Source organism: Phaenicophaeus curvirostris, chromosome 1 (genome assembly GCF_032191515.1).
Source record: "Phaenicophaeus curvirostris isolate KB17595 chromosome 1, BPBGC_Pcur_1.0, whole genome shotgun sequence".
NCBI lineage: Eukaryota > Metazoa > Chordata > Aves > Cuculiformes > Cuculidae > Phaenicophaeus > Phaenicophaeus curvirostris.
The window spans coordinates 20,756,458-20,817,405 of NC_091392.1; the positions used below are offsets into that span (position 1 = coordinate 20,756,458).

Sequence of the window (60,948 nt, forward strand, 5' to 3'; positions counted from 1 at the left end):
GGGTACGACTTGTGCTTTAGAATTACCTGCTTTGCTTTCCCTGAGTTTCCCTCCTCTGAAAATGAAAAGAAGCTGTGTTGTAACTGGAAAGCAGCCAGGCATAAGCAGTTTTGTAATGGGCTGTGTGTCAGGTCATAACCTCAGTTATTGTAGCTTCTGTGTCAAAGCTCAGCTTCCCAATGTAGCATGCAGCCATTGCAGCCAAGGAAGTAACATAATTACCTGAACAGATCCAATAGGTTGTTCCCTGCAGTGGCACAACCACCATGGAACAGGCATTGATTATATGAATTCTCCCTCCAAAATCTCCGGAATAATTTTCTTGCTCCTCTATTCTGCTTGAAAGAGCATCTGGAATCACCCTATAGCGTCCTTCTATGCAGTCAGCTGAAGGTAAAAATAGAATTCTGGAATGAAAATTTGCATTGAAATGGCTGTTATTGGTGGTAAAGCTCCAGTTAAAAGTAGTCCATTAATTTGGCCTGAAGTTATAGCAACAACACAGCTTAGCGACTGGAAAAATTTTCAGGAAGTCCTAGAAAATATAAATGCAGAAAGAGATAAGGAAGGAGATAGAAAAGATGACTGATTACAGCTTCTAGGTTCCTGTCTGACAGCAAAACAATTTTGAAAGACAGCTTTGAATAAGTTCACCTGAAAGACAAGTGCAGATACTGTGTCTCTCTTCCTACCCAATAACAAATTATATCTTTCCTCAGAAACAGCTGAAGAATGCAAATGACTGAAGTAAAACAGATAAAGTAAAATAGACAGCTGGTAGGAATAAAATGCATGAAATACTTCTGAAAACAGTTTCTTGCTGCAAGGAACTTGTAAAGCAAAATAAACATTTTAATATCTCCAGCAAAATGAAGTAGGAAAAAGATGATGTCATAACAATGCCACAAAATGATATGTCTATGGGTTTGGGGTTTGTTTGTTTGTTTTTTATTTTTTCCCCCAGTGGAAGCTAAGAGAAGAGGCTAGAGAGGGTGCAAAGGTAGAAGGCAATCTTTGGTCTGCATGGCTGGATCCAAGGATGCTATGAACAGATCAGGAGATAATTCTGTATGCAGTACTGGGAAAAGTATTAATACAGACTAATAAACCTGCAATAAGGAAAACCAAGACAGTAAAGCCAAGTCACTTTCAAAGTTAGGTTCACAATCAAGCAATCCTCACCTCCTTGGAAATTACCTCTTAGTGTGTGCCTGTGTGGTCCCTGAAGACTTGGATCTACGATTCATACCTCAGTCATTACCTCACAGGAAGGGACAATTTCACAACAGATATATCCTTCGTGTTTTATTTCAAAAGGTACTGGATTAGTCACAGGTTGCACACTCTTTCATGCACATTCATCTCTTTTACGTATCATTTTAGCATTCTTCTTTTCTCCTCCCTGCATCTAAGTGGATTTGAGATTTTTACAGGAAAAAAAAGGCATTTGCAAACTTGCATTAACTTACCCATTTTTGTCTTTGCAAAGTGGAAGGACGTCCTACAGGGCCTGATGTTGCTGTATTGAAAAGCAAAGTAAAGTTAGTTCAAAATTCAGAGTTAAAAAGCTGTGAGGTGAAAATGGCAGTACTTGCTTTTCTGACTGTGGTTTCATGTTCAGATTGGAAGAATGTTTTGGGAACCCTGGAGCTGAAACAGAAGCGTCATGAAAAGGAAAGTGCTGAGGGTGATCTACAGTAGATCAATGTGGGAGGAAATGGATCTCTGAAGAGGCATGAGAAACAAAAGGGAATCTGAAAAATTTACTAAGCTGACTCGACAGAAACACATTAGGGAACTGTGGATTTCGAACTTTGCAAAAAGTTTCATGATGGTTTGCCACCATATAGCCATTTTTCCTCTGAAATCTGTATGTAGAGTAAATCTAGAGAAAACAGAGGAGCCACATCTACAGAGAGAGCAACCAAGCCCTGCAGCCATCACAACAAAGCCACTGCTACTTTCCATGAGAAAAATAATTCCCAGTAAAAAATATAATGAAGCACAACAATATAAATGATTCATCTTTATTTGCTTTCATTTGCATTTAGGAACCTATATTTATTTTCCAGTGAAGGAGTGAGGAAGTTAGCCCCAGGGTAATCTCTCCACCTCAGGATGAACAGCTCTCATCTGGAATGAGCAATAGCCCAAATGAAGAGCCTCACTTGGACCTGCTCCCTGTACCTCGTGTGTTAATCAACATTGCATGTGCACGTGTTTGCTTTATGAAATGCATGTTAGAACAGGAATGTAGAGAATTTCATGTCCCTGTTACCTATCCTCATTTCCAAATAAATGCTTCAGAGATGTCTTCCTGGCACACAGTAGGTTCTCCCAGTCTGCAAGCTGGCCCAGGCCCCAGGATTTGCAGTCTATTTTCAGCACATGCAGCAAAAGCATTGATTGCACTCCTCACCAGCCCATGAGTTACTCCCACCAAAGCTGCAGTCCTGCCTTTGCAGGCCCCACACAGCAGAGCCAGATACACAGGGGCTGATTCTTGGGCTATGACAGAGAGACTCTCATTCCTCCCCATGAGTTGCTGAGATGCCAGGCAAAGACAGCTCAGAGACACATCAGTGTTCAGGTGTTGTTCATAACAAGTTTGCTTTGAGGTTCAGCCTCATTAGTCCCCAGAGGGAATTTCCAGCCTTGTTTGTATTCCTCACTGCACCTCAAGCCCCTGCTTTGCATTTATTATTGCAGAAGTTGATGTGAGCGCCTCATCCGCCTTCTATTTCCTGCCAGACTCAAAAGGTGCTATGTGCAATTCCCAAATTCTGGAGATGAAGTAGTCCAAAAAGTCAATATCAGAGGTCAGATACGTATGTGTTAGCGATCACCTGGCTTCACATCCTACTGAATGAGCTGCTAGATAAGCTAATTTCCAAATTATCATACCATAATCTTCAGCACTCAAGTGCACCAAGACAGAGAAAGCCTCTGATTCTTCTTCTACATGTCAATTTTAAGAAGAAAGAGAGGCTGAGTTGCTGCTAAGGAGCCCTACTGGGCATTGAAAACATGGTGTCCAGGAGCTTTCCAAGTGGTCTGCCTTGAAAATCAGAGAGATTGACAGATGTTAAGGAACGAATAAACAAACGAATGAACAAACAAACAAGCAAATAACTAAGTGTCCTGGATATTGCATGGAGAATTTTGCTATGCATTTTCAGAGGAACTATGCACTTGCAGAAGTACATGTCAGCACAGGTTGAAATTTCCCCTACCAGACTCCCAAATGCAGCAAGACCTAAGCCTAGGTCCAACAGGTAGTCTGTTCTTTACCACTCATTACTGTTTGAATGCTGTGTTCAGTTTTAATCGAATAAATTTGTTTATACAGTTGAATAAATCCTAAACCTATACAGAAAACTTTGATAAAGATCACAGCTGAGAAGGTGAAGGAGAATGACTAATCCAAAACCAGCAGTACTTTGCACAAATTAAGAAATAAATACAGGGTGATATATTATTCACTGTAAGGCAATTTCCTCTGGAGCACTCCATGGCTAATTGCAAGTCGGTGCAATTCCATTCTGCAGTTTTCATTTTTTGGCCCCAGCTGTGCTATTAAGCAATCGATCTGAAGACAATGGTGCCTTCTAGCAACAAAAAACTGAGAATGAGATAGATGGCTTGGAAAAAGTATCCAGTAATTTAAGAAGAAATACTGATGTAAATTTTTGCTGCTATAGAGGAAGCACATGTTGGCTTCTCATCTGTTTAACATGCTCACAAATTATCTAGTTCCTGATATAAACCATTGAATACAACAAATTACAAATGGGTTTTACAGCAGTGAGCTACTGGAGTTAAAATTGTAGGTGATATTCAATGCTGATAAATAAAGTGACATGTGGGGGAAAAAACAATCACAGCTACACAGCTACATCTTCACAGCTACAGAAAGCCCCATTGACCCCACCATCACTGCCCCTCCCATGAAACCTTAACTACGTGAAGAATGTAACCTGTGCTGGCTTACAGCAACTTGCTAAACTTGCTAACACAAAAGCTACAGTAATGACTAAGTTGCAAAACTTTTCTAAAGCTACTTGTCTTACAGAAATATGTTGTAGTCCATCTATGATATAGTCACACACAGCCTGCTCTGGACAGAAGTAGTTTGGACTGGAGGATCAGGACCATTTTCCCTTAAAACCTGCTATATGAAGAGCACAGAGTTACAACAGTGCATGGATGGCATCTTATATGACAACCTGCTTACCATACAAGATCCAAGTACAGACTGGACATCCTCTGGTTGGGTCTTCCTTGCAAATTGACAAAGAGGCATACTAAAATGCACAGAAGTGCATGTTACTATTTTTAGGTAGGAAACAGAGAACAGGACAGAATATCACTACACCGCTGTGTAAACTCATGAAGCACTCATAGTTTGAATACTGTATACAGTTCAATTGATCTTCATATGAAGAACTATTAAATAGACCTGAATTTTTCAGACTGACAAAAAGATCAGGAGGGGATAACATAGAGGTCGATAAGCATAAGGAGTGTGAAAAACTAGGTACAGAAAAACTGTTCACTGTCCCTTACAACACAAGAGCTAGAGGACAGCTAGACCTAGGTGAATGTTATAGTGGTTGGTGAGAGGTTTAAAGCAAAGACAGATGCTTCACATGTTACCCACTTAAACTGTGGAGTTCTTTGCCACAAGAAATAGAAAATGTGAGAAGTTTCCATGAGTTCAAAGAAAGGCTTAGGTAAATTCCTCTGCTTGTCTTTACTATCTGCAGATGTACCTGTTGAAGACAGAGTATAAGCTATAAGTACCTTTGATTTAGCTCAGTACAAACTCTTGTATGTCCTTATACAAAGTCAGAGGAGCCTGAGGTGACTGGATAGAGTGTGAAAAAGGCAATGGTGCAGAGAAGCTCTGCTAACAGAGCTAACTTAGCAAGGCTGTTTTTGGAGTGCTCTGCAACAGGTAAGGAAGGATAGGATTTACAGCAGAAAAGATTTTACTTTCCATACCTGTCTGTGATTCCCTACATTCCCCAAACAGTACTTTCTGCTTCTGGCTCCTCAGCACCAGTTTCCCAGATGCCACCCAGCTGGGCTCAAAGAACAGAAGAGAAGATGCAGTACTGTATGGCAAAAACAGAATGTGTGCCTCTAGTTCCAGCTCTACAATTCTCTCTCAGGATGGACTTGATTTGGATATGGCATAGAGGTAGAAGGAAGCAATGTGGTAGAAGGAAGAGCATCTTTGTCACAGAGTACACTCCTGACAACTGTGAAAAAGTGGTTACCTCAACAAAATATCAGGACTGTATCCTGCACTGACTTATATCATAAAAACATAGAATAACAGAATTATTTTATTGGAAAATACCTTTGAGATAATCAAGTCCAACTGTACCTGTTCACTACAAAATCATATCCCTGAGCACTTTGTCTACCTGTCTTTTAAATACCTCCAGCAATGCTGACTCAACTCAATCAATGGGGACCTAAAGTCAAGCCTTTCGGGGGACTAGCAAGGTTGACAGAAAAATCATGGAAGTTCATAATATCCTGATCCAGAGTCCATTAAAATTTGCCAAGTGAGGAACAGACTTTGGTTTCTTGTGTTTGTAAACCACTTATCTCATTTGTGCTGTCTTTACAAAAACCTATAATTGCCCTCATTTTAAAAGCTGTTCCATATGCCTTATAGTCTAAAAATTTGTTTTCCACTTACTGGAAATGAATCACTGGACTTCACAGGAGTATTAAGAGCTTTTTTGCTTCTGGGAAATGAAAATCAGTAGTGGGCATACATTGCCAAGCAAAAAATAGCACAAAAAAACCAAATGGAATCTGTATTTGACTGGGATTTATTCCTAATTACTACAGATGACTTACAGATCAGAGGCACACTTTACCTGGGCAGAACAAAGTCTGTCTTCTTTGTGACAATACTAAGTGAGCAGTGAACAGTGTTCCAGGTAGGCATAGGGATTGTTGCTGTCAAACAGCAGTTCAAAGGGCAGGAGAAAGTTTCTACCCACATTCATTCTTTATCTCCCTTTGTCTCAAACTTCACACACATGAACCTATACAGACACATACACCACAAAAATTCACAACCATCAAATTAGACATGGGATGGGAATTTTATTTGTGAACCATATTACAATGAACATTCTTTAAGTGACTCTCCCACTTTGCTGGAGTTTTTCTGAATTCCATAAAATTGCCTATTACTTTTAAAAGCAGTTTCTTCAGAGATCTTAAGATATAGGTAAGGGAATGCTGCTATCCATATGCTGTCTTTCACAGGCCTATCTCCAGGAAAGACTTGATGCAATGTTTTTTCATTTCAGTGAGATGGAATCAAAATATTGGAGTACTTAATTGAGAAAGAGAATGAAACCTTGTGAGAATCTACATCAAATTAGCCTGTAGATTTTGAGTGTCATAAAATGCCATAAACATAGATGGTGGTTTATGTTATAAGTTATTATGATATATAAATTTTTATATACTATTATTATATATTATTATATATAAATTATTATATAGAAAATAACACAATCATTACTTTTCTCTTGTAGTGATGACAGGGCACTGATAAGCTGGAATACAGTAGAGCATCCATTCAGGAATCAGAGTCCACTTTTACCTCAGGCAGTGTACAAAGGCAGGAATTTTTGTGTAGCTATTTACCATGATACTCAATGTCTCTGCACCAAGCAAATAATGACAAGTGACAAACAGCCCTCACAAATACATTTACATTCTCTTTCTGACCTTTTCCATGAAGTAAATCTTAGTTTGCAAAATCAGCTTGGGTATACATACTGTCCCAAGGCTCTTTCAAGAGCAGACTGGCTATATCCACACACCCTAAAGAGAGGAAAAATACCCTGGAGCCTATGCTGTGTCCATGCTTTGTCTCAGATGGGAAAAGCTGGTTTGCTCCAAATGAAAGCTCTGAAGTGCACTAATATATATGTAATGTGGATGATCAGAACCCTGAAGTAAACTAGAACAATAAAATTTTCACCTAGGGACTACTGAATATTTCTTAGACAAAGAAAACAACAAAATATTGGAGAATTTTGTATTCCCCAAAGACTGAGGGTCATTTCACAATGCTTCTACAGATCCAGTTTCCTGAAAGTTGGCTCTGTTTCACTTTTAAGTGCCTGATAAGACCCTTGTAGCAACTGGAACACATTTACCTTAGCATCCTATTGGTGTTTATCTCTCCAAAGTATTCCTTTAAGTTAGTTCCAGTTGGCTGTGATTGAAAGGGCTGCCTCTTCAGAGGCATTTCAACTCATGGAACACAAAGAAAAATAGGAGGTTAAGATAGAAAGAGATAAATTTCATTCATGAAGAAAAAAGATCTCCAAAGCCACTTCTGCACAAGAGAAAGTAGAGGAACGAAGCTCTCACTCTGAACTTCTAGAGTTCCACTTACAGAAGAAAAGTCAGAGGATTGCTTGCTAGCATCGAACCAATACATTCTTCAGCTGTGAAGGCATGGGTTCTTGATTTGCCCCGGTTGTTTCTAGATTTTGGGCATGCCACAAAGGCCTAAATCCCCTCCAAGATATCCAATTCAAGAACTTGTGAGCTCATTTTCATGTGGAGGCCAGATGGAGCTGCAGTGGAGCAGCTCCCAGGAATGAAACTTGGCAAACAAAATTAAAAACAATGCAATAAGATGGCATCTGAAGGTTTTGCAGCAACAGCCAAAGGACATAAAGTCAAGCAGGAGAAAAATACTGGTTGGATTTGCCTGGACTTTTTACTAACAGGCTACGAAGTCCAGTTGCAGCATCTCTTCTTGGAAGTGGGGGTGATGTCTGGTGAGCTGGCCAGAAACAATTAGGTATTTGGTAGCTATTTGGTGAATGTTCTCCTGACAACAGAAGCAGATGAAGTCTGATCACCTTGGAGCTTAGAAATTTAAGTGATCTGTAATATGCTGCCAAAGAGCTAGAAATGTGCCTCCATAAAGAAACTTGAGGGTCACAAAACATCACAGAATTCAGCAGCCTGAAAACAGGCCAAAGGAGCTGACTCAGGCGTGATACTTAAGAAAGCTTTATGCTCATCATTAACTAACAGAATCTTAAAAGAATGTAGGAAGTATGCCTCAGCTTGAATCATAAAACCAACCCACGATTTCTAAAGTAAGGGACCCAAAATGAGGTGGCTCATTCGGCTTAGCTCAGCCTCATACCTTAAATAAGCCAAGAGAGAAAAAGGGAATTTGGGAAACACAGCTCAAACAACACTACAGAACATATATCCAGAAAAAAAATTGCTGAAGTTTTGTTTATATAGGATGGTGAGGACAGATGACAGATTGCTGTCCATGCTCTGATTTGGCCAGAGTAAATTATCCTTAATCCAGAAAGCACATTAGTGCAGTGGTCAAATCCTGCCTATAGTAAATATTATTAGTTTAGGCATATTCCCACACAAACACAGTTAAGTGACTTCCAGGACTGAGACACAGCCATCATAGAGCTCAGACAAAAGGTTTGAAGTCTAGAAATATTCTGTGATATTCAGTCACTCATGACAGTACAGTTCATCAGTGTAGCCTGGGTAGAGCACAGATTAGAAACAAGGCAGATGAAAGAATACATCATGGAAGAAGCAGAACTTTTAAGAGTTATTATGACATTGGTATCTGCAGTCATACAGAAAACCATGTCTTCCAGGGTGAGCTGGCAAGAAACCAGTCTAAAGGCACTCAGCTGGCCACAGCCTTGCAGATAAAAAAACAGTGAGCAGAAACTACAGATGTAGGAAGATATTCTCGATGTGAATAGAGAGCAGTAGAAGAAGAGACACTAGAGAGGAAGCTGACTGCCATGGAAGTCCAGCACTACAAGAGAGGAAGAGACTTATTATAATATTACATAACTAAGAAAAGAGAAAGTTCTACTTCTAAAAATGAAGAGGGGCGGAGGGGGGAATGAAAGAAATAGCATTGTTAAGTTCCTGTACTTTTAAAAGGTAAAATTGTCATGAAAAAAAGCTATTAAAGATATATGGCTGTTGTGTAACTCGATGTTTCTCCAGTCGTTTGAATCTCACCTTTGCTTTCTCTTCCCACTGTGTCAGAACTGTTTTTGAAGAAGAAAAAAAAAATACAGGCTGTTTCCACACCCTTTCTAACTCATGCTATACTCTTGGAATCTGAGGTGTAAGAAGCCCATAGGCACACTGATATTCCCTGTCATATAAGGAGGTTCTGGGTCTGTTTGTATTCCACTCATCATGATGCTGAGCTCCATGAAGGAGAGGACAAGATAGAATAGTACAGGGGTGACAGTGAGGAACAACCAGGTAGGGCAGATGTATGCACTGGATGCAGAGCAGTACATGCCTGGTAACACCCCACTCACGTTCTTATTTTACCTGGAGGTTCTGAGTGAGGAATAGAGTTGAACCAGCAATGTGAATCACCCCTGGGCTGCCTGGCATCTCCTACCACACACTCTTTGTGTCATCCAATCCATCTCCCCTGCCCCGCCTTCAGTCATCCCTGCCTCTGCTTCTGTATATCCACTCCATCCTTCACCTTTTATTGGCTTCCTTCTGCAGGCTTCACTTTTCCCTGCTGAGTGCTTCTCCCTGCGTGTGCCCACAGGTGGCGAGGTACATTCTCCGTATCTTTTATCTAGTCATCCTATCTCTGGGCCTTCTTTTGCCTTTTATGTTTTTTTCTTCCAGACAAATACCATCAGAGAACCTTTCATGCAAAAACTGTTGGCCAAGCACAAATTCAGCTTCAAAATGCATATGAGCTATGAGAGCAAAGCTTGGAAACCTCTACAGTGAGTGTTCAGGCAAGAAGTATGTACTAGAAGCTGTGACATACATAAGAATAGTGACTATTGACTCAGAGTATTTTTATTATATTAGCTATGATATGAAAAGATCCAAAACCATGCAGCACTCATGTAGAGACAGCAATGTGGAACACGGTCCCAACCCAAGCTAATTTTGAAAACTGGACCTTTAGAAGTTAGACAGGAACTTAACACACTTTTAAAAGAGGATAGTTTAGCTTTCCTTAGTTGGAAGGTAGTCGATGTCAGGAAATATATCTTAGAAATTCTGCCTGTTGAAAGATGCGGTCTAGCGAAATTATCATCTCTTTTTCAGTAGATAAGCTATCCTGGTTTTATTGTATAAGCTATATATTAAGGAGTCATTTGGTCCAATGTAAATGGAAAGTAGATAAGATCTGTCTTGACACTGATGGTTCCTAGGAATGAGTTCTTGTAAATCCAATACAGGAACTAACTCTTGCTCACTAAGTTAAAGTTTCTAAAAAGTGGTGCTTAGTGTCACATAAAAATGTTTGTTCCTGCAAAATGTTTGCCAGTGATACTGGCAATGGCTTGGAGCAGTAGAAAACCAGAAGAGGGATGGGAGTAATAGCTCCCACGTTGCTACTTGACTAGTTCCAGTACTGCACTAAACACAGCAGCATTTCGTGTTTGCACGAATAAGAAAGAGAAATTGTTTTCTAAATCCAGGAAAGATATTTCTGTGTCTAACAAAAAACTTACAGGGCCTATGAGATATAAGACAAAGTCACCGTTTTTTTAGGCCAGATGTTACAGGATGTGAGCAAGGGGGATTCACTTATTGCAACTTTTCACAGTAAACTGAAGCAAATACATTTTCTTCTTGCTAAGCACAGGTATGTGACCCAGTTGCAGTGTTACATTAGAGTTCAGTCAATCTGCTATCTAAAGAACTAACAGGAACAGCACAATTTCCATCCCCTTATAGCTGGACTGCTTCCCTTCTGCTGATTCACGTACACCTGACTTTGTAGTTCAGGGAGTGAAATCGGCAGTAAGCTAACCCTACAAAAGTCGTCACTATTTCTCTTCCCATTTATTTCTCTGAAGCAGTTTATCAGAAGTCCAGAAAAGAGGTGGATCAGGAATACAGCCAACAGACCACTGCACTTGATCTGCTGTGGCTGTTATGGCATAGTGAGTACACAGCTACTCATTAGGATGTGATGATTCAAGTGTGCCATTCAACTATAATTTGCTATCAAGGAAATGTATCTACTACTGCAAATAAGGACATCCAAAATACTGCAGCAGCATCAGTCTGGTTTCCCAAGCCAGATCCAGTGTGGGAAGTGAAAAAAGGTCCCTAAATAAGTGGTAGAAAACTTCAGTTTACATGGTAATTTTAAATGTTCGTTTCAGGATTTGAACAGGTTACTACAAAATGCTTATGAGTGGTATTGCTATAGCTCAATGATATTCTGATATATGCTAATATTTTGGAAGAATTGTGACATCGATGCTCTGTGCTAACAGTAGGGTGATTGGTCTTGGCCTACAATAAGCAAGGGAATTTCCTTCAATGAAAGAATGGAAGCTCTATAGAATTAGACAAGTCTACAGGCAATCACGCAGGGGACTTTCGCATCTGATTGTTGTTACAGTGCATTTACTTGTTCTTTGGTCAATATTGCAAAACTATTGCATCGCTTGGGTGAGAAAAAATATTTCAGCGGTCAGCAGAGTGAAATTAATACTTCTGGAGTTGGAAAGATTCTCACACTTTCTTTCAGGATTGATCTGCCAATACTTATGATGTCTTGTGAAAAAAAAAAAACAAAAAAGAAACCAACTTTGGTTTTGCAGCTGTGATGTCACAAGGACATAAGTGTCTGGGAGCTTAATAGTACTGAACTCTAACTTCTCTAGAAAAGGCGTCACCTCAGTGGAACTTCTTCCAGTGACTTGAGTCTCTGTTTGAAAGAGTGGGAAGAGTTGGTCTCAGGTGGATTAGGAATTTTGTAATCACAAGAGGCCATGTTTGCCTGAAGTAGTCTATTAGAAATAGGATTATTAAAGATCAATATGGGAGTCAACCAGAAAAGCTACCAGCAATTTTCTCACTACACAAACGCAAACAGGTAGACCCAAGACATAGTACTAAAATACTATTAGGGATTATTTGCAAACATTGCAGTAAGTAGGAATATCTTAACAGTAAGCATTTAGGCTAAGTTGTCTATGTTCCCTCTAAAACAACTCTCCAAGCAGTATGAAATATGCTTGGAAGTACCTGTCTCTCTGCAGTGCCCATCACGGGGGCTCAGACTACTACCTTTAAATGAACACTTTACTTTTAGGCAGTTAATTTAAGTGATGTCTGCTATGTTCACTATTCAAGCTTTCCTATAAAACAGCACCAAAGTGATCAGACCATGGCTGGTCACATTCTCTTCAGTATTTCCATCACTTCAGCCAACAAGAAAAGATGCACTGCAAGAGATTTAGTGTCTGTGCAGCTGAATCAGGATCTTATCATTGAAAGCAACCAGTTTCAGTAGAGCTATTGTTTCTTCAGGACCTCATATGAACTTGTCATTGGAGGTGATGTTTTGTCTTGGCTGCATTTAAGTTCTCACACCCTGTATAATTACACCTGTTTAATTTTAATTCATTTTCAGTTCGAGGACATAGTCAAAAATTTTATCTTAAGATTTCATTGCAATAAAAAGCACATTGTACAAATCAACCTTCCCTACAGAAAAGACTTTTCCATTGCTGGAAAGTGAAGAGAGCGATATTATGATGCTCTCTCAGTTGAGTGGCTGAATATCTTATTTCTGGCTGCAGTTTAGAGTGCATTAAAGGAAAGGCAGATGTCTGCACAAGTCAGTGCTTCCATTTCACAGCCGAAGTGTGGGAAGCTGCCTTGCTACATCTGCTTTTGGAGCTGCAGTACTCCTTGGCATAAGAATACATCTAATTGATGTGCAGTCTATACAATGATGGTTTGATATCAAAGGAACCAAGCAGAATGTGTCCTCTTCAGGACATCTCAAAACCCCTGTGTTTCAACATCACAGATACAATTTTATCCTGTAAATTGCTCTCTGAAAGTCTTGAAACAAAAAAAGCACACTCAGATGGAAAATATTTTATTGATCAACTTCTTGTTCCAGTCCATCTCTCCTCACCCATTTTCCTGATCCCACATGAACAATTCCTCGTGGTTTCAGGATTTGCTATTAATTATCTTTTTGTTGACTTTCCTTGTTACACAACAGGAATTAAGAATGTTTGACAGGAGAGTATTCAGTGAAATAAGGGCCAAATGTTTGATAATCAGTACAGTGTGTAATATTATTCTCAACAAATGATTATAAATACTGATAAAACAGGAAAAAATACTTTTATTCTTTCCACTAAACTGTTTCCTTCTAGGCTGGATTGCCACATGGCAGTTTCAAATGGTTATCAAACCAAAGACATGTACCTCCTCAGACAAACAGGAAAGTTATCTCCAAGTAAAATACAAATGCAAACACAGAAAGCAGTTGTTACATATACTTAAGGGTCTTTCACAGTGACATCAAAAAGCCATCAGAAAACAAAGTAAGTTGCAAAAAAGGATAATGTAACAAAGCTGAGAAAACTTCCTCCATTCTTCATTTCTCAAAAACTTTTGCTTACAGTTTAAAAACAAAGGTTAAGAATAAGAAAATCTGAAATAATTGTTCTACAGGCACACAAGGTACTATGAAAGTACTCATTTATTATACATAAAACATTAAGTTAGGAGGAAAATGTGAACCTGATACCCTAAGTGATGTAAGATATTCTTTGCTTTGAAATACTGGGAAATGAAGAATCATACTCCAGCTTCTTTTGGACACGTTAGAAAAAATTGAACTTGCTAAATTCTTTGCTCATGAGAATAATCTCACACTAAATAGCAGAAACTTCTAACATGAGAGATGACCAGTTAGACAAGATTTGCAAGTTACTCCAAAATACAACGTGATGTTGAGGAGATATGAAGGACCTTGAAAATCTGTTGTTAAATTCAGCGCAAGGAGTGCACACTCTTCATTCTAGAGGAAAAATAGAAGAGGAAAGAATCGGCGCTTTTTTTTCTCTGACATGTGAGAGAGTTCATTGCATTCGTATATATGAAGTTAAACAACAAACCATCTGTCTACAGCTTGTAGACTTGACAGTCACAGTCCAAACAGCACTCATAAATAAATGAATAAAACCAAGATATTTTATTATGATTGGTATCTTCTGATACGGTAAGAGCCAAAGACTGCCTCAAAGCAAAGATGGCAGCTTCTTCTCAACAATACAACATGTGTAACTTCTGCAAGGCTGCATCTTTATTAACTGTCTTCGAACAAGAGCTTTTCAGAGCATTTTTGCTCTCTCTGGAGTTCTAAGTTGCTCCCACTATTATAGGTTGCCTCCAAAAGGATACCCTTAAAGGAAGAGCATTTTTAAGAGCTACAGGTCTACCAAATGACACATCCATGGATTGCATTAATTACTAATTTGTCTACAACCTAGGAATAGGTGTTTTGCAAACAGCCCTGGAACAGCTGAGCAGACTTATCTAATGAGTGAGAGCACAGAGGGGACTGATCTGTCTGCAGATGTCAGGGAGAAAGCAGGTGGCAGGTGCTAATAAAGTGAATGTAATGCTCAGTAAATCTGAGATTGTTCCATGGCTCTTGAAGGTTGTCTAGTACTTTACAAAGTTCTTAGGTCCAGTGGTTGTCTCCCTTTGTCCTCTCGTTTCAGCAGAAAGGCTGCCTCTGGTGCCAGTCTGCACTGTAGTTCAAGAGAGAGAGAGTGCAAGAACAGAGAGAGCACAGAGCAATAGATGTGTTCAGTGGCGACAAGGAAAGGGAAGAGGTAGGAACCTGATATTCCATCTGGCTAGTATAAAATTCACTCAGACATTGCTTCTGTTCTTTAGAGAGGTCAATGATGTGTTTTCAGGATTAATGACTCCATCAACTCTCAAAGATGTTTTAAACTGTACATTGGATGAATACCTGTGTGTCATGGCCTTTGCTGGATTTCCATCACCATATGTCTGACCATGAAAACCTGAAGAAACAAATTCAAATGTAGGTTGCCATTTTTTTCTCATTATGATTCACATAAATATTCTCACATTAACTGATTTGGGTAATTGTTTCATTCAGAATAGGTAAGTTTCTTTTTTAACAGGTGAAATAATATCTCAAAATGTTTGGTTACATTAAATGCGATCCAGAAAAGTAGCAAAAGGAAACATAACATTTAAAAAGAACCCAAAGTTTTTCCTCTAAGTCAATGCTATTAAAAAATATATTTTCCCATTTCTGTCCTCTGAAAAGCAAGTAAGGCTAAGCCATTCCAATCAGAAAGCACAGGTATTGATAGAAAAATGCAGTGCATTGCAGTAGGATGCATTCTACGTGCCAGAAAATTCTTCTTGCAGCTGGAAAAATAGTAGCCTTCATGATGGTCAGCTACACTGATTTTTCTTTTTTTTTATAGTAGATACTGTCATCGCTGGAATCTTGGGTTTGAATAACAAAATACATGTTAATAACATTATGGCTCCTTTGGACACATTGACACTGCTTGATATCTTTAAGAGTGATGCTTTACGTAGATTTCTGCTTACAAAGGTCTCTGCAGGTAATATTTACACTGATCTCACTATGGTATTATAAGATTGCTTCTTATTTACTTTGGCATCTTGCAGGATCCAAATTTTCACAAATTATAGACAAATCTTAGGTTTAATACTCCCTTCATCCTTATGTGGATTGTTTTTCTTAACATCTTGGGTTCAAACTCAATAGCATCCCAGTATAACATTTACCACACTTGGCGACATTACCTTTAAGAAACTTTCATCATCTCCTGATTTTAAAAAGCTAGTGCTTAAGAAAATATCTTTGTTATAGAAAATAATCATTTAAGAATACAAAAGTCCTTAGTAGTAATTCTACTACTGTTACATTAAATATCTTACACATGACAAGCAGTTGATGACTCCTGGTGAGTCATTGAGAACACAGGAATTACAGTAATAACTTCAACCCATCTAGTTCGGTGTCCCATTTCTGATACTGACTTGTACTATCTTCCCAAGAGAGAGTTTTCGGGAACCCCTTCCTTGTCAACTAACAAAGATGGAATTATTCACCCACTATGGTGGACCCCACTATCCCAAAAATATAAAGTCAGAGGTTAACATCCTCTATACATCAAACACAGTAATCACTTAACAGTCCTGATTTTCTGGATATACACACAGCTTCTCTTTTTTTTTTTTTATACTCCACAAATTCTTGATCAGAACAAAAAAATTGTGACAAAAAAATTCCATATTTAAATTGAATATGGTGCCCAAAAGTTGTTCAGTCCGTTTTTGGTGTTCTACCATTTCCATTCAATACGCAGACCCATTCTCTCCTACTATAAGGTAGAGGGGAATTCCCAGATTGCCATCTCTGGAACCTTTTATTATTTTACATGCTTTAATCATATCCCTCATATTTGTCAGAAGAAAAATATGAATAAGGAAAATGGATCCAGACTACATGAATCACAACACTGATTATTTAATTGATTCACCCTGAGTGGGCATGTTAGTTGTTTTTAAGCAGAGAAGAAACCTGAACTAGCATTATGCAAGTGCTTGCAGAGAGAACTACATTTAGACTATAAATGCAAGCCCCTTCCTTTCTATCAGGCTTCCAAATCTGAAGCTGTATTTAACTGACAAGTTAACAGAAAATCTGTTGTAATAATCACTATATTTACAATGAACTGGGAAGGGAGGTTGTTTGTTTGGGAAGATGTTTTTGCTAATGCTTGGATTGAGCCTTCTCTTAGCTTGACTTCTTCTAGATTTTTAGTTCTAAACAGATAATCCACTCCTGTGCTCTTCACCATAAACCCCACAGCCTCATCTCATTCTGACCTCATTTACTTCTACAACATCTTACTCTCAGGGCTTGGAGATTTTGGAATACTCTGATTCCATGAGCATATTTGAGTGTACCTCAAACTATAATAATATCCTCACCGTTCTTCTGCAGTGGAGGGAAGTCCCATTTGCACGGGTGAGGAACTAAGAGTAGAGAGCTGTGCTGCAACCCCTCCAATGACAGCACCATGTGCTTACCTGCCAAGTACTGCTTTTAACCAGTTACCTCATGTACAAACAGCAAGGTAAATATAGACGTGGCATGCAGAACATGGCACAGAATGGAACATTCACGCAGGAAGCAGAGAAAACAGCCAGCCACACAAGTTGTTCTTGCAGAAGCTAATTAAAAGCTAGTTGAGGTATGTTAGTCCATTGTCTATTGCAGAAGCCGAGTATATCTAGCTCACATGCAGACATCAGTTTTCTAATGAAAAGAACAGTTCACCTGAGATGCTCTTTTCTATACAGTCAAGACCTAATTCTTCTTTTACTATCATTCACACTTACCACAGTGGATATCACAGATCTGCAGCGGAACTGAATAATCTACATCTGTTCTCCAGCCCTTTTAAAAGAAAGAATTGAGTCTTATCCCCCTTTCATCAGAATTGTTACTAAACATTTGTGTTGACAACATTACATGGCTTCATTGGTTTACTCAAGTGACTCTGTTTTTAAATAAATGCATATGGATACTGATGGTCTCATGTATATTTTGTGAGTTGCAATCACTTTTAGGTTTCTGTATGAAAAAAATAACTAGGCTTTATTTGTGGAATACTGTATTCTGACAGATAACGTCTTATTTGCAAAATGAAATAAACTATTTATGCAGGAAAACATCGATTTTACCAGCATATCTGATTTTTCACTAGGGAAAGCAGAATAACTTATTACCCAGAAGGCTTTTGCCAATCTCACTTTCATGTTACCACTTTCTTCCTAGCAGTAGAAAGTGAAGTTGACAAGGGCCTTCCAGCTGGAGCCTCCCAGATCTGGCTGTCAGTCTCTGCTGCAACAGTGCCTGCTGAGAACGTTAATTCTAGAGAGAATAAAACCTATTAGCTTCATACTCATTTTCTATTAATGTTGTCTTACTCAAGTTCAACTACAGAAATAGTGTGCAAAACGTCAGAAATAATTTGCTCAGCTCTACTTTCACTACTGCTAATTCTAGCACACTATGCATTTACGATACTGTTTGCTATATGCTTCACCTTTTCCAGCTAATGTCAATTTTTGAAAAATTATCTATGATTTACTTGGATCTTTTCATATTTTGGAACTTTTTATTATAGAGAAACATACAAAGACAATATTAACAATTACAGATTCAACTACAGATATCCCTTTCTCTGAAAAAGGAGCAAAGTCATAAAGAGCATCTTCTCTGTTAATTAATGTCATCTCAACAAAAGGCGGTGGCAGCACAACAAGCTATAAGTAATGCTATTTGCCATCTCCAGTAATCAGACTTTTCTGGGAGGATGAAGCTGGGAAAGTGCCTGCTGGATTTTGTTTCTTGGTTGTTTTTTTATTCTGGCTCTGATGATTTGCTTCATTAGTACAAAGCACCCGGTAAATTCAAGACGATTACCTGAATGCAAATTGTTGATCCACACATTTCCTGTGACGTAGCAATTGATACAGAATCTCCCTAATGAAAAGGAAAAAAAAAGAAAGAAAAAAAAAAACCTATTATTTCACATACTATCTCCGTGACCATAAGCAGCTGGTGTAGTTTTGCCAAGGGCAATTTGGGCAGCACAGGAAGAGGGTTAATGCTTCTGCATTTTACAAAGTATCATAAGGCAGAACGCCCTCCCTGCCATGGCTGCCCACACCATGACAGTCACTGAGCATCTTAACTTCTTTTCCCTGGCGTACATGAGTTAAAAGAATGATCTATTCTTTACAGTTCTTCTGGATTAACCATCACATTGTACGCTGAGGACAAGTGCAGCCTTAGGGTAAAATTGTCCTAAATGACTGTTCTGACACTTAACATTTGATTTTTTATGGTTTGTCCTCAAAATAGTGTTAGTTACTCTACTTACAGCTATGAATCCTATGCTACTGTCTTTAGTGTGGCAAAATAATTTAGTGTAAATTAGGTGAATATGTTCTTTTTCAAGCACCATGAACAGCGATTACTAGGCATAGAATGAACATTAGTTTGTGGGAACACAGAACTAAGTCAGAATGAAAACTTTGTGTGTATTACTAAAAGTGTTAAGACAGGATTTGTATGTAAACTGTGTGGGCTCCCATTCTACCACAGCAGCAAAGGACATAAGAGCTTTTTACTGAAGGGAAGAAAGTATAATTTTTAAATGCATCGGTGCCCTTCATGAAGCTCACAGTGCAGTACCGAGCTGTCACTAATTGGTGCTCCATCGTTATCCTTCTCACTTAGCAATCCACATGGGGAACCTTTAAAACCAGAAAGCCTGAACTCCACAGAATTTCATGTGAAATAAACCAGAAATACCACTGTAAGTGTTCACTGAACATAGTGTTTGACAACTCTTCTGCCAAATGTACCTTCATCACTGCCAGTGATATAGTATTTCCCCAGACACCTTGCCCCATTAGGACAGACTCGATAAGGCCACCAGAGCCCTCTGTGGTCTGTGGTGATAAGGATAGCTGTTTTCTCCCAGGCTTTTCCCCATGATTATTCAGCTCTGAGACCTCCTGTAGGATCAGTTATTATGTTCTGTTTAAGCATGTCATCAACTTAAGCAGCAAGGCTCAGAGCTAGGAAACTCCACTTTTAACAGCTGGTCTGTTACACTTAGCACCAGAGATATAATAAAGATCTAAACTGATTCATTAGAAAACAAATTCAGCCTTCAGCGTCCACCTCTTTGAGGCTAAGAAATCCTTATTCATAGCTGCCTGCTTGCCAACTACCCCCTGGTATGTGCACCCTGCACAATGAAAGCACCTGAGGTACTTGAAAAAAATCACAGTTGCAGCATGTACCTGCATACAGTGGTAAAGTATAGATGGAAGATGTCCTAAGAAGAGGACAGGTGTAGGAACTACAGCATGCTTGCATCTCCTAAAGAACATATCACTACAAGCAGAGTGAAGTGAATGAGCACAGTCAGCAATAAACATAGAAATCACAACATTCAGATTTCTCAGTTTTCTGAAAACCCATCATATGATATCTCATGTGCTTGGTCAGTGGAGCAGGCTGCAAAAGCACATATTTAGGTGTGGACATAAGACTACTGAGGAGCTGGCAACTGAACCAGCAGGATGCCTCTCAGCATCATGGTCTTAGTGGCTCCTAGGACTTATCCTGCTAATATACTCCTGTTTGAAAAATAATGTTATGGCCACTCTTCTGCTCTTTCACCCCACTCTCCAGATGTACTTCTGAGTAGAACACAGGTCAGAATAACAAAGTAACTGTGGCAGGCAGGGTTGAAGTGCAAGGGCAAGCCACAGTGCTGCACTGAAAATGTGTAAGATATACACTTATTTGCAAGAGAGGAATGAAGCTCCCATGTCATAACTAGCTGCTTAACAGCAATAACAGCAATCTCACCCTCACACAGTGTTTTCTCTCTCTCCCCAGCTTTGCTGGAAGAAGCAGTCAGGCAGTCACATGGTAACTTTTTTGTGTGTTGAGTATGTTTTTAGCAGCTGAGAGACTTAGAGTGGCTCAAAGTCATCATGGACTTATGCCTCAAGTCTTACATTTCATGACGCAAGATTTAGCAGGTCAGCTGTATCACTGATCCATATATGAAATATTAACACTAACGTTTGCCACATACATAACACAAATACTACATCACAAAAAATGTATTAAAAGAATATTAAGGTTCCACTCAATAGTCTCTTCTTCATATGTGACTCATTTGACTCCAAGTTCCTTATTTATTTCTCACTTCAGGGTGAGATCAGAATTAGAACTACACGCTTTAAAAATGTTCCAGTAATTGTTCCAATATGTATATGGGTTTATTAATGCTTTCAAGCTGCACAGTGATAAATAGAACAATAGACGAATGCAGTTAGATATGTTTACAAGTCTTACAATGTTTAAGAAATAATATATACAAACCACAGAGACGGAATGGCGTATCCCAACAGATTCACACAAGGCCAGCTGCGTCCCCTTACACACAAGCACTGAGAACTGTGCCTTGGTTTGAGATGTGAAGAAAACTTGTATTTCTTCTGCAGCTGCAGCTGTTCTCATTTTCCAACCTGGTATTATGGGAGAAGATTTACTTTTAGGTATACAAGGACCATACATTATATTCCAAATCGTTATATTTAAAATGGATGCCTTTTTAACTAGTTAAGTGTCATCAAATGATATGCAATTAATTATTTTGATCCCTATAAGTTACTTTTTATACTGATAAACACTTGATCTACAGGGGATATAAAAGTAGCAAGCTGACAATCTCTTTGCTATAATTTACAAGCTACAGTGATATGAATACATCTCACTTCCTGGAGAAGGCTCATAGCTAGTAAGTGATTTAAATATTTTTCACAATTTAATGTTATCTAAGTAAAAGAGATATATTTACCTGGAAATTCTCCACGAGCAAATGGACATCTAACCCAAGAGCCTTTTTTGGTTGTAAACTGAAAGCAGAAGAATCTATTAGGAAAACTGATTTTTCAGTTTCAATCTGTGGCTACAGAATCAACTATAGATGATCAGCACGTTGCAGAAGGTGAATTCACAGCTTTCCTGGTCTATGGTATCTTCCAACCTTTGATTAAAATTAGATCCCCTAGTTCTTCATATATATATGCCTATTTTACAGAAACATGTAGTTCCACTGACTTAAAAGTTATCTAAAAGAAAGCAATAATATACCCTTACTAACCTTATGTGGCATTCTTTTCTCAACTAGAATTATAAAAGGTACTCCAGTAAATGTTGTGTACCTATCCTTTGTATTACCAAATATGGAAAAATTTATACATTAAGTTTAGTGCATGCTTCAGAGTTTGCATTGTCCTAAAACATGTTTTCCTGCTTTTCTTAAGCAAAGGAAACAAAGGACACAATCTGACATGTGTCCTGTCATTGATGCTGCACTTCCAAAGAATATCCTTTTAATCTAATCTTTCACATTTATTTCATTCTTACTTCCCATTCATCAGAGCTATGAAATAAAGTATTGGCCCTATAGAACATTAGCAAATGATTTTTTTTAGAGCTGACAGAAAGAGGGCAGTTAATAGGTGATGTACAAAAAAATCCCTTTACCTTCATGCAAAGCCTAGGGTGAGTGTCCACACGAGAATATTTAACCTGCATGAAAAGAGACCACTCAGCATTAGCAGGTTTCATTAGTTTCACAAAATAAATTATCCAAAATTTTCGTGGTTTGTCTACTGAGAAAGGAACTGGTTTGTTTATTTTATAAACATCCTAGGAATTTAATCGCATAAAATAGTAAGAATAGAAACAACCACTACTTTATGTTGCTGAATAGTTTGCTTTTTTTTTCATCTGTAACGTGTATCATTCTTCATAGTCTGTCTGACCCATTAGAGATAAATTAATTGATTCTATGGTGACAGGTGTGCAAAATTCTGATTACACAGTCATCTTGTTTGAGTCCCTTGCCGCTTAGCATTCATCAACAAATCAGTAGAACATTTAAATGTACACCAAAAAATGTTGTTCCACGTTCAGTTCTGAGATTTTTCAATTTTCCATATCCCTGTTCTTGGAAAGACTTAAACACAGACTGAATTTTAGACACCTACTGAAATGACCTGCAAAGTGTTATTTTCTTGATTAACAACTGTTTAACCCACCAAGGACTTCACCATAAAAAGCCTTGCCTTATATCAACAATTATTACCCATGTAAGTGATCTTACTTAAATAAAAACTTATTCTCAAGTGACTGTGCACAAAGGACCCTACACACAACACATGGCACCAGGACCAAACACCTCTTTTCTGTAACTCTTTTGAGGAGAACACAATGGATGTCCTCAAGTATGCCTACAATAGGGTCACAGAAGATAGTACTGTAAAAGTCTACTCAGATATGGAGATGGCATTGCCTTCGACAGAGAAAGCCCCACCCTAATTAGAGAGAAGGGTTACATAGCTTTTGGGCCTAAGTCCGCACATGTGCATGATATTAGAGTGGGAGGCATTGTGTGGTTTTACTTGGGGAGATGGCACTATGTGAGGAATCTCTGCAGTAATCTCCAGCACACTCTGTTCTTCAGGGTTACAGTACAGGAAATGGACCAAATTCAATACCAAACCTTTTAGAATGCATCAAAGAAGGGGGGGGAAACATCCTGTTTGTGAATATTAATAAATACAGGGAAATATTCATCATCTGTCATAAACTAATCTTCAATTATGTTCTGAGTAATAGATATGACCAGTACCATCCAAGCCTCATTTTAGGCCTCTTTTTTTTTCTTCCTTTTATTTTTTTTTCTTTCCTTTTCTTTCCTGCAAGCAGTGAGTTGTGCTTGTTGTCAGCAGATAATGAATCCCACAGGGACAAATCACATGTATCAAATGAAATATACTTGTTATTATAAGATCAAAGCTTATGAAACCCATAAAATGGCAATTCTGAACGATCACTAAACACTTGGCCAGGAGTTCCTAATTAAAAAAGTCTTGAGTCAGCCCCCTGAATTTCATGTCATCAGAATAATACTCATGAAGTTTCAAAATTAATAAATTGTATGTAATTTTATTTGCCTTTTAAGTTGTTACCTCAAGTTTACTGGCTTTGCTCCACAATCAGGAAAGCCTGAAACCTACTTTTTAAGATGAAAGACAGAATTCTAACCAACCACATAAATCCAGTGCATTTAGCATCATGAGACTTCAGATTGAAGCACTTAGCAGCTCAAGATACATGCAATGAAAACCTTTTTCAACTTCAGAACATAAGTGCAGGAGGAACTGAAGAAACTGATATTTCAACATCCACAGTTTCAAGACATTGGAGTACAAAACAATCATGCCCCACCAGAGTGCCATTATGTATCCAGTAAGATTTAAGATTCATCTTGCTCACGTTTTAGGTGTCTAAATGTTAAATAACCAAATGTGATCTAACTACAACACACTTTTGTCGTAGTCAGGGAACAGAACAGGTATCTTCAGAGAGAAATCGTCCCAAACTTTCTCACGTGCCTATCTTCAGATAAGAACAGTTGTCTTCTCAATATGTCTGTTTCATTTATTTACTTTAAAGGGACTGAGACAAATAGCATAGACTTGGACACGTATCTTTTAGACAACAAAGTCAGAGGAGACGAATCACGACTTTACTATAAATGAAAAGTAGACCCTATCCACACCAAAGAATTTAGCAAACATTACTAGTACCACAGTCATCTCCACTTTTTGTTTCTAATACTGAGTCAGTCCATCAGTCAACACAAGCTCTTTGAATAAATCATGTGGTTAGTGTACAAGAACTGACTGTGATTATGAATAGTTTTACGTATCAGAAAAGAGAGATATATACAACTGCTCTTATTCCAAAGACTAGCTCTTCACATTATGCCTTTTATCATGACCTTCAAACTCACAGTCTGAATAAATCTCCACAGCTCTTACTTTCTCAGAAGAATTTTTGGAAGTATTTTGTATATCTTCACAGTGGTCATTAGACTTCATTAACCTGCATAGGTTAACCATGACAAGCATGGGACAGGCTGGTTCCCAAGCCAGGGTTTGTGTCGCTGGGTTGTAAACAATATTATCCCATAGCGCCTCTGTATCTGTGCACAAAGAGTGGAAACATTATTCAAGATGTCTAAAAAAGAATCAAAATTGTTCATAAATATTGTACCCATACACATGCTTAAAACAAAAAACATTGGGTTTCCATCTTTTTGCCTTTTTCACCAATCAGAACTGCAGTCTTTCACACTGTAACAGTGTAAAATTTGAATTCATCCCACTGAAGTGCAGGCATCTACCAGAGGTACTCAATCTAAGAGCTGTCTTATGTCTCCTGCTACAGTAATAGATGAGCATCACCAGGGACGATCACTCAGCTCTTAAGCAGGCTTCACTGGAAGTGCATTCTTTGCCCATCATTGACAGGGGGAGTGTAACGCAACTAAGTTCCTAAGGGCCATCAGTTAGCAGCGTATGGTAAATTGTAATGAATCCATACATTAGGGACTAGAGGTCATGGTGTTAGAGATTCAGACTCTTTGTGTCTTGTGTAGGATTTACATGCACACAACCTGTATATAAGAAGATAAATTCAAGCCTTTAGCTGCATATCAAGAACACCAATAGTAAACAAAGACATGCAAGTAATTCACAATAAATACTTTTTCTACAGCATTTATGTAGATCTTCTTTCTATGTATGCTATGCATACCATAATTTCATAGCTAGTCAATATATATTTGGTGATATCTAAAATAGGTACTGTCTTATTTGATTGGTCAAATTAGTCAATTTGTACCAACTTTCTTTTCCATATAGCTGCACATGGATGAAAGACTTTCCAGCATGAAATTCTAACTGATATTTCAGCTCATACTTCAAGAAGTAACTTGGAAAGTCTTACATTTGTATAATAGCCAGAAGTGGGAGAAAATATATATTTCTGCAACTATTTGTCAAGCAAAAAGTTGAAAATGTGGCCATTTGGATGTTCAAGATGAGTGAATAAACACCACTCATGGCTATAAAATGTAGCAAAGAAGCAGAGTCTACATAAAGAGTGGAAACACCAGCTGCCCACATTCAGCTCCCATAAAGCATAACAATAATTCCTATTGCTTCTCTGATAAATGCCCTGAAATAAAACCTTATGATATTTTATAATAGAAATCTTCCAGATTCTTTAATTCTGCCAAGTGTCTTAACTTCCTGTCCCAATGTGTATACATCAAAATACTGAAACTTTCTATGAAATGGACATTTTTATTCTGTTTTAAAAAATCTCCTAGAAATTTTGATTTTTTTAAGATGCTGTCTGTAATAAATAGGCATTTACTATAGAGCTAATATTCAGAGAATATTTAACCTGACAGCAAAGTCCTTGATCTCAACAGTTCTGACAGCTTTCATAGCTACATTCTGAATGTTATAGGAGTCTCTAATAATATAGATATTATGTAAGTGTAATCTTAATAATTAAGAGAACAGCAGTACAATTAAGACTTTTCAGGTTTGTGTACAGGCATGCTGCTTGACTTACCTGAGTTTCCTTCTGGTCTAGTCCTTTGTGGCATAATAAAGATGCTTATTCATTTTCAGTCTCATTTAATTTCATTTTTAGTAACAAATAGACATTCTTTTTCTTTGTTGCATTAACCCAGAAGGATTATTATACAGAGGAGACTCTGATACACAACTGTTAATTACCTCCTATCACAGAACTAACTCTACAATCCCAACTTTATTACTTCAATGATAAATGAGCCAAAAAAGGAACCAATCTACTTTAGATATGCCAGAAAACAGAGCTGTAGGTTAGCATAAATACTTAAAGAGAAAATAATTCAGTTCAAAAGCCAGACGTCCTACATCCTTAAATAGCTGGGGACTAGAGTCTGACAAATTTCTTGAGATTCCTGCAAGAAGGATAGTGGAGTAATCAAAAAGAGTAGTTACAAGACATTATTTCCTATACTCACTTCCTTATCAAAGCTGTAAGCTAAGTTTTCAATTGTAATTGTCCATTGGAACTTCCTAAATAAATAAGATTCAAGAGCTTCAGTGTGCCAAAGCACATACTGCTCTTCCTCTCATAAAGCTTCATCTGACCCCACAGGCTGGAGTCAGTGGCATCAGAGAGGAGAATGGCTGCAGTAGGAGGAGAAGGAAAAGGAGGAGGATACAGACAGAGGGAATCATGACATCCATGACTGCAGTTTCCTGCACTTGCAAAACCATTCACACACATGAAAAAGGTATAGATGAGAGAAAATTTGAAAGAAAACAACCTGTGCCCCATGAGACCCAGCCTCAGGATGAACAGCTACTAAGAATAGAGGTTAGGATACTATACTGACAATGGCTGTGTTTTGATGACCTCAAAGCCAGATCTGACTACATGACCTAGACAGAGCTTGAAAAGTCTTATAAGTGCATGATTACACAAACAGAGAAATAAAAATCTCTTTTTATTTAGCCGAAGTACACTCTGTTGCTATGAAGGAATGGTAGTGTCACAGAATCTGCATTCTGCCACAATACAATAAATCAAAAATGAAGGCTGAGCTAACTGAAGACAAATTGGCTTCCATTTTAACTCAAAGAATGTAAAGGAATGCAGTGAATGTCTATACAGTTTAATGGAGTTTGAATGTACTCTTGTGGGTTGGTGTTTTTATTCTCTCTCATGTTTTTTTCTTTTAAATCAAATACTGAAATTCTTTCTTAGCGTAGTCTGAGGAAAAATATCATTGTACTTGTGCTAGACTTAAGAAAATAAAACATTTTTTTCAGTCTAGGCTTTTTTCCGATCTGCCTGGTAAAGCCTTCACTAAAGACCTATATGACTACTTTCTTTTTTTTTTCAGCTGCCACCTCAGACCAGGCTCTGTCTTTGCTGGAACATTTTCTGTGAATAATTTCCTTTTAAATATGGAAACTACATATGCAGTTAATTGTCATCATTTTCAGCTCCCTGTTGCTTCCTTTAAGTTGAGTGTTGGACACCTTTTACAAATCTCTCCTTGAAGCCCAACTCATATCAGCATTTCAAAGCTGAACTCAGTGGCTTTTCTTCCTTCTGGTTAGTTTGCGTGTGACTCAAGAAAACATGGGAAATTACTGGAAAGTTGCTTAGTGTTTACATTGGCATAAACTATGTAAAAAGTTTAGTCTGAAAGATATTTCCTCTGTCCACAGTATAACAAACCAATATGACAATTTCCTTGAGCTTTTGCAATGTATGGTTTTTAACTTAGGTGAATTTAAAATTGCGACACACTACTGGAGCTGCTGAAAATGACTCATATAAAGAGTAATCACACAATACTTGCCATTTTCAAAGGGGCAAAGTTGTATCCTCCTTGCATCTGGTACTGCCAGCCAACCCTACAACCCAAAAAGTGGCTGTTAGATAGATATTCTCAGATACGTAATTTCTTAATATTTCAGGTAGAACGTGACAGAAAAAAATTCCATGAAAGACAAAGATTATATGTTTATTAGAAAGCCTTGGAAGTAGTGTTTTAAAATGATGTTTTGCACTAGATATATATTTTATTTATTGGAGCAAATGGACCACATAATACCTTCTAGCACTGTATTCCTACTGTTTCTGAGTGATATATTTAGCCCAGTTTCATTTAGAAAGTCTTCCATTTACATTAAGTTTCTTACAGTGTCATTACTTTCTAGGGGTATCAAAAGACATTCAAGAATCATATCAAATCTACTGGCCTTTTTTAAGGTGATGGATATATCCTTAAAATCTGAGGCCTAACACGTAACCCAGTCTGTAAGTATATATAAGTACATATAAGTTAATACACCCTAATTATTTAGATTCACATGTAAATGTTTCTGTTTCTCACAGTTTCTATCTGTTTGCTCAGCAACTTTATTGTATCATTCTCTGTGTACATGCTGAGGGGAATAATATCTTTCCAGTGACCTCACACCTTTCAGAGTGGAATAAAAAAAAAAAATCCCTAAGCTTGGAAGAGACCTTGTGGTTCAGCTCTCATAGTAAGGGATATGATTTTAGATGCCCACAAAGCACAAATCTGAGTGTAACTAAAATGCCCAAATTACTATTACAGTAGCCATATGAAGATCTAGCCAATGTAGCTGGTGGAGTCTACACTGCTATCCAGCACATCCCAAAACAGCCATCTACACTTGGTCAGTGGAGTAACTGACTGCATTAACTAGATCTCCATTAACTGCAAGAGTTTGCACATCTAATTCAAATGTAGACATCTACATCTGGACATCTATGTTTAGGGATCTTAATCTGCAAGGTAAACCATATCCCAAAATACACTGTTCACGTAAGTAGTTCACATAACATCTTTAGATCTTACCAAGACCATTTTAAATTGGTTTGGCGGCTGTTTATCCCTTTTCATGAAAGATATTCCAAAATCTCATTTTGCAGATTATCAGAAAAAAAATCTGTATCTATCCTGAATATATTCAGGCAATGAAGTTTATCCTCCTTCATACTTGTGGCTTTAACATGAAAACCTCTGTTCTTTTTCCTAATAAGTGACCCTTCTGAAGTGTATTTAGACAACAAACATATTGTATCTTTGCATGTGTTTTCCCAGTCTAATGAAAGCATGTTTTTTGAATTTCACTTATAGGACAGTTCCTCAACTATTCTAGATTTTTATGTACATCTTCCATTTGAATTAACCTTTCTTGATTATGGATACAAGAATTGCCTACAACATTTCAGAGAAGGCCTTGCCCATACTTTCCTATTAAATTGGAATAATCTAGCCTACTATACTTTTTGTCATGTTTACATCATGCAAGCATGATAGTTAAATCATTCTGCAATGAATTACACCCAGGTCTTTTTTCCTCCCTTTCCTTCCTCTAAATGAGGACTTGAATATCAGAGCGAGACTTCTTTTTCTTAAAGCAAGTGCACGAGCCTGCACTTCACACATTACACTTCATCCGCCTTTAGTTCTTTCATGAATTAAGATCTCTACTCTCTTCCAATTATCCTCACCCTCTTCCATTTAGATTACACCTCTCAACTGTACTATTAGCAAATCTCATTAACATGTTCCCACCTTTTGTACCTATATAATTGATGAAAACATTTACTTAAGAACTATTCTAAGTGCAGTCCTTAAATAACCTTCCTACTAGCACAGCCCTATTCAACAGGAGTCAAGTTAGCCCTCTAGCTAGATATTATCTACCATAAAAATCTTCTTCTCACTCCCAGCTTCCTCAATTCCGCTTTTAGTTTCCCATGCAATATTGTATCAAATGCTATGCTGAAATGCAGATTAAATTTCCTGTATTTTCATTGCTTATATAAAAAAGTCAAATTAATCTTACACAATACTTCCCAAAAATTAATGTAAATTGCATCCCATTTTCTTCTTATCTCCATGTTTTAATTAGTGTTTCCTAAAAAATCTCTTAAACATTTTCATAATCATAAGGTCAGAAAAACCTTAGTCAAAAACTTAGTTCTATAGCCTTTTTCTACTGATTTTTTCCTCCTTTCTTAGAAGAAATCCCAGATAGAATTTATTTAATCAGAAACATAACTATATACTAAGTTCCAGACTGTATTACCTCAATGCAAAGGCAAGGGAGTAGCTGAGAATATTTCAGAGACACTGATTTTAACGATTCCTTCCCTTTTATCTGAAATGAAAAAGATGGTTATGAATCCAAGACAGTAAATAACATCTAATAAAGATAAATAAAGAAGGCCATTTCCCATAACTATTAATTAGATGCGCATTTCCACCTGTGAGTCACCCCCCAACAGTGCAAAAAACTGCTTTGAGTTTTAACTCACGACAGCAAATGCGCCTGCATCTTCACAGGTAAACCATTTGTGGCACAGACGAATATAATAATCTTGATCTTGAAGAAAGTTGGATACATTCACTGATATAATTTTCCTCGCCCTGTCTACATTATAATCAATCTCCCCAGCTGAAAAAGAAAATTGAAGCATGAAATTATCACATCTGTTTCTTTATTACTTCATTATTTCTGAATTTGTTATTTCTATAAAAGATATAGAACTTATTTCATAATTTGATGGAGATGAAATTCAATGTCTATAGGTTCTTACCCTGGATGTTTGAATTAATTATTTTTATATCCCAACATCCCTAAAGGTATCCTTACTTTATTAGACAAAATAATTTTGATGAGGATAAGTTTCAATATTATTCAGTTTTAAATTAGCACTGGCAATCCTGAGAGGCCAGGATACCTTCCAGTTATACCTCGTCCTTAGTACTTGAAATCTCATGCAGTTCATATACAAATGCTATAAATATACACACTAATACTGCTATAAAAGCTCATTAACCCAAGGTTGCAAATTCACTAGACAGAAAATATGTGCAACTATGTTAAACACATACACTGGGGAGGGAGGGGAAGGGTGTTTGGAGGGATCTTTTATTATTTTTATACTCTCAGGTATGCCAAAATCAGGATAGCAGATTGGTGAATTAATTTCAATCTCTTTTTGAGGTCTGTCTATAGACAAACTATAAAACTAGCAATCTGACGCATGAAAAGGGTACAAACATATTTCCAAAAGTTTAAGTATTAAATAGGTTGTCAATATCTTTATCTGCTATCTAACATTTCTAAGTCAACAGAAAGAAACACATTTTCCAAGATATTAACTACCAACTATGTGGTAATTATAAATTATGCCAATTGTAAATCATCATTTACTTCCCTGCTTATTCAGCTATGAAAACATATCATTGTATAGGTAACCAGAAATATCTCACAGCTTTGACTTATATAGAAGATCAGCTCACCTGAACAAGCTGGAATATATTTTCCCACATCACTGTTCCTGCAATCTGTAAAACAGAGTTTTCTTCAGCGCTGCATGATTTATCTAACTGTGTAAATAAACTGTCAAATTATCCAATAGCTTCCCAACAGGAAAAATATCTCTTACATCCCCTTATAAAGGCAATTTACATTAACTTTTAGATAAACAGCAAAATAGAAAAGTACTCTGACCACATACATAGATTATATTGAAACTTGTCTTGAACTACAGAATCACTAGGTTGGAAAAGACCCACAGAATCATCAAGTCCAACCATTCCTATCAACCACCGAACCATGCCCCTCAGCACCTCGTTCACCCATCCCTTAAACACCTCCAGGGAAGGTGACTCAACCACCTCCCTGGGCAGCCTGTTCCAGTGCCCAATGACCCTTTCTGTGAAATTTTTTTTCTTGATGTCAAGCACAAACCTCCCCTGGTGCAGCTTGAGGCCATTCCCTCTTGTCCTGTCCCCTGTCACTTGGGAGAAGAGGCCAGCACCCTCCTCTCTACAACCTCCTTTCAGGTAGTTGTAGAGAGCAATGAGGTCTCCCCTCAGCCTCCTCTTCTCCAGGCTAAACAACCCCAGCTCTCTCAGCCGCTCCTCATAAGACTTGTTCTCCAGCCCCGTCACCAGCTTTGTCGTTGAGGAGCTAACTCACTTAGGATATAATACTGCATTTCTTTACCTAGTACCTAGCAATAATTTAAGCGGTAGCAGTAGCAGTAGCAGCAGCAGCAGCAGCAGCAGCAGCAGCAGCAGCAGCAGCAGCAGCAGCAGTAGTAGTAATAATAATAATAGATACTCTTTACTTGAAAACTACCCCTGTTGTTTACCAGGCTTATTCCACTATTATAAACAACTGTGTGGTTTTGCTATTCCAACTTATAAAGGAAAACCCTATTAAGCTCCAGGGAGCTTACCAGAGTTAGAGGCTAGGCAACACTATCAAAACTAATACCCAATATTTTTATCCTCAAAACTTAAACCTTCATTTAAGAAGACTAAATCAGCTACTATTTTCATTTGTTTACTCACTCTTGTAAAGTGTCTTAAAACAAGGCTTAAAATCTTATTTCCCTCTCCTATTATCCCCCCTCTTTATTCACAAAGTACCTATCTAGTTCAATAGTGAACTCAATTCTACAAGAAAAGAATAAGCTTTTTAAATACAAAAAGGCTTTATCTCCATAAAGAAATGAAACAGACACAACGTCTGATTCTGTGTGCAAAGGATGATGGTTTACCAAGGGGCAAGGACAAGAGCCACCCACTCACAGGCTCTGGAAATGGGAATGTGGGACAACCCCAGGCCCTGGACTGAACAAGGAATCTCGTTTTGGTTTTTGCATCCCAATTTGGTGCACTTGTCTCCACCGGCACACCTTATCTTGGCTTGAACACAGTGCCGAATGTATTTTTATATGTATTTGGTAGGGACTTTACTCCAAAAAGATGGAAAAATGCTATCTCATCCAGTGATATGGTAACAGGCAATAGACCATCTAGTTAAGGAAATGAAAATGATATTTCTTTACAGTTTCTTATTAAGCTTTCCTCAATCTCTGAAACCACCTTTGGCCTAACTATGAAGAGAAACAGAGGCTCCATCTTGTGCACAGAGAGCACAGAGAGACCTGCAGGCAGAGAAAGACTATGTACCAATAACAAGAAGGCAAACTAGGACAAATGCGTAGTGCAGTTCAGTTTTCCACGTGCTTTTAGATTTTTTCCATATGCAAGTCAGACATGCACAAAAATAAATCATCAAAACATAGAATAAGACTGGTCCTGGCACACGTGATCTGCCATTGGTTAGATCAGCGTATCCCAGAATGTGATTTGGCTTTGCATTTGGGAGTTTTTGGTCTTTACCTTTGAAAAGATGCTTAATGAAAACCATCTGGTTTAAGGTGTTTTCCTACCTTCAACATAGTATTCCTGACTCAGCTTGACTTCGCAGTAATTTGGTACTGTTTTCATGGTCACGTAGATATGTTGTGCTACATTGACTTCAATGCAATTGAATTGTACCTGTACCTGTTCAAAACATTCATAAAATCAAGTTTGTACATGACTTCCAGAATACATGAAAAACACTGGTTGTAATATTCTTTGTTTAGATAAATTTATATTTATATTTATATTTGTATTTGTATTTATATGGAACATGAAGCCATCTCAGATATCGTAGCATTAAGAATATAAAGCAGATATCACTTACTGAAAGGGTTTCAGAGACTGTCATTACTTCTAATCCAGGATGTTGCTATCTTTTTCACTTCCACAAATCCAAATATCTACAAGCTATCAAATAATTCTAAAAGCATAGAAACACACTAACCTGAAGCATATTTAACTTCAAGAGCAATTCATTCATTCTACCGAAAGGTCATTCATACTACCAAAAGTCCCAGTTTGTAGGCATTTTACAAGCACAAACTCTTACAGAATAGGAAAACATGTCTGTTTAAACATTTAATGGATACTTCAGCAAATTTATTCATTCCAGTAACAGTTTATGAGAGAGAAAGTAATTTAGGAGACAAAAGCTGAGGTCATTCCCTCACTGATAACCGTAGCTATTAAATTCCTTACAGGTATTCATGTTGGATATACTCCTATTTGGTTTGAGGCATTTGTAGGGTAAAAGACACCTTATGTCAGCATTCTAGCCACTGAACTGAAACAAAGAAAATTTCATTAAATATGTTTGTTGAGTCTTGGCTTACTCTGAAAGCTACCAATGGTTCATTGCTGGCCTTGCGCTCCCTACAGGGATGTTTGAACATCAAATCATACAGAGCATAAACTGCAATTGCAGTTTGGAAGAGCTTTGTTTCACATGTGCAATCAATATAGTTATTTACAAAGCATATGAAGTAACACATTTTGTATGGTATTAATAACAGTTATCCACCAGTAACCGAAAGCAAAAATTCATCTCTTTTAAACAGTTGGTCAAGGATTTTGGTGGGTTTTTTTCTCCAGCTGCAAATTTTAATAACAAATACTTCTGGGTTTAGTTTAATAAAAAAATGTACTCTGCTGTTGCAATTATTAACATGAGTTTAGGACAGATGTGTATAACTGTTTAGGCACTTGGCTGTCTTCTAGATGTGTAAATACCATTGACACGGTTGCATTTAAATAACTCATGTGTATGCACTTAAAATCCCTGTGGCATTGTGTTTATTAGCAGTTGTAGTTACAAAAGCTTCCCCACACTTTGGTGGCTACAAAAAGAAAGCTAGTAAGGTTGATATGAAAATTAGGCTTTGAAGAGTCAGCTCCTATTGCAAAAGGTATGGGAAAAGTATGAAAATGGTGAAGAACTGAATGTATAGGTTATAAAGGGATGTTTTGTTCATAGAATTAAAGAATGGTTTGGATTGAAAGGGGCCTTAAATATCATCTTGTTCCAACTTCCTGAGAAGGGACACCTTCCACTAGATCATGTCGCTCAAACACTCATCAGGCCTGGCCTTGAGCACCTCCAGCGATGGGGCTTCCACAACTTCTTTGGGCAACCTGTTCTAGTTCCTCATCACCCTCACAGTAAAAAACTGTTGGGGAGTTTCATTTGACAATACTGAAGCACACATTTCATTGCAATTTTCCACAAAGTCAATAAGAGAAGAAAATAAGAGGGATACAAAATAGATTTTTTTTTCTAAAAGCTCATAAACATTTAAATAAAAAACAACCCAAGAAAAAAGGATCTACCTTCTTTCCATTAAGCATCTTGCTTTTTTTCCTAGCAAATCTCACATTTGTGCATTGACATTGCTGTGTGTCCAGTGAAAGAGAACATATTTCCAGGCCACGTATATTTTCTGAAATGAGTTAGGAATAAATTGAAAAAATATAACTTAAGTATTTTTAAGAAAAACAAAATACAATTTAAAATATAATGTAGCAAATTTTTTCCTTCTAAGTGAAAGGCACATGTATTTTATCTCTATTAAAAAATGGGCAATATATATAGTATGCACTTAGCAGCTGGAGCAAGGATTTAATACTGACTGCTATAAATGAAAGCTTTAATCATGAAAATTCTTATGCAAATTTAAAAATAAACCTATTAACTCTGAGTGAGGCACAATAGGAAATATCTAAATCATAACATGGTAAGCATACGGCAGGATGTTAATAAAAAATAATTATGCTCAAGAAGTTTGAGAACTTTCATTTTATTTTAGTGCAGAAATGCACCTTCAGACACATAAACTTTCTCCTTCTGTTGGGGCAGACATTCATGTCTGAGTTACCAGGGCAGACAGAATGTTTGTGTGTGTATGTGTATGCACGCGTGTCAAAGCGAGAAAGAAAAGGAAGCAGTATGCTTGGGGCACTCATAGAGGAAAAGTTAAGTATATTATGTTGGAAGTTAAAATTAATTTCTCTTTAATTCATTATCTCACTTTTCATTCCATTGACCAGAGCTGGGGCTTTATCATGTTTTGTAGTGAAAAGTTTTCAAAAAAAAATCTTTCTGATATATTTACATAAAAACAGCTTGGATACAAATATTGCAATATAGAACAAAACATGGCTGAACAGCTCTAAACAAAAAGCAAACAGAAATGATTCATTAGCAAATCTACTTCCTACCATCCAGACTCAAAGTTCCTTTAATGTTCAAATATAGAGAGCATGGACTTCCTTGGATACATTTCATCACTGTTGAGATCTTCATGCTTTTCAGTACCATAGAGGATAAAGAAGCAGGAGCATCGTGGCAGAAACTGTTAAATATACTACCTGAAAATGCAAATACAAAGACAGAGACATCTCATTCCACACAGGATATTTGAGGGGGGAGAAGAACCCCCAAAGGTGAAGCTACAGCTCTACCGAAATCAGTAGGGAAGTCACCATTGACTTCAACAAAGCCCGTACTTTACCCAAGACTTTCATGCAACTGACATAGCTATTTGGCTTCATTAGCAATCCGGGGGGGTTGGAAAGAACTACATTACAGGTGGGGGTTGATAATAAATTTCCTGGCTTAGGGAAATATTAACCCACAGAACAAAGGATCACAATTCTCACAGTTAAGGCTAGCAGAGCACACCTAAACTAATAGTGGTTTTAAGTAAGATCTAGATTATGGCTAGAATAATAGTTTATTTAAACTTTTTTATCAAAAACATTACCTGTATATTGTAAGAAATCTCATAGGTAGTATTTTAATTTTAGGACTGCTGATGGTCTCAACTGCTGTTAAAATACCATTTTCACACAAGAGGGCACCATTGCATGCCTAGTTCTGGAAAAAATCCCTCACACCTACAGAATTTCTTTTCCTTTAGACCAGAACAGCAAGAGTAGAATAAATACTACCCAGCCTTTCTTCAAGGTACAAACAGTAGGCACAGAAGACAACTACTATGTCTCATCTTATTTTCTTCTGCAAATTTAGTCATCCCAAAGCCTTAGGATACGAATTTGCACAGCCTAGTCCTCTAAGCTAATGTAAAAGAGGAAAACAGCCTTAAGGCACCAGATCTCATCAGTTAGCCGTACTTCATCTCTTTCTATTTCTCAGACTGCCCTGCAGAGAAATCAATTATTTATTTATGAAATTATATTAGTACAATGGATTGAATCCCCAATGCTTTCCTTCAGCTCCTCTATCTCATATATATTCTTTGTAGTCTCAAAAAAAAATTAAAGAATTAGAAAGACTGTCAGAACAAATAACCAGGGAATTGGATTTTGTCCCTTGGATTTGTGGTATACAATGCAGGACACCTCATTTTAGCTGTAAGTACATCATAGAAATTTCTTTCAAACATTTCTTATCCTTCTCACTTTGGTACATAGCATGAAACTTAAAGGGCACCCAAGTAAAACAAAGTATTTCACAGCACACTTTCCTCCACCTGGGCAGAGGCTGGAAGAACAAAAGAAGCACTTGATTCTTACTAGTCACACTGCTGAATATAGGCCTAGGGTGAGTTCTACCATTACAGAATGGCAAAGAGCACAGTATGAAACAGCAGTGCCAACATATTGTGGTTGCCTTAAAATACAGGATAATCCAAATCATCAGGAAAAGATGCATCCATCAATGTCTAGGAAAGAATTGCTGTCAAGCACAGATGCCTGTTGACTCACATGGAAGACACAGTCATAGTTCTCACAGAGGAAAGGTAGGATGTGAAGGATGAAGGGCAAAGCTTATCCTTGCTTATCCCTCCAATGAAGGAAATTGCTCTAAATTTAAAGACTGAAAGCGTATTAACCCGTACAGGACCTCTTTTCATATTATGAGATCCTCACTTTCACAGTGTTGAGCTGAAGGCCATTGTCACGGATTTGATACAGATACATGCAGGACATGAAGACAGGCTGACATAAATGTGATAATCTTGGCTTGAATCTGTCAGCCCTTAAGCTGCCCTCACTCTTGGTATCAGGAGAAATAAGCCCTGTGTGATACATATCAAAAATCAGAAAAGGGATACACTTCACACTTGAATCTCCACTCCATTATCCTGATTTTGTGATATCAAGCATCTTTTGGAGGCAACAGGATATGGTGATATGAACCAAGAGAAAAAGAATGGAAAAACAAGGACACTGCCTCAACTAACCGTAGAGTCAACTCTCAATTATCTAAGGTAATATTGACAATGAGAGAAGACAATTTGTGCAAACCAAGAAAAAAACACAGATCATTCAAAATATACAATTTAGGCTTTAAGAGCAACGTATACATTGAATTCTGAAGAATTTGTAAACATGCTCCTACAGAGATGAGGCAGCCGTAAGGAGAACAGTGCACAGTAGCTACGTGTGAATGCTATATTCTGTGTTCCAAGAGCAGGTGTTGTAATAATCCTGAAAGTATCTCAGGATAGAGAGTTAATGTACAGCATCCAATCAATCCACCCACACTTAGTTGGGAGGTTGTTATATTGCAGAACTACCTGATAGTTATTACTAATAACTTGATAAGTCATTATTAGTTTTAGCTCTGTCTCTTTGCTCAAACATATCTTTTCTTGATGGCATCATATCATATGCAGCTGAGGATACCGAATGGTATCCAGCTGCAACTGTTTCTGCCTAATTCCTTGGTTGCTGGTGTTACTTCTTTGATCCAGCCCTAATCTTACCTCTTCCCATGTCTCTGTAGAAATGGTTTAAAGGAAGAGCAATGTGTGTGTGTATATATATACACATATATGCACACACATTGTCAAAGCTGACAGTTCTTTAGAAAGTATTCTCTTTGGGTGAATTTGGCTGTTTCATTTGACCCTACTTATTTTTAGGAGAGATTGTAATAACTTAATTGAATTGAGTCCTTAGTTATTACTGCCTGAGGTATGGTACTATCAGATGTCACGGGCTTGAGACTGTCTCAGGAGAAACCTGAGTCATACTTTGGTCATTACTGTCATTGGATCCGTATTAGGCAGATGCACAAACACAGTCTGTGCATAAGCAGGGATCCTATCTTCCTTGATTTCAGTTTCTAACTTCAAGCAGAGAACAAATAAGTAATACACTGGATAAAATGAAATTACTCTTCTATTTTGGATTTTTTTTCCATTAATTTTATGACATATTTTAACAATTGCAAAAGATGCTGCAAAACTCATTAATAATTACTTAAATGGAACACACACCCTTTTCCCTTTCTCACAAGTAGTTTGATGTACACTCCAGAAGACATAAAGATATACCTTGATACACAAACAAACTGCTGAGTAGATCTTGCCTAGATTTTATATTTATGAATTATAACTGTAATTAGCCCTACATGAGAGAGGGATTGTTGCTGTAATAAAAGATTCCTTAATTATGGACACATATAAGCCCTGGCATAAAGAGGCCAAGGCATGGAGACACTTTCCTTGTGTTTTTGCCATCAGCTTAACCACAGCAGATTATTTTCTTATCTGATGATGCAGCAATCAACCCTGAATTGTCATTACAAGAAAACACATCTTACATACACTTGGATAATAGAAGCCAGAGCTGAGCAATGAATACGCAATAGAAATTATTAGATGGATAATTTGAAGCCCCAGGCAAGAAGATTAAATTGGAGAACAGCAAAAAAAAATGGAAGATAAAACACATTAATACCACACACAAGCCAACATTCAAAAGAAAATCTTAACTGGTTTTTTGTCTGATATTTCTTCTCTACAATAATTGTGAGAATCTGAACTACTTCGTGCTAAATCTATGAGCATTTTTAACCCACACTAAAATTGCTTCAGTGGAGCATCATTCCACGAGTACAAATTACAGTTGCATTTCAAGCCTATTTGCATATGATTTACCACAGTATCTGCTGCATCTGTTCATCAGGATGATTCTACAAACTTCATAAGCAAACCAGTTACGCTCTCCTAAGATAACTACATGGTGCACTTCGGTTAATAAATAGCAAAATTCGCTCCTTAGAAGTACTTACACTAATTATGAAATTGATTAAATTTCAGGCTGAGAGCTTCTCTTTCACAATAGATATCAATGTGCTGTAAATTGGAAAAGTTTCATAGTTGTGCGTTCAAAATTATTTCAGGCTTTCAAGGATAATGGACAACATGGTAATACACCAGGCCAAAAATATTTTCTGAGAATTTAGGACTTTTTAAAAATCATTTATATTTTGATATCGCTGTCTGGATATATTACAGTGAATTTGAAAAACTAGAGTAGTCCTTATGTACCACCGAATAGTCTAGAAAAGCAGAAGGGAGAAGGCAGAGTCAAAGCTGTCTTGCCAAATACTGCTGAGCTGATAGCTGCAAATTCTAGGAATCTTTTTGTTGCAGATAAAAGCAATGACTACTGCAAAGGTGCTCTGTGATACAGTTGAGGTCTTTTAAGCTAATTTTACCTATAAATTGACTATAGTAAAGGAAGTGTGGAAATGATACACCCACTGTTGCACAAGTGAATTAGGATGAAGACAAAAAAAATGTGTTTTCATATAAGGCTGAGTCATCCGATGTTATTTGTATTAAAGAGAGCAGATAAAGTCATTTTCAAACAGCACTGAACATCTACAACCAGCTCTGCTTCATGCACATCATCTTGAAAGATAAGGATCTTTAGTTTACAAACTCTTCAGTGCCCAAAAGTCTAGATCCAGCTAAGAACTAAACATCTAGTTTAAGATTATGTACATCATCCAAGTACCTCCAGCAGTCAACAGAAAGGGAGAACCCCTCTTGCCTCCCTCCCAGCACATAATTCATTTTGTCTTCCTAAGATGTGTGGAATGAATCACCACTTCATAGTAACTAGTGAGTCTCCACCATCTAGATCTGCATTTGTGTAATAGCCAGCACAGATTTTAACCTGTAAACAACAGTATTGCAGGTATCCTCTCCTTTCAGATCTGGGCTGAAGGATTTGGTTTCCTCAGTCCATTCTGCCTGAGGGCATGAAGTCATGCTTCAGCTAGGCGGAGCAGAGGTCACTGCCTCTATTTCTCTCCTCTTCTACTATTTCTTCCACATAGTTTGTGTAATTAGCGGCTCAGCTGCCTAATCTTAAAAAGATTCATTCACAGTCCTTGAACCAGCCACCAATGGTTCCCTCTGCTTTCTCCCTCTGTAGAAAGTTAGAGACTTCTTCAGGTGGGAATTTTAACTGCATCCCTTCCACTGCCAAGTTCTTTCTCTCCACCTCAACACACGTCCTATAAATGCCATGCTTTCAGAGTAAGACTCATGACAGGTGATGTTTGGCTCATGCCCCATGCCATAGCATCAGCATCTCACATGTCTGGGGCTCAGCACTGCAGTTTCCCCCCTGCCTGTGGACTCTCTGCCACACAGATCCAGGAAAGGCACTGTGGAAACAAGTAGTGCTCAGAGATAGTCCTTCAGATCGGAATGAACTCTCAGAGGGGTCTGCCTGCAAAACAGTGGCCTCATACTTCCCTATTAAGTGACTGTTCACTGGAGGAGTGATCGATGGAAGCTTCAGAGTTCAGGTAATTCAAGTGCCTGTATTATTACTGCAGGCAATAATAATAAATAGAAGTAATAAAAACACGTGACATGACTAAGCAAATTCTCTCAGTGATCATCTACGGTAAGGAAAAATATAAAGCAACAATGCACAGTCATTATTTACCTATTATCTGTCAGAGCCTATCAATTTGCAGTGCTTGTACAAGGAAACTGGTGCTAAATACCCTGTCAAATGACAGTGGTCTGATGTCATCAGGAAAGTGGACTTATTATCTGTACTCAGTAATCTTTATCTTCCAAAAACAAATGTAGTAAAAATATTGAATGACATATACTCACTGGAAGGCTTGCTTTTACAATTAATCCCCTGGAAATAAAAACAAAAATATTATAAAAGCTGAGGTAACAATAAGAAAACATTGCTTAATCATTGTACACAAATATAAGTGCACCTTAAACAACTAAACCTGTTCACAACCCACAACAGAAATAATTTGCAAAATTAAGAAAGACTTCCAAATACAATGAAAATGTACTACTGCATATGACAGCCTGATACATATGGAGACACATGATCAACACTATCCTTATTTCTACTGAGATGTAATTGCTATGACAAGTATACCAGTTTCATCAAATACAGACATAATTTTATCAGGTACTGCCATTCACACTGACCAGTAGCTTATTTACTGTTCTGTCAACTGTAGACGGCTTCATACCAGGGCAAAGGAACCAAACAATTTCTCAATGGCAGATATCTAGGACACTACTGAATATTGTATGATTTTTAAAAGATCATACCAGACCAATAGAAGGAGTTATTACAATAATTTCAAATGGAATTTAGAAATAAGACTCACCTTTTTATTTCTGAGGACTGTCAGGCTCAGAATCCTGAAAATTAAATTACCCGGGCTCCTTACTTACCGTGTTCATGCGGGAAAGTGATTTTGTAAGAGGTAAAGTGAATCTGACATTGAGATTTTAACAAGTTTCCAGCTGTCTTTCATATAGACTACACCCATTTTCCCAGTAAAATAAACACTTAACAACACACTGAAATTCTGTAGAGTTTAAAAATAACAATTCTTAAGTCTATGCATGACATTCTAAAGAAAGGCTATTGCTTAGCCAGCAAATATTGTTTTCTCCTGTTCTGGCATCCAAGTTTCTGGCACAGCACTTACATCAGTAATCCTATGTATACACCACATATGTTCCCTTCTGCTTTCCTTTAAAATCAATGTCTCATTTGCAGAGACACTTTCGTCGCACCCACAAAAGGGGCAGGCACCACCTTGTCTCTTCTGCTTTCAAACTGGCAGCTCTTCAGTCCTTTTAAAACATTTTAGGATCTTGTCAATAAGCCAACAACCTACGAGTTTTAGAGCCAGCAAAATTGTCTCAGGACATTTGGAAGTTTTGGGGTTGTAGACAAACACAGAGGCTGCAGCCTGGATAAGCATCAGCACTTCATAAAATAATGATAACATGGTCTTCCAAGAGGAAGTCCTTCTTTTCATCCACAGGTAATTCTGTCCCCCTAGTAAACAGAGCTGTACAGCAAAATTGTACTATTGCTGCAGGTGAGAAATGACAGCATGTTATCTACCCCGTGGCAGCTGCCAAAATACCAGAGAAGTGTGTTTTCATTCTAGTTTTTATTCAAGCTAGATAAGCTTGTTTCTAAAGAAACCCTTTTAAAAACTGTCACTGGTATTGAAGCCACATTAGTCCTCATTCCTTTGTCCTTCTGGCACTTTTATATCTACCAGTCACTTCTGGATTTACATTGTCATCTTTTACAATTGGAAGTTTGCCAATTTTACTTATAAAAGTGCAAATGCATAAAAGGTGGTATTTGTAAACACTTTATAATAAGACAGATGTAGTCATATCCTTTCACAGACTGAAGATTATAAAATTTACTTGTGACATTGTTAAAGATATTACTTTGGCTGCTTCTGCACAATTCTACATCAACACTTAACAAATCTAAAAGAAATCAAACTTCCTTACTTAACTGTTTTGTAACTGGGGTACTTCTATTTCAGTGTTTTCATAAATTCCTCAAATCCCCCTAAAGGACTGAAGAATGTTACCTCATTTCTGTTGCAATGTGTTCACAGAAATAGTTGTCATTTATTAATTATTTCTGGCCCCCTAATTAAAAAGCTTCCTTGGTAGTTTGCTGATTCTCCCAATGCAAATTCATCAATAGAAAGGAGAAGACTATAGCTTTCTGAATAATTCAGTGCAACACTAACCCAATAAAAGTGGAATATGCCAGCTCAAACAAAACACCACTGGAGTTTCAAAGCCTTAATTTTTAATTATATCTAATCAAACCCTGCAGGACTATGCAGGACAATTTGAATTTTATCTCTTTACTTGAGGTTCTCCACAACCTTAAGGAGGAGAATAGACAAATATACAAAAGGACTGCAAAAAATTGAGTGAGTGAGTGAGTGAGTGAGTGAGTGAGTGAGTGAGTGACTGACTGACTGACTGACTGACTGACTGACTGACTGACTGACTGACTGACTGAGTTAGGAAGCTAGCTTTCTTGGTAGAAAACCCAACTGTTGAATCAACTAATTGCTGAGCTACTGCTTACTGAAAGAAATCAATCTCTCACAAGGCTGATAATTTAGCAAATTATTTCCATACTTTACACTTCCCATTCTGTGGCTAAGCTACTCAAAATATTTTTGTTAGGTGACTAAAGAGAGTTCCCAATTTCCAGTCAAAATTTCTTAGAACATCATCTTTAAATATGTTCTGTAACCATTCCCTCTGGCTACAATCAAAACTGGTGCAAAAATACGTTAGGAGAAAATCAAGATCCCATTTAAGAAAACAATAAAAATCTCACAAAACTCAGAGGATTCAGCCTTTTACTTAAAGACAGTGCTTTAGTGTCCCTGTTATGACACCTGAAAAATGGAAAGCATTTGTAAATAAATTATCTTCAGTTACAAACATGAAAAAACCGTCACCCACTTCTGTGGGGCTGTAGAACAATACAGAAATTTTCCTATTCCTTCTGGTCTATGCTTATTAAATCTTGGTTTTTACTGTTGCTCTGATGAATCCTACCATCTAAGCATTTTCCACTATCATCTTGCATTTATTTTCTCATCTTCTCCATGGAAAAAGAAGAAACATACCCATCAGTGATTTTTGTTCTGGTAAGGAGATGTTTTATCATTCTTGGACACTTGGTTTTGTTCTGAGTGAGGAGTTGTTGGGAAGGTTTACATAAGTAATCAAACATTTGCGCAAATACTTACCAGTTACAGCAAGCTCAGTTCCTTTTTTTCAATAAGTGTTTCTTTTTATTGTACAATACCAAAGGCGGGGAGAGGAATAGGAGGGGAAGTGATATTTTCTTTTATAATCATTTTGCAAAATAGTCAAAAGAGACCATTTGAGTCAAGAACTCAAATAAATCAACCAAGTTCCTCTCCCACTTTCTATATCTTTTGTTTTCAGGAATTTTCAGTAATGAATGCAATAGAAAAACATAACACACCACAACCAGAATGGAAATTTTCTTCCCCTTTCACAAATGCTGCTTTTATGCAAAAATAAGACCCTGATCATGATAGTACATTTTACTGCTATACAGAGAGCATCTTTGATTTATATCTGCTTTGGCAAACAGCCTAAGCAAAATATACTTACACAACGCACAAACACTTAGGGATTTTCCTGTTTCTCTAGGGTTTTCCCCATTTGTGGTATTACTCAACTGTAGCTAGAGGTTATCTGAGCAGGCACCACCAACGTGCAGCATTCTGAATAGAAGGTTGGGTGCCAACTTTTTAGCCAGTGCAGCAACTTCACCTCAATCTAAGTCTACTCTAATATCACATTGTTATGTTTAAAGACTGGAGAGAAGAAAGTGAGATCAGCAGAGGAAGACTTGGATTTGGGAGGACAAGGAGTATTTTCATGAGTTAAAATTACCAAAGAAAAGAAACAAAGATTAGACTTGCTTCCCATTTCCTCTCATATCTCCAGGCACTGAATCGAGTGCAGAAGTGTGGAAATTCTTCCCTGAATGTTCTGTCTTGCAGGAAAGAGTCTGAGGCAAAATTGGCTTCATGATCTACCTGTTAGCTCTGTTGTACCGTATTCATAGAATAGCTGGTGTCAGCTCTTCAACAATTCCATAAGGAGTAGTAATATGCCTGAAAATGCCTTAAAATGTGTTCCTTAATTGGAACCAGATTGTCAGATACTAAACCTGCATTCATTAAGATGCCTACACTGAAGTCCATGAATGTACGGTGAACAGCATTTCCCTCTTTTGAGGATCCTCAGAGGCAAAGCTGTTTCCTACATTCCTGCTTTAGGTTCAGCTGCCAGAAAGGGGAGAGAAAAATGAACACAATCATCTCCTGATGTTTCCCTCTGTTCAAGCAATTTCTGTTCTTTGACCACTATTAAAAAGCAAACATGGGACTGTAAACAGTCTTACCACACAGGAAAAGTGGTGTCTTAATGTGGTGTGATCTTGCTACAGCACCATGCAAAATGTAGTGAAAAGGCTGATAAAGATGATGAATCTAATCATGTTTGGTTTGACTTCCAGTCCAGAGGGGATGCTCTGCACAAATCCATCTTATTCTGAAACAATCAGAAAGAATCTCCCAGATCGCTAGGCCTAGTCCCCTGATAACCACATTATCTAATCCTTTTCAAAAACTGGTGAAGCTTAATTTTAAAATCAGTCAGGCTTCCATATACACTGTTCCAATATCTAAGGCTATTCCAGAAGCTCTGTTCTCTGACAGCACTAAATCTTTTAATTTAGCTATTTCTACTTTAATGTATCTTTCCAAATTCAGTGACTGAAACCACACACAGTTTTGAGGACAATTTCACACTTGGATTTATTTAGTGCCTTATAAAGCAGTCTCAATTCTTCTTCTCAGCTGGGAGCATCACAAACATGTGAAAGTAGTTGTTATACCCCAGTACTGAGAGGGAGCTACTTACCCCTTTCCATGGAGGCAATCCACCAGCACCCTTCTTTTATCCAACTGCTCACCCTTTTCAATGGAGGGAAGAGCCTACAGATGCCAGGCCATGAGTCATAAATGATTTCTCATGGACCCTAGTGAAAAACATTACAATGCTAATGTGGTCTCAGTCATCTCCATAAAGAAAAAGGTCTTTGAACAGTGAACAGCCACAGTCAAAGTGCTACAGATTTATACAATTTAAGAACTTTGGATGGAAACAGAAAGGATTCAGAGCTGCATTATAAGCTCCTCAGACAATCAACAAAGTACTATAATTTCTTACATAGAGGCATTCAGCCCCTGAAACTTTCTAGGGAGAACTTCACAAATGGAAGAAAGCAAGTATGCTTTAGCTTCTTCCAGAGCTATTTTCATAGGCAAAGGAGATATAATGGCTTAGCACTTTAAATGTCCTTGATGCTAGGACTGGAACCTCACAGGACTTCTGTCATTCTGTTCTTATAAAACTCATCCCTGTGTTTATTTTACCAAATGTAAGGAAACAGACTTCTTTACAGCAAGGGAGAGCATAGAGATAAACCAATGATTCCTGTCTCACTAAAATAAGAGTCTTAACTATATCAAGGATTATTAATATACAAAAAAGCATGTTATTGGAAACAGTTGAAAAGGGAAAAAATAGGCTTACAGAACACATTTGGCAATTGAATAAAATTGCAGTTATATTTACTGAGAGCCAGAGGAATTATAACAATTAATACACACATTATGAAAATTTAGAACTGTTAAAAATTCATAGTATTGCTGATAGTGTCCTCGAAAGACCTTTTCTCAAAAGGAGCATCTGTATTTATTTGACATTATGTGTAATTACTTTCATTGCCAAGGTAAAACTATCTTACCAATGATCCTTTTTAATTTTTGGCAAGCCACAAGGTTGTTTTTCAACTTTTACTGTCAATGTGGTAATCAGATACATGTGAACAGTGCGCACTGGGATTAGCTAAGCAATCATAGAAGGAAGCATTTGGACCGTTATCTATGCAGAAAAGAATTAGGCACCTGAACTTACAGTGAAACATTATCTTTTACTACTTTGAACTACCGCTTCTACAAGACAGTCTGGATGTTGCTGGATTTTTTTACAGAACGCTAAAAAAAACCCCATCTGAGTCATGCCTATGCATTATCCATCTCCAAGCTTCTCTGTTTGTGTCCCAAGTATGAAAAAAAAATGATCCTATCACATCAGTGAAGTGTTGAACCTGAGAGGATAAGTACTACTGAGAAGTGGGATATCAAGCTCACGTTCGGTACAGCCCTAATGCTGTCATGCACTTTTTGGATGAGAGCTGGCTTGTGTCCAACAGAGCAAGGTAATGCCTGCCTGTGTTAACATCACATTGATTGCTCTCAACTAACAGTGAACCAAAAATGAACAAATAGAGAAGAGATTATTTGGTTTATTGAAGATTATTGGACAATCACCAGTAAGGCTTCACAGTGGTCTATAGCATAAGTACCAGTTTTTGTTTCATGCACCATTTGCCATCTCATGTGTATATGGAAATGTATGGACCCTGTCCTCCACAGCCTGCTGTTTGTCACAAGGTATGACAGTTTAGCAGTATTTCAGTAATGCAGGAGTGCATGACTAAGACAAGACCCTCAGGTCCATTAGATTTTTGTCCTTCTCTTTACCTGCTACCATTCAGGTAAAACAGTTTCTGTCTTCAAGTTAGTATGTACTTACTCCTGCACTGTATCGATGCAGAGGAATCCTGTTCCCATATTTTAACTGGACTGTCCTGTATTTCAGCTGGATTGCGTGTGACATAGAACATCTTCTAACCATTATTGTGGCTACCTGGCTGAACCCTTTTTAGAGAGCAGAACAAGCGAAAGAGTTGGCAGCACAGTAATTATATTTCTCAGAACTCTTTGCAGTGATACGCATTTATCCTATAAGCGAATGTCAGGTCAAAACAATATTGCTTTGAGGCCTCACAACTGGGAAGAATATTCCCCCCTTGTATTATTTTTTAAGTTAATTGTATGTAAAAATAATGCTGTGATACAAAAAAGGCCTACACAGAAACCACTTTTTTTAAAATTTATTGGACCAAAGGAAGCCATTACAGTCTGAAATAAAAGTTGCCTATTCTATTGTATGCTTCAGCTCCAGGACTAGAAGCAGAATTTGCCTAAAGAAACAGTATGCCCTAGGTTCTTTTTTAAAAAAAAAAAAAATTAAAAAAAAAAAATCATCAATCATTTTGATGTCATATTTCCTGAAATATTAATACAAGTTGTTAACAAAATAGAATTGCATACAATAGATTAAAATGCACTTTGAATGCCATATTCTCAGCTGGTATAAATCAGCACCATCCCATAGACAGAGTGTCAAAAATTTCAGAACACTCAGCTACTTGAAAGGACGAGTAATCTACCAAATCAGCACTTCTAGTCTAACAATGAGACAGGGAAATTCTAACACAGCATGGTTATTTCAGTGAATAACTGGAAATCTCATATGGAAGATGATAAAATAGAATCAAAGGAATTTGAGGAGGAAGGTGTCTCTGAATATTGCCAAGTCCAGCTTTTTGCTAGAATTGGTACCACCACCAGCACCAGACCAGCCATTACTTAGGTCATTTCTTGAAAACTGGAGGACATAGATTCTGTAAACTCTGTGGACAACCATAGATATCCCATGCTTAGAGGTTAGGGATGGTATAACAGTCTCTGTAGCATAGAGGAGTCTATAACAAAAACTCAGTCAAGGTTCCCCCAGCAGCACTGACAGCACTGAGACTTACAGCCTCAGAGGTGACTAGAACCAGCAGGCAGTGAGATTGCCACAGAGGAGAAAAAAAAAAAAAACCAAAACCCACACCAGTAAGAACTGAAGTGAAGATCATAATCTTCAGAAAAGACTGTCCAGATAGAATTGCTCCTCCTGCCTGCTGCTGCTGCTGGAGGCAGTAGTTATTTCCTTTGGAAATACTTAGTTTTCTTTTGGCCTGAAAATCGGTTTTCTGTTCCAGTTACTATCTTCTCATACATCCTAACACTACTGTTCAGCAAAAGAGGGGAAGTATTGCAGGCTTGGCTTTCCATTGCTCTGGCATACACAGCAAAGCCCTTACCATCTTGCTGTAGACAACTACTCATTTTATTTGTGTTTAGAGTCAGACTCAGGAGCAGAACAGTGCTCTGCTGTACACTGTGACCTTTATAAATAATAAATGCCACCATGTTCACATCCACAAATTGTGGAGAACTATGGTTAAGTGAAACTCTTTCCACTGATTTGAATGAAACTTTGACTCAGATCCAAGTGGGGAAAAACTTTGCCTATATCAACTCAGCTTTCCCCATGAGAAAAGTGTAGCATCATTTCCAAGTAATGTAATTCCTCTGTGGATTTTGCACTGCTGCTAGTAGTGAAATGAAGGCACAATTTACAGTCATTTGCAAAATAAGATTAAGTCAGCCAAATCTAAAAGAGGATTTAGGTACCTGAAACATGATTTATGCAAACTGTAGCAATCTCAGCCGAATGCCATAATCCATAACACTCTATTAACTGCCAACTAACACTAGAGGCACCTAAGCTTATTAGGCACTTCCCTTTCTGGTCTGTAAGCCCCCTGGGTATATGTAGTTTGGTGTCTAGTACATGACCAGAATGAAGCTGGAATGATATCTAACTCATGACAAAGCTCTTTGGGATAACATGCATTCTCCTATGAAACATCCACCTCCTCCTAGTGTTTGCTAGGAACGGTTGGACTCGGTGATCCGGTGGGTCTCTTCCAACCTGGTTATTCTGTGATTCTGTGATTCTGTGATTCAGCATAGCAGAGGACTAGGGAAGCTTTAACAGTAAGAGAGGTCACACTAACAAGGCTCAAGCCTAGCTACATTCAGCCTGCAAATATTAGAAGAGAAACACAGAATATGGGCATATTCCAGCTTTTATACTGTTGCTCTCAAGTCCTTACTTCAAGGGACAACCAGGTTCAACATCCTCCTTAACCTGAAGCTGTTCTAATTCTAAATTGTGTGCTGTCATGCTGCCCAGTAAGTGAGAGGGTTTCCCAAACCTTGTCACAATATAGTAATATTTTATAGAGAGGAAAGGAAAGAATGATGGTCTGAGAAAAGGTCCAACAAGATACAGCGTAATTTTTTAAGTTAAGTTTAAAGTTTCAACATTCAAATGGGGCATCTGTTTCCTACTTCAAATGCCATTTACATTTTATTTTAAGCAGGCATCAGAAGAAAAAAAAAAAACACCTGAAACTTTGGAAGCATGGCTCTCAGCAGCTACTCTGAATAGAGGACATCAAATTCTGGTTCATAACTCCGGTGCCTAGGCTCTAGAGAGTGGAGTTCAGACTAACCCAGTGCTTAACTTCTTCCCCTGCCTAACTTGAGGCAGCACAATGCTGAGCATGCAGGTTTCTCATGCTGCCCTGACAAGTCACTAACGTTTTCTCATAATCGCCATTTAATCTGTATTTAATAATCTGGAACCACAGGAAAAAGGCAGGGCCATAGAATGGGTGAACGTGCTACAGAAATTATCCTGAAATTTAGGAGTGGAGGGGGCTTAAAAACAAAAATTAACTTGCTAATGCCAACCCTGCCAGTATGGATCATAAAGTCATACTACAGTTTAGAACAACAAAGCACATTTGGTAATAATTTCTTATAACAGTCTCAAGACTTTAGAGGCCACATGTCAGGGCTGAGACGTCCTTCAAAGCCAAGGAGAGAAATGCAGGAGCATGTTTCTGGTTTTGGTAGGTCCCACGATAATAGTGGTTTTCCCTGGTGTCCTCAAACGGAGAAAAATCTCAAACCTACATAAACTCGGAACTCCCTCTGATAATAACTCATCCTGATGAGAAATATTTTTCAATGTTGACTTTGGTTTTATTCTAGCCTTAGCTTGCTATGCTGTTGTGTAAGGATGAAAGGCCATACAAATGATCCCTCAGGCCATGCTAGAAGCAGTGGCAGTCTCAGACGGCCCGTCCTAAGAGGCTACTGCATTCCTTCCTGGTACCCCAGTAACAGCCCAGGAATTGCTTCTATTAAATACTTAATTATAAAGATGCCTGACAAGCTCTAATTAAGCTTGCTTGAGTTACAGAAAGACTCCAGCCACGGCAAAATGAGGAAAATCTTAGTACAGTGTAGGCGAAAAAGTTCTTTTTTTTTCAGCTTGAAAACTTGAAAATTTTGGAGAGAGGGGATTATTTCCTAACTATTCATATTAATATTATTATGGCATCTGAAAGTCTTAATCCTAGATCAGAAAACTTACACTAGAATCCCTGCATATCTGTCTCTCCTATCAAGAGGACCAAAAGCCTAAAACACCTTTCCGTAAAAGAGCTAGTAGCGTGACTACATAAAAAATTCTTAAATATTCAAAAATTGTCATGCAGACAAGCCTTCTTGAACATATCTGTACTGTGCATTCCAGCTGAAACATCTGCAGTTTTAGATAACTGATACAGAAACAAGTTATGAATAAATTTGGAAATACTAAGGAAGAATAAGTTATATAAAATGCAAAATAAAGAATAATTACTAAAAATAGCCATTGCTTAATTTACATTATTTATCTTTTTAATAATAACTCATAATTTTATGGGGACTTCAGGGAGGGGAAGTGAGAGGATGAAAAAAAAAAAAACAAACCAAAAATAACACAGAATAATCATATAGTTTGGCTTTATCTTGTGTATCTTCCACAACCTGTAGTTGCTAAAGTTAGCAAAGTCCAATTAAAGAAGGAAGAGGTCCAAAAGAAGGGTTTCCAAAGAGGCAGGATTCCACCAAGTTTACAACAGCAGCATTGTTTCACCTTGCTGTGTGATCATCCTGCTGTCCCTAGTGGCAGCAATAATTCCTGGGCGCGGCCTCAGCTCTAAGAAACCCATCAATGTCCACTACCTTCATATGTTGCTTCACCCTATGTCTCATTTTTAATGACAGCCCTTACTCACTGAAAACCACCTATCCCACATATTTGCCTAAGAAGCATATGTAGGGATTTTTCCTTCTAAGTGGAAGAGAAAATAGGCTACGAGGGCAGACTGAATGTAGTGCTGATGTGACCACACTCTAAAAGTTAATCTATTATATCATGTATAAACATAATATATGGAAAATTAGAGGGGAACATTAAAAGAACACACACTACTGACCAAAACTAAGCATGATACTACAATGAGAATTGCAAAAATAAATTTAAAAAAAAACATGGAAAAATTATAGCACGAAGATATCAAAATTTGAAAAGTAATGGAGAAATCTGTCATTGCAGTCATGGAGGGAAGAACAGAAGGTTATGGAGATGAGGAAGTGGGAAAAAGATCAAGGAAGTTTGCATATGTAGGAATGAAGGGAAAAAAAAAAAAAACAGAGACAGTGAAATGTATTAACTGCAATAAATTCTATTTCCTCAAAGTTTTTCCAAGAAAAGACAATGAATGCACATCTAGTACTGTGCAATGTTGTTTATATGATTCATACTTTCTGAAAATATGCAGGCAAGTAGAGGCAATTCCAGGACAATCAGTTTTCCAGAAATGATTGAAATTTACCACACATATACAAAGCAACTAAGTTGAAACTTTTTCTTGCAAGAGAGACACAGACAAAGTAAAACTAAAACTCTCTTCATTTTTGCATAGACACTTCCTGAATGAGATTATATGTACCATACAGTTTTCATGCTCAGTCCAATATTTTGCACGCTGAAAGGGCAAAATATGAAATACAGCAAGACAGGTCTTTGGCTCTGTTGACTGTTCCGAAAGAATAAGTTAAAAATAACTTGAAAAAACATATTTAGACCCCACAAAAAAGAAAATTACACATAAAGGCAGAGATATTAGGGTTAGAAAGGAACTCAAGATGCCACTACTCTACATTTCTGCCTTAGGAAGCATGATCTTTATCTGAGATATATCTGAGAGATATTTGCTTAGCATTAGTGGAGATCTCTATAAGCTCCACAGGCAATCTATTCCAGTGTTCAGTATCATTAGTTACTGTAACTTTCCAGCTTATTTATGACTCCAGAAAATTCTGGCCCAGTTCCTACAGTTGTGAAGGCAGAGTGAAGGCTGTGATGGGACTGTATCACATCTGAGTATACATTAATTTAACAGTTCTGTGGTCATTCCTAGCCAAGTTGTTCAGACCTGGTCTGGAACTTCCTCAGCAACACATGGCTGTTCAGGATATCTTTTCTTTCTTGTGGTTTTAAGTTGGCAAATAATTTTCTGGTATTCAAAAAATAGTCAATAAATGTTAACAAAATCATTTTAAAAAATCACAGAATCACAGAATCACAGCCCCTCAGCACCTCATCCACCCGTCCCTTAACCATCTCCAGGGAAGGGGACTCAACCACCTCCCTGGGCAGCCTGTTCCAGTGCCCAATGACCCTTTCTGTGAAAATTTTTTTCTTGATGTCCAGCCTAAACCTCCCCTGGTGGAGCTTGAGGCCATTCCCTCTTGTCCTGTCCCCTGTCACTTGGGAGAAGAGGCCAGCACCCTCCTCTCTACAACCTCCTTTCAGGTAGTTGTAGAGAGCAATGAGGTCTCCCCTCAGCTTCCTCTTCTCCAGGCTAAACAACCCCAGCTCTCTCAGCCTCTCCTCATAAGGCCTGTTCTCCAGCCCCTTCACCAGCTTCGTCGCTCTTCTCTGGACTCGCTCCAGAGCCTCAACATCCTTCTTGTGGTGAGGGGCCCAGAACTGAACACAGGATTCAAGGAGCAGTCTCACCAGTGCCAAGTACAGAGGGAGAATAACCTCCCTGGACCTGCTGGTCACGCCGTTTCTGATACAAGCCAAGATGCCATTGGCCTTCTTGGCCACCTGGGCACACTGCTGGCTCATGTTCAGTTGCTGTCAACCAACACCCCCAGGTCCTTCTCTACCAGGCAGCTTTCCAGCCACTCTTCTCCTAGACTGTAGCACTGCACAGGGTTGTTGTGTCTTAAGTGCAGGACTCGGCATTTGGCCTTGTTAAACCTCATGCCATTGGACTCTTCCCAGTGGTCCAGCCTGTTCAGATCCCTTTGCAGAGCCTCCCTACCCTCCAGCAGATCAACACTTCCACCCAGCTTAGTATCGTCTGCAAACTTGCTAAGGGTGCACTCGATGCCTTCATCCAGGTCATTGATAAAGACATTGAACAGGGCTGGACCCAGCACTGAGCCCTGGGGAACCCCACTTGTCACTGGCCTCCAGCTGGATTTCGCACCATTTCCCACCACTCTCTGGGCCCGGCCATCCAACCAGTTTTCCACCCAGGAGAGTGTGCGCCTGTCCAGGCCAGAGGCTGACAGTTTCCGATGCAGAATGCTGTGAGAAACTGTGTCAAAGGCTTTACTGAAGTCCAGGAAGACCACATCCACAGCCTTTCCCTCATCCAGCAGCCGAGTCACTTTTTCATAGAAGGCGATCAGGTTAGTTTGGCAAGACCTGCCTTTTGTGAACCCATGTTGACTGGGCCTGATCACCTGGTTCTCTTGCATGTGCTTCATGATAGCACTCAAGATCACCTGCTCCATGACTTTCCCTGGCACTGAGGTCAGACTGACAGGCCTGTAGTTCCCTGGATCCTCCCTCCGACCCTTCGTATAGATGGGTCCTTCTTACAAGGAAAAACAGTTTTCCAGGAGTATGAAAACTACAATGAAAACATCTCTGCTGGAGTTGATATATAAAAATATGGATCTCTTGTGAGGATGATGGTAATGTAACACAGAGAACTTCAAAACGTGTTGTCTTGATTTGAATAGCGTGGCGGCCATAGCATGGCACACGGGAATTGATGGCTCCCAGAAATTAAGTTATTTTCAGTCAAGTTTGGAGGAAACTCCTTTCTTAGGTCCAAATTACCTACCTATCTGGGAGTGCAGACTAGCTCATCAATGATGAGGCAAAAACCCAGGACAGTATCCAAAGCCTGGTTCTCTCCCATGCACAGGCATTCTGACAAGAGAGGAAGAACTGGACACTAGAAACAAACATAACATAGGAAGAGGCATAGCATTGCCAGCTCTAGCAAATGTACAAATTAAGCTAATCCTAGACCTCACTGGAAGGATTCCAGCTAGGTGATGCTACACGGTCTTGTTGAAGTTATTACCTTTCCCCAAAAATACTGTCCTGCTTAGATTTGATCAAATGTTTGTTTAAGGCACGGGTGGACGAGGTGCTGAGGGATATGGTTTAGTGTTTGGTAGGAACGGTTGGACTCGGTGATCCGGTGGGTCTCTTCCAACCTGGTTATTCTGTGATTCTGTGAAATTACAAGTACTCTTCTAACTGTATAGCAGGCAGGCAGGCAGCAATATTCTGCAGCGGGTGGAAAGAACCTGCTCTTAAATCTCAGTGTTTGGCACTGAGCATTGGGTCCAAACAGAGCTGACAGATATCTTCCCTCTCTAAGATCAGGGCTGAGAGAGATCTGTGAGCTAAAATTCACTGCCAATAATAAAGCTCAGCAGCTCCCTTCTCCTGCTGAGCTTGCATATATATCCTTTTTTTTTAATATCTACTTCCTGCTACAGGTACCAATTGCCCATACGTTGACGTTGCATGGTGTGAAGCTTCTAGCTCTGCCTTGTGTTACAGTTTGAGGACATCTGGTTAGGCCCAGTTCCAACGTTTATTCATTTTGTATTCTCAACCTTCACGACTATTTGTAGTGCCTCTGTTCTTACAATTCCAGTGGCTTAGCTCTTTCCAGACCTTGTAACCCTTTTCCAGAGTGAAGCAAGAAAGAAAAGGACAAGAGCTACTGTTGCATTTTTTGCAACTTCTGAATTGCAGAGCTTTCTCCATTTCCACCTCTGCTGTAAGAAGTGGTGGTAGATGATGCAGTAATGAGGAACACTGGAGAGTTTTGTTAATTCCTTGCTTGTACCTGTCATTGGCTGTTTTCATCTTAGGGCATGAGGAAACAGGATGGCATGCAAACGGTGGCATAGGACACAGCAGGAAACATGGAAGTCAAGTGTCACATATCATTGCCAAGATATTTGCCTAAGACCAACACTAAAGCACAGTCCAAGAGATAAGTTGCCTAAACTTACTATACTGTAGCTCTCCTGGCTATCAGCTGAGAAGGCAAGCATGGATATCTAAGCAAATGAGTTATTACCACTTTAATATAGTGACTCAATATGATTGAGCCCCTTAAAGTATGACTGTTTTGACTAATGAGTACTTAACACTTAATTGTAGTATTCAAAGTGCTTAATTAAAGTACGTAATTAAAACACATCACCCAGGAAGGTCAGCACTATTTTGTACTTGTGAAAACTGGAGAAAGGAAATTACTTGAATAGGGCCACACAAGTAAGTCGATGACAGGCAGGGATGCAAACCTCAGGCTTTCCGTCTAGGGCACGTTCTCATGGATTGCACTGCATCTCAGCAAATATTAGCAGAAGATATGTTTAATATTTTTATGAATCTCCTCCAGTTATATCAATGTATACACAAAAAAGTCTGTGGTGAATCAACTTTCTGTGTTGGGACTTCACACCGTATCTCTCTCACACACTCACTCTGAGGAAGCCAGGTCTCTGACCAGTCTCTTTAGACATTGTCCATGTCTAAAACTAGGTTTTCAAACAGATTTTAGAGAACAGCTGAAATATGTCACCTAGATTATTATGTCAAATTTTTAGAGGCTTGGGATCATGTTTAAAATAGGAACTGCTTACCTTAATAATGAACAAAGAATGCAAACATATCAGCTCATTCAGTGGCCTAAGGGCTGTATCATATCACTGATTTTGCAGCATGTACCATTCAGCCAGAATGCTCTGACCTATGGCATAAATATCCAGTAATGAAACACCACATACTTTGACTATGAAAAGTATGAACAGGCAGCAGCTATATCAAGAATTTGCTGCCATTAATCTTTATAATTGCAGGGAAATCCCAAGTTCAGTTTAGGGTTTCCTTCTTTTTACATGGACTTTGGAAACATCACTACATTTAATGGCAGACAATATAAATATTATATCATAGTTTTCTGGGGAGTTGGGGTTTTTTTAAATGTACTGCTCTTGATCTTTACCAGCTGCTCAGCCAAATTTGGCGTAAGCTGTTTTCTTTCTGTACAGTCTGCAAACAATGTGGATTGTAAAATGAGTAGGGCACAAACCCAATTTCAGCTGCAGGCTGGGATTTCCCTATGCTTTTACAGGGAAACTTGGTTGATAACTGTGTTTGCTATTGGGTGAGGCATGGAGACCAAGCCCATCGTATTTAACCTTTGAATACCAGAGTATCATGCAAGCCCTAAAGCCAAGCCATTAAAATAAGGAAGGAGAAACTAATCATAACAGATAATAAAAACTCAGTTGTTCCTTTGCCATCACTCAATCCACAATTGCATATTTTCAGGCTGTTTAGATTTTCATATACTACTTGCATAAGCATCCAATGCTCTTGTTTTTCCTTTCCTGTACTCAACAGAAGTACCATTTGTGGTATAGTGCTGAAACCTGGATATTGCCTTATTCAAGGCAATGCAAGTATGTCTTGCTGAATTCTCACAGTAAACTAAGAATGATTTATAACATTATAATAAGATCTAAAATCTAAACAGTTCAGTGTTTTACTTACCTAAAAACAGTTATGTCACTATTTCCCTCTTACTTACAATCAAACATTCAAGGCACATAGCTACCTTAAAATCTAGTCTGCTGGTCAAATTCAACTGTTTCATTTATTAAACCTACTCAAAACCTTCTGACAATACCCACAGTTTGAAAAATACAGAAAAATGCAAATTAATTGCTTTCATTTCCCTATTGTTTTATGAAGAACCACACAACCTCAGGGTTGACTCTGCAGAAGAGAAATTCTCTATACAAACTTAGGGGAAATCTTCGTAAAGAAAAAAAAAATTTTTGTTTAACACTTGTAGCAATAGCAGCTACAGAAAAAATCTAATAGTTTTAAAATTGCAATATTTCATTGTTACATTAAGCAAATTACTAGGAAAAAAAACCCAACACATGGATTCTCTACTTTGTAACCCTGGTGGGTGCCCCTATACAGACCACTGAGTATAAATTAAGGAGAACCTTAACTGCTCCCTTTTAAAGTAACTCAGGTAGGAATGTGATTGAGGTCATAAATTGTCGTAAGTTTGAAGGGAAATTAAAGTTACTTCCAAAGGAAAAGGAAGAAGGAGTTTTCTCTAACAAGCCTGTTATGACATCCTAAAGTTCATGTAGCTTTGCCCTAGTTGAAAATGCTACACTAGCAGTAATTTGTCCTCTTGAGATTATTGTTTTGAGTGAGAAAACACTTTTGCCTTTAAAAGTTATTGATGCATTTGAGATTCTATTGAATACAACTAGCAGAAACGTTATATAGAGAACAGGAACTGAATCCTATCTTTTACATCACAAATGATTGATTGATTGATTCCATTAGACTGGAAACAATATATTTGCCCTGTAAAATAAAAAAAACACACCTTTCTCATATGTCCAACCATCAGTATTGCAGAAGTTGTAAGACAAACTCTTGATGGCAAAGAAAGAGATCCAGTCTACCAAAACACAAGGTTGTGTCTGTATCTTAGGCATCTAGTGCCTCAGTCTTCCTAACATACATACTTAAGATATGACAGAGAAAGATACCCTTTAAGGTCACTAGAGGTAAATCCTATCCCCTAGACTGAATCCCATTGAAAAATGTTGCTATTGGTTTTTACATGCTGAGTCTGGGAGCCATACACTCTTTGGACAAACAAATTAGAACAGTAAATCATTTCTCTGTTAAACTCTCATTGCAGCTGACCAAAGAGCATAATTTACTTTAAATGCTTATGGTTACATTAATAAGCACAAGTACATAAAAATTCTTGAGAAGTGCTCAGGTGCATCTAGAGATTAATTTCATAGAATCATAGAATCACTAGGTTGGAAAAGACCCACTGGATCATTGAGTCCAACCATTCCTATCATTCCTATCCTATTTCTTATGATTATATTTTATCATTTAATATTATTTAAAGGTTAGAGACTACAGATTTTTGAATGTGGGAATATAAAGCAAATTCAAAGCAAAGAGGGGATTCTCTCAGTCTAGTGTTTTACAAGCATCTTTATGCCTGATATTTTCTAGGATGCACATATAGAATATAGAATGAATTGCTGTAACATGTACTAACTTAATATCTGGGTAGTACCACCACATTTAGACAATTTTTGGTAAATCTTATTACCTGTCCTAAACACTGGCATCTTCAAGAAAAGTCTGTACAGACAGTCAAATTCTTTCACACCATCAATTCCACTTCTCTGTAGCAAGTATATAGTTATCATGCTCTACTAGGACTGAAAGTCAGATTCCCTTATATTTTATCCCTTATTATTTATCTTTCAATTTACTCTATGCTTACAGTTTCAGAATGCCAGTACAATCAGATTATATCTATACTGCCACTTTGTGGGGATATCTGGAAACACACATTTCCAAGCTATTAAAGAGATGGTACGGATCACACTTCACTTTTATGTGTATACATAAGTCAATCAATTTAATACTGCGGTTAAATTCATCCCAAAACATTTAAAACAGGTTTTACTCAAGCTTAATTCATTTATTCACAGGAAAGTTAGTGTTTTGTATATTCCTAACTTTATTAGCAATGTCTGAAACCTCTCATTCCTCCCTACCTCATCTCCTTGGCACCATTGCTATTGCAAAAATTGACTCTCTAATGTAACTAATACAACTAAACCACTTTTTTCAAATGCAAAATACAAAAGACAGATGTAAAAAGGTACTAACAATAGTAGTTGGAAATAGCGTAAGATGCATTTTCTTACTCCTTTCCTAACAGTCATCTTTGCCACTTTGGATACTTAATTCAGAATGACAAAAATATGAAGTGAATGGCAGCTGAAAATTTTTTCTATTTTTGCTTTCTCACATTTCTTAAAATTATTTTGGCAGCATACAGCTACTACATTAATAGACAGTAAACAGGCACCAGTAAGAGATTACCTGAGAACATGAAAGTCCACATTCTTCAATCCTGGGGATAATCTGACAATCAGAATTCCAAAAAAGAATTATTAGAAGAATCTGAACATGAATACTTATCATCCTAAACTGAAAAAACAAAAGCAAAACCTCAGAAGAAACCTTCTGTTCTGACAATTCTCCCTCTGATGCCAAAACTTTAATATGAATTTTAGTCCCTCCCACAGCACCTCTGAGCTCCTCCCTCTAAAACTTTCCAAAGACAGAAAATTATGGGTTGTGGGAAATAAAAAGCATGTTCAACACATTTCTTATGTTCTGTAGTGAAAAATGGGAAATGTAAATTTCTGACAATCACAGTAAAAGCCTTTTCCTTCTGGATTTCATCATGTCAGTTGTATATCAGTTTTAGTGAATTTCTTTTCTGTATATTCTATGTATAAATGGGAATTTTGTTTTTAGAGCCCTGTACCAGGCAAGTTCACTGGAATCCAAATACATTCTCATGTCTACTTATGTTTCTGGTTTTCTAATGCATTGAATAGAAAGAAAAACAGCTTTGCTGAGGTGGGTAGTCTTGGAAGATTGGCTTCTTGGTTTTTATCAGCAGGAAAACTAGATTCTTTTACCCT

At 37.9% G+C, this 60,948-nt stretch overlaps 1 protein-coding gene across 5 annotated transcripts; it reads right to left on the reverse strand.

Moving 5' to 3' along the window:
- Positions 1 to 13,189: 13,189 nt before the first annotated feature.
- Positions 13,190 to 60,473, reverse strand: IL17REL (interleukin 17 receptor E like). 5 transcript variants are annotated; one of them, XM_069850053.1, is made up of 17 exons: positions 60,338 to 60,473; positions 41,588 to 41,615; positions 35,910 to 36,059; positions 35,022 to 35,131; positions 33,221 to 33,335; positions 31,275 to 31,319; positions 30,284 to 30,423; positions 30,055 to 30,126; positions 27,786 to 27,840; positions 24,388 to 24,551; positions 22,043 to 22,090; positions 21,351 to 21,408; positions 20,873 to 21,018; positions 18,386 to 18,445; positions 17,296 to 17,353; positions 14,852 to 14,906; positions 13,190 to 13,888 (listed from the first exon to the last, which is right to left on the reverse strand). In XM_069850053.1, the coding sequence occupies exons 1-17, from the start codon at positions 60,437 to 60,439 to the stop codon at positions 13,861 to 13,863; spliced, it is 1,434 nt and encodes a 477-aa protein (XP_069706154.1). In that variant the 5' UTR covers positions 60,440 to 60,473; the 3' UTR covers positions 13,190 to 13,860. The 5 variants fall into 5 exon arrangements, with proteins under 5 accessions (XP_069706154.1, XP_069706146.1, XP_069706138.1 ...); XM_069850045.1 differs by having other exon boundaries at positions 13,190 to 14,272; XM_069850037.1 differs by having other exon boundaries at positions 13,190 to 14,906; positions 22,043 to 22,087.
- Positions 60,474 to 60,948: the final 475 nt, after the last annotated feature.

What these genes read in the sequence shown, in the direction of transcription:
- IL17REL (XM_069850030.1), bottom strand. Translation starts at nt 60,439, where the DNA reads ATGATAAGTATTCATGTTCAGATTCTTCTAATAATTCTTTTTTGGAAT. An exon ending in TCAGGAATACTATGTTGAAG is followed by an intron (nt 31,320 to 33,220) that starts GTAGGAAAACAC and finishes TCTGTTTTACAG; the next exon opens with ATTGCAGGAACAGTGATGTG. An exon ending in ACCCTAGGCTTTGCATGAAG is followed by an intron (nt 21,409 to 22,042) that starts GTAAAGGGATTT and finishes TTCTGCTTTCAG; the next exon opens with TTTACAACCAAAAAAGGCTC.